The sequence below is a fragment of the Wolffia australiana genome, chromosome 17 (assembly GCF_029677425.1).
Source record: "Wolffia australiana isolate 7733 chromosome 17, ASM2967742v1".
Classification (NCBI taxonomy): domain Eukaryota; kingdom Viridiplantae; phylum Streptophyta; class Magnoliopsida; order Alismatales; family Araceae; genus Wolffia; species Wolffia australiana.
The window spans coordinates 7,865,442-7,922,500 of NC_135851.1; the positions used below are offsets into that span (position 1 = coordinate 7,865,442).

Genomic DNA, 57,059 nt, shown 5'->3' on the forward strand with positions numbered 1-57,059 from the left:
TATGTTCTTCCAAAACATGTTAAAATATCAAAAACTTCAATAGAATGGGAGATTGAAGCCTGCAAAAACTATCGAGAGCAGTTTTAGAGCCCTTCGCTTCATTTCTCTGCTAAATAATTTCTAGAAAATTCCAAAAAAATATTAAAAATCAGGAAAATTCAGAAGAATATACTAAACGCAAATTTTTTTTATTTTTATTATGATAACATAGAATTATAATCATTTAAGTGAAAACAATAATGCAATACGTGTGAAAGCAATACGATAAATACAAAATGTAGAGAAGGGTGAAACTCACATCGTTAGATAGCGGCACTCTAGTGCCTTGATGTCCACAGTCTTACAAGCCCCACCACTAATGCATGCCCCCAGGCAAGGCTCCAAATGCCAGTGGGCCATGGCCCTTGGTGCCTCACCAATCGATTGTAACACACATTCGGTGTCAACCTACAACACCCATGTGTTTCAGTCCCAGCCTTGAGCCCCATGCTCCTCCAACACTTGCGCTAAAATTTCTACTTAGGTCCACTTCAGCACTATTATGCTCATAGGCCTTACCTTGGTGCCTATATGTTGTATCACTACATGCAGGGATGCGCCAAGTGCTCCGCAGCTGTCTCAACGCTCTGTGTGCCATGCATTTTCTCGTGGTAGGATACAGGTTTACCCTTGTCTGGGAAGTACCTGCAGACTGCATCACAGAAATTGATGGCCTGTGTGCACGACCACAATAGCCTGAGTGCGTGTAGCCTTGGCGGCTAGTGCGCGCAACCCGCCCTGATCTGCGGAGCATGCGTGCGTATGAATATAAGCACCATGTGGGCATTGGCTTCAAAGATCAGGGATGTCCATCACCACATGTGTTGTGTGTGGTGTTATATCCTATGTCCAAGTATGTGAGCACACATAGTGCAGTTAGCACGCATGCCTTATGTGTAGGAATGCTGCCTACTTTGGGACCTTACTCTGGCATATAGTGTTTGGGAGAGGGTCTAGAATTTAGTTATTAGTCTTCCAGACTCATCTTTGAGGTGGAAATACCGCAAGACAACCGTTCGGTTCATAATTCAACTCACTTTAGTATGTAAAGTCAATATTAGATGTATACACTTATTAGAGGTAAATCATAGGGGTAAAATTTATGGGAAAAGATAATAAGTGTGTTCTCAGCCTTTGTACCCCCTGCCATCATAGGGTTGAAAGAACAGGTCTGTAAGAACAAAACAAGCCACAGAACCAGGATTTTAGACTTAGTGATAACGATACTATAAAATCAGCCTTTTACTAAGAAATTCGTAAGAAATTAGCCATTTTATAAAATAGTGTATAGGATTTAGAGTAAATAGTAATAAGTTTAAACATATAATATTAGAAAAGTTTAAATTATAAATGAGAGAGCAAGGATTGTCTGTGAGGCTTCGTCGATTGAGAAATCCTAAGCTTTGTACTTGCAGGCTTCACCGATTGAGAACTCAGCACAGTCTAAGGAGGCTTCGCCGATTTAGAACACCTCAGCCAAAAGGCAATGGAGGCTTCGCCGATTGAGAACACATTAGAGGCTTCGGCGATTGAGAACATCTGGAGGCATTGGCGATTGAGATCATCTTAGGCTTCAGAGGCTTCGCCGATTGAGAACACCTCGTTTACTCATGGTTAAGCAAAACCCTTATTTTTATAAGGGCTAGTTTCCTTATTATATAGGTCGGTTGTTGATACATGACTTACACTTGTGGGACAGAAACTAGCCCTTATAAAAATAAGGTTTTTGCTTAACCACGAGTAAATGAGGTGTTCTCAATCGGCGAAGCCTCTAAAGCCTAAGGTGATCTCAATCGCCGATGCCTCCAGGTGTTCTTAATCGGCGGAGCCTCTAAGGTGTTCTCAATCGGCGAAGCCTCCATTGCCTTTTGGCTGAGGTGTTCTCAATCGGCAAAGCCTCCTTGGACTGAGCTGAGGAGTTCTCAATCAGCGAATTCTCCAAGTACAGAGCTTAGGATTTCTCAATCGGCGAAGCCTCACAGCCAATCCTTGCTCTCTCATTTATAATTTAAACTTTTCTAATATTATATGTTTAAACTTATTACCAGTTACTCTAACTCCTATACACTATTTTATAAAATGGCTAATTTCTTACGAATTTCTTAGGAAAAGGCTGATTTTAGACTGTCGTTATCACTAAGTCTAAAATCCTGGTTCTATGGCTTGTTTTGTTCTTACATACCTGTTCTTTCAACTCTAAGATGGCAGGGGGTACAAGGGCTGAGAATACACTTATTATCTGTTCTCATAAATTTTACCCCTATGATTTACCACTAATAAGTGTATTGTAACTCATCAAAATCATGATCAAGCTTGACTACATTATTCTAAAGCACCTATGAAACTCTTCATTCAAATTCTTTTAAGGTACAATTTTTTACTCAACTTTCAGCTGATATTTTTATCAACCTTGGGAACGAAAGTGAAACGAGTCATCTTAGTGAATTGAGACTGAAGGCTTATTTACATATTGAAGTCTGAATTGATCTAAGTTAAATAATTTTATAAATATTTGTTTGGTTAATAGGTCCTCAGGGATGATATGATTTTGATAAATATTCACATATTAAATATATTTTTGACATTGATGAGGGATTTTAAATAAAAATTACACAACCAATCTTAGGAAATGAGGATATATTTATTACCAAAAAGAGATTCAAACATGTGGACCAGAGGTTGTTCATTACCATGTCAATGAGTCATTCAAAATATATAATCCTATGATCACATATAAAGAGAAAATGACTCAGTAATGAAATCAAATTATAGTCAAAGTTTGATTCTAAACCCTTTGAATATCCGCGTGCTCTTGACAATGATAGATGGCGGTCAGTCCTAAAAGTGCTTCTGTATCGAACATCAATGAAAAACTTCAGATAAGACAGTCAACAGACGAAATTAAGAGACAATTGGGAAAGAAAACGAGGTCACAGCGGTAAAACAGTGCAAATGACTTGGAGATCAGGAGGGAGAAAGGACTTGGAGGAGATATATAGATATAGCGGGGGTTTGAGAAAAGGATAGATATTAGATAGAAGAGAATTAGCTTGAGGGATGTAAACAAATAATGGAAAAGTGATGAGAGTGAGAGGTCGGCAAACAAAAAGAACAAGTGGGCGAGTAATCAATAACGGCAAAGGAAAAAGACAGCATGTGGGAAGAGAGGGAACAGAAAAGGGAAAGATCAAATGGAGCAGAGAACAAAAAGAGAGAATGAGAATCTGGGTCAAGAAAAAGAAGTAAAATATTGACAAAGAAATGAAACAAAGGACAGAAGAATAAAGAGGGCGACAGAGAGGGAGAGAGCTCAGCCGAGAGAGAGAGAGAGCGAGAGAGAGAGAGAGAGAGAGAGAGAGAGAGAGAGAGAGAGAGAGAGAGAGAGAGAGAGAGAGAGAGAGAGAGAGAGAGGGAGGGAGGGAGAAAGAGGAGAGGGGAGTGCGATAGAAAGACAGAGAGAGGGAAAGAGCTCAGCCGACAGAGAGAGAGAAAAAATGTGACAGATAGAAAGATAAAGAGAGAGAGAGAGGGCGAGAGAAAAATTGAAAGAGACCGAGAGAGAAAGAAAGAGAAAAAGATGGAAAGCGAGAGAGGGGGAGAGAGATAGAAACAAAGAAAGAGAAAATATATAGAGAGAGAGAGGGAGAGAGATAGAAACAAAGAAAGAGAAAAAGATAGATAGAGAGAGAGGGGGGGAGAGAAAAATTAACATCATACAATATGACGCGACGGGTGAAGACTTTGGCTATTTTTCGAAGAAGAGTGAACTGCGTACGAAACCGTCAACTCTAAACTGACATCATACAATATGACGTCTTCTCTCCATGTGAACAAAATATAACAGACAAAAGAAGGCCAAATAAATTCCCTTTTTTTACTATATGCTAAGCCCTGAAACTCTCTTCCAGTTAAACATAACCCCTCCCATTAGATTGCAGGAATGATAGGCAATAAAAGAATAGGGTACCGTACAAAAGATAAAATGTATCATCAATAAACAAACTTAGACCTAACTCCCTCTTGTTGATAAGTTCTCCTCACCAATCAGTGATGTTTTGTACTGTTGATTTTCCATGTGCTATACTTGAAATCCATTGTTTTTCATGTTATGTGCCAATAATGGAAACTTGGGGTGATGGGGGCCTCATTTTACTTAAACAGGGATATTTATGCTGAGCACACTGAAAGTATTTTCTTGGTCCTGCATATAGTTATTGGGTCCATAGAATTTTGTTTCATGCACATGCTTTGACGAAGACAGAAAATTCATATCATGGATGACCACTAAGTATTTTTTTGGGAGAGAGGGAGAGAGCCCAGCCGACAGAGAGAGAGAGAGATAGGGTGAAAGAGAAGGAGAGGGGGAGAGAGCGACAAAACGACAGAGAGAGAGATAGGGCGAAAGAGAAGGAGAGGGGGAGAGCGACAAAAAGACAGAGAGAGATGGAGAGAGCTCAGCCGACAGAGAGAGAGACGGAAGAAAGAGAGGGGGGGACAGAGATAGAGAGAGAGAAAGAGAAGGAGAGGGGGAGAGCGATAGAAAGACAGAGAGAGAGAGAGAGAGGAAGAGAGCTCAGCCGACAGAGAGAGAGAAAAAATGTGACAGATAGAAAGATAAAGAGAGAGAGAGAGAGAGGGCGAGAGAAAAATTGAAAGAGAGCGAGAGAGAAAGAAAGAGAAAAAGATGGAAAACAGAGAGGGGGAGAGAGATAGAAACAAAGAAAGGGAAAATATAGAGAGAGAGAGAGGGAGAGAGATAGAAACAAAGAAAGAGAAAAAGATAGAGAGAGAGAGGGCGAGAGAAAAATTGAAAGAGAGCGAGAGAGAAAGAAAGAAAGGATAGAAAAAGAGAGAGGGGGAGAGCCAGAGAGAGAGAAAAAGAGAGAGCGGCTGGCCGACAGCTGGCGGCTGGAGATGAGATCAGGATAATGATCTCACTAGATGACATCAACAATCTAGGTCATTTATTGGAGAACAGACACGGCGGGTGCAGACTTAGGCGATTTTACGAAGAAGAGTGAACCGCGTACGAAACCGTCAACTCTTAACTGATATCTTACAATATGATGTCTTCTCTCCATGCGAACAGTATATACCAGACAAAACAAGGCCAAAGAAATCCCCTTTTTTTACTGTATGCTAACCCCTGAAACCCTTTTCCACTTAACAAATCCCCTCCCATTAGATTGCCGGAATGGTAGGCAAGAAAGAATAGGGTACCATACAAAAGATAAAATGTATCATCAAAAAACAAACTTGGGCCTAACTCACTGTCATTGATAAGTTCTCCTCACCGATCAGTGATGTTTTGTAATTTTGATTTTCCATGTGCTATACTTGAAATCCATTGTTTTTCTGTTATGTGCCAATAATCGAAACTTGGGGTGATGGGGGCCTCATTTTACTTAAACAGGGATAGTTTTGCAGAGCACACTGAAAGTATTTACTTGGTCCTGCATATAGTTATTGGGTCCATAGAATTTTGTTTCATCCACATGCTTTGACGAGGACAGAAAATTCATATCATGGGTGACCTCTAAGTATTTTTTTGGGATACGATAATGGAAGCTTTACAATCGATACGGACGAATGTTAAGAGTCATAAAACGAATACTCAATAATGTGGGAATGTTTATTAAACACGGTAAATACCCTAACTTGAAAATTTTTGGCAAAAACCATTTCAGGAATTTGGTTCTCTGTATGTGCTTCGACAGTGACAGCAGAAACCAGACATACGGGACCATTAATTATTGTCTAGGATTCTGCAAATCAAAGATTTTCTTCCTCAATAATGAAGGATATGTGCATTTATTCAACGATGTGGACAAGTTTACCAAAGCGGGTATTTATCGTAGTTTGAATAGTTTTGGGGAAAATTTTCTGGGATCCCCTCAAACCACTTTTCTGTGCATTGAAAGAAATTCACAGGTTTATCATGCGGAAAAGAATCATAGTCAACCGCGTAGCTACATATTGGATGAATGCTGATGATAAACCCAGGTTTTGCTAACCATGGAGTGGGTTAAACTAGCCGCCACGGAGCTTAGCCATATATGAATCCACTCGGTGAACGACGATACCCGTGCAACAACAACATCTCTCTCTCTCTCTCTCTCTTTGCGTCTCTTTTTTCTTTCTTTCTCCATGCGTTTCTCTCTCTCGCTCTAATCTCTGTACCCTGTCTTTCTCCACCTCCGATTTTATGGTCATCTCGACGCCGAACTCTATGTCTTGACTATACGCGGGGAGACGTAATCGCTGAATTTCTCGTCGTGATCTGATCCCTCCCAACAGGACGCCGATCCTCAACCGAGCAAGAAACCATGGACGCACTCCCGCTCTCGAGCTTCTCCGATCTAGACTGGAGCTCCCTCACCTTCTCAGCCCCGCCACCGAAGGCAGACGCGGAAGACGACAGCGACGACGAACTGGACGTGAACGAGCTTGAACTACGCATGTGGCGAGACCGGATGACGCTGAAGCGGCTCCGAGAGCGCCACGATGGCGGGGCCAAGGCGGGCGAGACGGAGGAGCAGGCGCGGAGGAGGAAGAAGAAGATGGCGCGAGCCCACGACGGAATTCTCATGTACATGCTGAAGACGATGGAGGTTTGCAAGGCGCAAGGCTTCGTCTACGGCATCATCCCCGAGAACGGCAAGCCCGTCGGCGGCGCCTCCGACAACCTCCGCGCGTGGTGGAAAGACAAGGTGCACTTCGAGAAGAACGGCCCCGCCGCCGCGGCTGAGTACCGAGCCCAGACCGGCCTCTCCTCGGTCGCCTCGGCCGGGACTCTCCACGAGCTACAAGACTCGACGCTGGGCTCGCTTCTCTCCGCGTTGATGCAGCACTGCGACCCGCCCCAGAGGAAGTTCCCGCTGGAGAAGGGCGTCCCCCCGCCGTGGTGGCCTCCCGCGCCGTATCGCAAGCCGCACGATCTCAAGAAGGCCAGCAAAGTCGAGGTTTTGACGGCCGTTATCGAACACTTGTCGCCGGATTTCGATAAGATGAGGAGGCTCGTCAGGCAGTCCAAGTCCCTCCAAGACAAGATGACCACGAGGGAGAGCCTGGTCTGGTCCGCGGTACTTAGCCGCGAGGAGAGCTCGTTCGACGTCGAGGGACAGAGATATGTCAGCGAGCTTCTCTCTTTTTACGATGATGATTTGGGGTTCCGATCGTTAGAATTTTCTGGGATGATGGGGGGATCGAGCTGGCTGATTTAGGGGTTGCTTCCTTTCTTATGCTTGTATCTTTTCTTTGTCTCTTTCTCTCCCTAGATAACTTTCGGTAAGTTTGGTTTGTGGTTCGTTCATAAGGACTTCTCTCCCAAGAGAAGCTTGGTTGTTCTTAAAAGATTGGTTTTCCTTCTTTCTTGCTCTAGAAAACTCTGAAGTGGGATGGGTTTGCGGTCTTTGATCCTTGCGAGGGTTTGTTATTTTTGGCCCGCAAAAAATGAAATCTCCTAGTTTGATGATCATCTTTCAAAGTTGGTAGGAAGAGACATGATAATCTTAACATGGGTTTGTTGTTTTCGAGCAAATGAGACGAGGATTCAGCGGGATTTTGCTCTTTGGCCTAGAAAGTTTTTGAGGTTTGGATTTTTCTACTTCTCTGGAACATGAGAGGTTCAAGCCGGCGAATTATTTCCTTCTTTTCTCTCTCTAGAAAACTCTTCAGCGGGTGGGTTTGTGTTCCCTGATTCATGCATGCTTCAGTTCTTTGGCTCCAAAGAATAAAATCTCAAATTGGATAATCATCATCGAAAGTTCCGATCTTTGTGGATAATCTTAACATGGGTTTATCTATTTTGAGCAAATCCGACGTGGGTTTAGTGAGATAAATCTATTTGGATAGGCTTATGTCACATTTAGTAACGTACGACTGTTGGCTCAACGTGGCGTGAACCCATAGACCAAAGCCCCAATTGGCTGGATTTCTCAGTCACCGGCATGGAGAAGACGAATCTTGTTTCTCCTTCTAGATGTAAATGCTTGCACGAGGGATGTACCGATGTACGTGACGTGAAGGGTATCCTCTGTGCACTTAGTGGCTATAATGGCAGAAAGCTACAAAGTGAATAACAAGTGAACAGAGAGAGAGAGAGAGAGAGAGAGAGAGAGAGAGAGAGAGAGAGAGAGAGAGAGAGAGAGAGAGAGAGAATGAATGAACCAAAGAAATAGATAAAGAAACCCATACTTCGGTCATCTCCATCTTTAATTATTTTCTTATCAATTTCAGAGTACCTTTTTTATATGGGAAAGGCTGGTATTATTTATTTCTTGAATAATTCCTTTTGAATTTCCTTCCAACAAGAGTGTCAGCCTTGTAGACAACTGGTGAATTTTGAATAGATATCTTTTCTTCATTTATTTGCCCTGGAAGTTGTCTCTGGATTGTCGCTGCACAGCAAGACAGCTACCATTGTGTAGACATCCATCCTGTTCACTTTTCCACTCTCCCTTAACCTAACTGTCAAACCAGTCCATTTGATGGGAATATGGTATGTTAAAAAAATCTAAATTCTCTCTCTAGATCTTTCAATGCCTCTTATCCTCTTCTTTCTCCCACTACCTATCTTGTATTCCCATCATTTGTTTAATTATGATTTTTCCTATTTGATCCTCTCGACAAGTTCCATCTTAACAACTGAATCTCTGCTTAGTTCGCATATCATCCTTCCCTCAATTTCATTATATACATATCTCTACTATTAACCTTCTAGGTCTCTCACCTCATATTTGTTTATCTATCTTCATTTTCTCACTATATAGTCCGTTCTCTCCCCACATTTTCCATGCCTTCTCATATCCATATCCATCACTTACTTCCTAGATTCTCTGTTTATTACTTTCATTATCTCTTTATCTCTTCCGTTGTATGTCTGGTTCTTTTGGTAGCCATGGCTCGTGGTGGAGGAGAAATATGCTGCTAATTCCCAGAAGCTTCTCTTATATCATACCTCTGCTATCAACCTGTTCTATAGATTCTCTATGCCTATTATTATTTCTCTATATCCACCATTATCTATCAGCCTCTTTTATTATCTCTCAATCCCGCTCATTATGATATATCAAACACTTCCGCATGCTCTCTGTTTACTTCACTTTTTATTTATCTGTTCTGTTCTCTCTGAAGGAGTTTCGCCCAGTCTGCAACACAAAGAGCAGACAACGAACCAGAGAGAACAGGGGTGGAGAGCAAGAGAAGAGAGAATTAACAACCACGCCTAAATCTATTCAAATTGAACATACATATAGTGTTTCAGTGTGAACCAAGTCACACGTAAAGAGAGAAACTTGGATCTCAACTTTCTCAAAGAAAGACTAATTCAAAGAAGAAAAAAATGAGTGTACAGGAATCCACGATTCCCATTTATTTTGCCACGCCCTTTACTTCAAACATGACAGGATTAACCCCAACACTCTCTCTGCCTCCATTCCTACGATGTCTCATTGGCACCATCTCTACCGCCGTCAGTATCTCTTCATCTCTTCTGCGCTCTCTCTGCTTCTTCCTGCAGCCGCGGGTTTCGATGGAGAGAGAGAGGACGAGAGAGAGAGAGAGAGAGAGAGAGAGAGAGAGAGAGAGAGAGAGAGAGAAAGAACAAAAGAGATGGAGAGAGAGATAAAGAAAGAGAAAGAACGAAAGCGACGAAGAGAGAGAGAGAGAAGGATTGTACCAGACACAGAGAGAGAGAGAGATAGAAAGAGAAAAGAACAAAATATACAGAGAAAGAGAAAGATTGTACAAGACATAGAGAGAGAGAAAGAGAAAAGGACAAAACAGACAGAAAAAGAGAAAGATTGTACAAGACACAGAGAGAGACAAAGAAAGAGACAAAAGACTGTACGAGACAGACTGAGAGAGGGAGTAAAAGATTCATTGAGCTAAAGAGAGAAAGAGAGGTTGTACGACAATGCGAGACAAACAGAGAGAGAGAGATTGTACGAGATACATTGTAAGCTAGAGAGAGAGAGAAAAATAGAGAGACTAGTTCTTTGGATAAGCATCTGATTGACTCTTCTGTTTACGCTTGCAATTTTCCGCAGGAAACTCGAGAAAGCACAAGTTAGACTAATATCTTGAAAGATGGAGGGGTACATCGATGGAATGAAAGACAGATAGACGGACATATATGCAGGGAGAGGGAGAGGGCCAGACATATACATGATAAACATAATAATATCTTGCATTCTTTCTTTAAGGATGAACCACATGAAGTATCAAAGACAGTCAACTGAAGATATTGTTAATGACATGTAAGTGAACTTAAAAGAGAACACAGCTCATTTCCATGAAGATCTTGATCTTGATATGTAGTCTTTTGAGTCAACAGGTAGTATCCTTGATCTTGAGGATAATGGGATATCTCAAAGAAAATGTGCTAGGGGCTACATAGTAATTAATTTCCACATTTAATTTCCACGTTTAATGAAAATGTGCTAGGGGCTAAATGATAGCTAATATCTACAAAAAACATTATATTCTCCATATAATAAATTACAACTCAACAATCTCCCACTTGGCAAAAAATATGTAACCTGATATTTTAGATTATAGCTTAATGAGTTCAAAAAACTTTTGCTATCACTATAAGACATCTTCGCTAATCTCGTCCTCTCGTCCATTATAGAACCAGCATAGAATCAAAGGGGGCTTTTGTCACATTGAAATGTAACTAAAACCAAAGAATGATCACATATAGTGGCCCTATAAATGACATAGATAAAGTGTGGATGTGTAGCATGGAAACTACATGAACAGGGATACATACATGTATATTTCCAACTTGGTTCACTGAATTCTGAGTGAAGATAACATCAAAAGTTATTGATGCAGAAAATAAAAAAGGTATAATTATTTCCAAAGGAGCATAAAAAATTAAAACTTCAACTAAAATTACATAGCATCATAGGGCATTCAAACCCATATGAAAAGTATGTTCATGGAAACCCTTTGAAGGTACTGGTGTTTGTAAGTGGATATGTCATCATGGAGTTTATCCTGATATACTTTATATATAATCATCCTAAATTATTTCATGATGTATATGTGTTTTAACTTCATCAAGCTCGTGTTGTTATTGGAGAACATAAATGTTGACTGATTGTGACAATAGAGCTTTAATGGTCTTCGAGTTCAATTAACCACATTCAACCAATTGCCATGGTTGGATGCTTCATAGGAAAATATATACTCAACTGCCAAGGTGGAAGATTCTATGAGTGTATGTTTATAACTTTTCCATGATATAGGTCCTCCTGCTAACACGTACACGTACCTTGAAATGGATCTTCTGCTATCAGAAAATTGGGCAAAGTCATAATCAGAATAATTAAGGATCTCTAGGTGATTGTGAATTCTTATATGTGAGTATGTAGTCATTTATCCTGGGAAGACACCTTATGACTCTCTTGGCATATATCCATTGATCTATGCATGGATTATCATAGATCGATCCAACATACACACTATGTATGCTGTAACTGGAAGCGTACACACTTGTGCATACAGCTACGATTGATGCATAAGGTATCTCTAACACCTATTGAAATTCAGAGTTATTCTTAGGGCATTGATTGAGGCTAAGCATGTCTCGTTTAGAAATTGGGGTGTAGACTGGTCTGCAATCTCATTTTCCATATGTTTTAAGGATGTTTTCAATGTTGGAATAAATCCATAATATTTTGAGTATGATCACTATAGATTTGAATGCCTAACACATGAGGCATTAACGAGATCCTTAATGTTAGACATTCCTTTGTTTATTTATGTTTTTACTTTCTTATTCATATACTATGGGCCACATGTTATGAGTGGCCCATTTGTTTTATGTGACATGGGGTCGACCCCTCTCACTCTTTATGGCCTTTTAAGGCCCTATCTGGTTCAATAGAGATGGTGTATTTTTTGGCCTAAACCCAAGCCAATAGAGCTTCAGGACAGGGAGTAGCTGGAGATGAAGGAGAAGGCTGATGCAAGTTTTACATGGTATTAAAAAAAGCCAGGTGAGCATGATGAACCTCTCTTCTCTCTAGCAAAAAACCTTTCTATGTGTTATATTATCTCTCTTGCTGGAGCACTCATTTAGGTAAAACTTTTGCACTGTTGGGAGTGAATCTGGACCTATTAAAAGCATCTGGACCCTAGATACTAGGGTAACTGATTATATGACCCCAAATCAGAATTAGTTTGCTTCATATCTACCAGTCAATGAACCCCATAAGGTAATCAAGGCTGGTGGAGGGGTTTTGACTATTGCTGGAATTGGGAGTATAAACCTCAATATTGTTGTAATCAAAAGGATTTACATGTACCTGACTTCAAGGTGAGACTGACTTCATTGCAGAAGTTAGTAGATGATGTTGAATGGAGGTTTGTTATTTAGAACAATGGATGTTTTCTCTGTGACAAGTTTACTAGGAAGAGGAATTCATCATGTAGATGGGAAGATGGCTTGATGCTCCTTGAAGTCTCCACCATCACCTATCTCACCTTCATTAAGCTTCATCAGGCCGTGGATCGGGTCCTTCTACTGCATAGGCGCATGGGCCATCCCTCTTTTGAGTTTCCCAAACTATATTTTCCATCTGTTTTTGAAGTACTTGATGCCATTACCATGTTTTGTGATGCTTTCCAATTGGCTAAGCACCGAAGGGTATCCTTTAAAAGTCTAAATGATAGGAGTTTGAATCCATTTGATTGTGTTCATAGTGATGTGTGGGGCCCATGCCTGGTTTCAGATCTTGGAGGATGACTGCACTCGGTTAACCTGGTTGTATTTGCTGAAGTCTAAGGAACATGTATCTTCTGTGATTGTGAAATTTTGTGAGCTAATTAATTATCAATTTGGTCCAAGGATCAAACGAATCAGATCAAATAATGTTAGGAAGTACTTCAACTAAATAGTTAATACCTATTATGAATAGAGAGGTATTGTTCATGAATCTTCCTGTGTCAACACCCCTCAACAGAATGGGCTAGCTAAAAGGATAACTGGACACATACTTGCAACAGCCAAGTCCTTACTCTTCCAAGAAAATATGCCCAAGTCATACTATGGAGAAGAAGTATCAATTGACATCTATCTCATTAATACAACTACAGCAAAAGTAATTCTCAAAAGGGTTACAAGTGCTAATATGAGGGTTAGATTGATTGTAGGATATTTGGGTGTGTTGTGTATGCTCACATGGATGTTTGAAATATTGATATGAGGGCAATCAAGTGTATGTTTATAGGGTAGTCTAACACTCAAAAGGGTTATAGGTGGTATCATCCAGGGTCTAAAATATTTTTTGTCATAGAAGATGACAAAAAATATTCAATGAGAAGCAGATGTTCTTTGTCGATGAGAAGGGGGACACCAACGTAGCTTCTGAAGTATTGCAGCAAGACTTATACTTCATAACTTTGCCAATGGGGATTCCAAGTGAGTACGAAGCCACTCCGCATGAATGTGATCATTCTTAGTCAGATGGTCCAAGATGTGATGAATTAGATGAAATGTTGCCACTGGTCTCAGAACAAACGTTGGAGATACAAGAGACAATGAAGGAACTGATTTTGTCCAGTGAAGTTGAAGTTAATGATGTCCCAATAGACGATAAAGAGCTAAGTATTGAAACGGATGTCCACCTGTTGAGACTCCTAGAACTGATGCTATCGTCGACCAAGGGGAGGAAGACCTAGGATGTCCAATTGCATTGAGAAAGGGTATGAGGAGCTATTGAAATAAATCTAGATATCCATTGAGGAATTACATCTGTTATACCAGATTGAATCCACAGTACCAAGCATTTTTAGGTTCCCTTAGGGGAACCTATGTTCCCAGAAATGCTGAAGGGGCCCTGAAAAGTGGAGAGTGGAGGACTGCCATGGACGAGGAGATGGAGGAAATCATACTTGGGACTTGACTTTCTTACATCTTGGAAGAAAAGTTGGTGGGTAAAGGTGGATATATAAGTCAAAGTTCAATGCTGATGAGACTCTGGAGAGATACAAAGCAAGGCTGGTAGCTAAGGGTTATACCCAATCATATAGGATTGATTATTTCAAAATTTTTACACCTATACCCAAGTTCAATACTGTCAGAATTTTGATTGCTCTAGCTATAAAGATGGGATGGAATATGCTCCAGTTTGATGTAAAAAATGCTTTTTTGTGAGGCGATTTAAGCGAGGAATGTATATGACTACTCCCCCTAGATACCAATTAGCAGATAGGCCAAATGTGTGGTGAGTAAATTGTGGAAGACACTTTATGGCCTAAAACAGTTTCCAAGGGCCTCGTTTGGAAATCTCCTCAGCCATGAGAAGTCTGGGATATTAGCAAAGTAACGATAGTCATATGCTATTTATCACGCATAGTGTCTGCGGGTCCATGAAAATCCTTCGAGCCTGTGTGAATGATATAATTGTCATAGGAAACAATGAGGAGAAAATTTGATAACTTAGTTAGCAGCTCTCTGAGAAGTTTGATATTAAAGCATTAGGTGCCTTGAGATATACTATAAAGGAGATATACTCATTTCACAATATAAGTACATTCTAGATCTTCTCCATGAGATAGGGAAACTTGACAACAGACAATTGGGAACCCCTGATGACTTCAATGTCAAATTAGGTAAGGAGAACGATAGCCCTCTAGTAAATAGATACTCATTTCAAAGGTTGATTGGAAATCTCATTTATCTTAATCATACCCAGCCTGATATTTAGTTTGTTGTCAGTACTTTGACATAGTTTATGAATAATCCATCTGAAGCTCGTCTCCAAACAGAAAACAGAGTGTTGTAGTATCTTAAGGCTATAGTGGGACAAGGTATTCACAAGATGGAGATGTGTTAGTAAATATTTTTTCTGATGTTGACTTTGTTAGTTCAATAACAAACAGAAGGTCCACCTCTAGATATTGACATTTTATTAGGAACAATATTGTAACATGGTGGAGTAAGAATTAGAAAGTAGTTGCTCTCTCAAGTATCGAGGCAAAATTCATAGCCTTAGCACATGGTGTACTTGAGGCGCTTTGGATCAAGGGGGTCATGGATGACCTTAGGTTATTCTCCCCAGGTGATATTCAACTGTGATGTGATAACCAATCAGCCATTCCAATCGATTCGAATCCAGATCAGCAAGATAAGATGAAGCATATTCAAAATGATCAGCATTTTTGTTAAATAAAAAGTTTGTGGAGGAGTTATCACACCTCAGTTTGTGAGGTCATCTGAGCAAGTTGCTGAAATCTTCACCAAAGGCCTACCCGGTTCCCAATTCCAGAGATTTGCCTCCAAGTTGGGCATGATCATCATTCACATCCAACTTGGGGGGGGGGGGGAGGTGTTGGACGGTTCTTTACTTATTTTGTGTTTTTATTTTCTTATTTATGTACTAATGGGCCACATCTTTTAAGTGGCCCATTTCATTTAAGTGACATGAGACCCACCCCTCTCACTTTGTAGGACCTTTTAAGGCCCCATCCTGTTCAATAGTGATTGTGTGTTTTTTGGCCAAAACTCTAGCCGACAAACCTTTAGGACAAGGAGCAGCTATGATGGGGGACCATCCAGTTGACGCCGGGACGGGATGAGTCCAACCACACCGGGCTGCTCGCACCAACGCTCGCCATCCGGGGTTCAAATACTCCGTGTATGTATCTTCCCATTTCGCACTTTATTTTGTCTTGTTTGATTGTATTTTCGTTCATAGACCTTACGGACTGGGCCAGTGTTTTGGGCCTCGTCCAAGTTATTTTCACCTTTCTTGTAACCGTTGAATAGAGGGCGAACCACGTCTCGCGACGGTTCCCCCTCTAAACGACTTCACTTGGGACCTATCCTCACTATATAAGGGGATAGCATGCCCAAGTGAAGGAGGCTTTTTTTGAAATTGAAAATTGTGTTTCTTTTCTACCATAGTGTTTAGAGAGATAGAAATAGATAGAATTTTAGAGAGTAGTGGGAACGTTTCCGCCTTCCCACCCTCACGTCAAGACCACTCCGTGAGTCGCCATCACCCACCCTCGTCGAGACCACTCCGAGGTCGACTTTTAAAGATTCACGATTTGCATCTCTTGAGAGTTATCGCCACTTCCTCGTCGAGACCACTCCAAGGTCGTCCTTGAAGATTCAAGATTTGCATTTCGTGAGCGTCGTTGCCGTTACATTTCCTCGTCGAGATCACTCCGGGGACGTGTTGAGGTCATCACTGTCAGCGATCCTCAATTCTTACCTCCAAGAATCTCCAAGAATCAAGAAACCGCCGTTCCCCTCTTTGAGTTCTTGAAGCGGTTACTTTCAAGAAACCAAAGATTCTTGCATTACCGCCTCTGCCGACTACGCTGTCCCCACCGCCGCCACGCTCTTCCACGTGCCTGCCCCCTGCTCGAGACCGCGCGTGCCAGCCCGCGCTACCAGGTCCGCACCCGCGCTCTGTGCGCCAGCGTGCCAGGCCGCATGTGACCGTGCGCCCGAGCGCGTGCTCTGCGCGCCAGCACACCACGGTCGCGCCAGCACAACGCGCGTCTGCGCGCCCCAGCCAGGGCGCCCACACGTCGTGCCGCGAGCCCGTGGCTCTGCGCGCACCAGAAGCGCACGCACCGGCCTTCCCGTGCCTCTGTGCACCCTAGCGCCATGACCCCGTGTCACATTCGCGCCCGACCCTGTGCCCACGCCAAGCATCCCGTCACTTGAGTGCCACGGTCATCCCTTCCGCCTTCCGGCTCTTCTCTGCTGGTGCATCGCCCTATTCGGTGTCTTGCCATCGTCCCGATCTCGTCGACCCAGATATTCTTGCCGTGGAACCTGACAATTCAGGTATCTTCTCACCTTTCCCCTCCATCACATTTCAGTATTATTACATGTTGCAGTGCCGTCTTCCGCTATCGATTCCTCTGCCTAGGATTATGACGATAACTGCTATAGGTTAGCCACCTGTCGAGAGATAGGATTTCTTTGTGGTAAACGATTACTCGTTGATCTTTAGGCTTGGAACAACTCAGGGCCGTCAAACGCCCCTTACCCGTAGACGTCTTAGTTGGTCCTAAAGGGTCATTGGGAGTCTAATTTGATCAATATCTCCGTCATTGAAACTCGTTGACCATTCACCCTCGTCATAGACATCCTATATTGCTCATCTGGGGTTTTCTATCGACATTCATTTCGTCTAAATAGACTTATCGAACTCAATTCATTATCTTTACTGTGACATAATACGAGCCGTCGATCTGGGTGGAACCGTAATACATCAAGCTAGAAAGGAAGGAGAAGGCTGATGCAAGTTTGACACTTCCTTAAATAGAAATTTATTTGTGTCATGTAATATGCTATTATCATTTGTGGCAAGAAGGATATCATCTACATATAACAAGAGGACGATGAATTTACTCCCACTAAACTTATGGTATACACATTTGTCTGCTAATTCATTTTAAAAATGAATGACACGATGATTTGATGAAATTTCTGATACCATTGATGAGGCGATTGTTGAAGCCCATAGATGGATGTCTTTAATTTAGAAACCATAAACTTGTTTCATCAATATATGCATCATGTCGATCGATTCATCAATGTCTCCATTTAGAAACAATATTTTTACATCCATCTGATACTAATAAAGATTAAATTGACCTAGTAGTATCATTATGATTCTAAAAATGTCCTTCTTGACACTATAGAGAAGGTCTCAGCATAATCAATACCTTCACAGTGAGTAAATCTTTTTGTAAAAAGAATGCTTCATATCTTTCCATATTATCTTTTCAATCCGTCTTAGTTTCAAATAACCATTTACATCCAAAGGATTTTGAACTTTTAGTTAATGGAGCAATACCATAAATGTCATTGTCATATATTGATTTCACCTCTTCATTTATGGCATTTATCCATTTTTTGTTTTGAAATACGCATGGCTTGCCTTTGATTGAGAGTATTGTCTTCCTTATCTCAAAATCAGCTTTTACATTTTTTTTCTAAATGGACCTTCTTAATGGCATTATTTCTTCCGATTCTTGAGTTTGTACAAACAACGTCTAGGGTAGAGGATGATAGTCTAGAACAATAGTTAGTTTTGAATGATTATATGATAGTCTTGAATCTTCTTCACTATCCCCCTAAAAAGTCAACATCGTCAAAGAGATGGAATTCCTTCTTTTGAAAATTACTTTAGTCTTTGGATCATTAAAAAAATCATACCCCATGATCTTTCAGAGTATCCAATAAAGTAGCAACCATTTTTTCTAGAGTCTAATTTTCTTTAATTAGGCGCATAGGGCATAGCCTCAACTGGACAAATCCAAATGTACAAAGACTGCAAACTTGGTGTTCTTCTTGTCTAGAGCTCATAAGGGGTTTTAAGGGTTACCCCAATAGGTTCTCTGTTCAGTATATAGTATGTGGTCTTTAATGCCTCACCCTAGAGGTTTATGGGAATAGTTGACTCAGCTATCATAATGGTCATCATATCTTGAAGTATTATGTTTTTTCGTTCAGCCACACCATTCATGTTCGGAGAATCCACCAGTGTATTGAGGAACCATACCACATTCCTCTAGGTATTTGGCAAAAGGTCTTGGATGTTGGTCACCTGAAGTATCATATTTGTTATAGTGTTCACTAGTGAACAACACGTATGGGACGTGATGGCCCAGATGTGATGGGGCGGATGACGCTGGGTGACGGACGGGGACGTGATGACCTACTCTTCGCGTCCCCGTCCCGTCACACGTCCCAGTATTTTACAAAATTTTGTCGCATTCCCGTCACATGTCACCGCCCACGTCGTCCCGTCACAGTACCATCCCCGGACGGCGTCACCCTCAGTGGTGATGAAAAAACAATGCTTCTCTTCTCTCCCTCTTGGATCTCTCTCTCTCTTGTTCTCTCTTGCTCACTCTTGCTTGTTCTTTGTCTTTCTCTTGAGCTGCTATACACATTGCTATCTCTCTCTCCATCTCTCTTCTCACTCTTTCTTGTTCTCTATCGCCTGTCTCTACCACTCCCAATCGTACGGCAAGAGCATCTCCATTGAATCTCCCCCTCTCTTCTGGCCTCAGTTTGTTCTTCTGTTGGGTATGACCAGAAGTCAGGAAGACACAGAGACGCTTTTATGTCATGTCATCAGATGCTTCTTTCATTAATGCATCATTTTTTTTAAGAAAAAATAATATCATGATATTCTATGATTCTCATTCAGAAAATTTGTCTTCTCGTTCAAAGAAGACTTGATTCTCATTAACGTTAAGAAACTTGCTCTTAATGTCATTCTCATTGTCAGAAAATCATTTTAATATATTGAGTTACATTTGTAGGAATTTCTGTCGTGTTATTTTTCTTCTCATGGTTGTTCTCACTTGGATCCTGTATTTTCTGGTTTGATCAGTTATGTTCCACTCAAGGTCTTCTGTTGGTGAGTGATTGCTGTATTTTACAATCATGAAATGGTTGGTGTTCTAATTTTCAAATGTTTAATACCGAGTAATTAAAGCTATTTTTTTTAATCTCAAAATTCAAATGCATACTCCAGAAGTATTTGGACTTAATTTTGTGAATTGTCTCTTATTTTTTTCGTGCCTTGATTTCATTATCATGGGAAGAGTTATTTAAGATTGCGTAGTCTAGAATAGGCTGCATATCCATCTGTCTCTCTGCACATCCTTCTTCTCCCTCCATCTTCTCTTTCTCTGAAATTTCCATACTCTCCATCTTACTCTCTGCACTTCCTCTTTCTCCACCTTCTTCTCCCGCCATCTTTCTCTCTTTCTCTGAAATTTCCACACTCTCCATCTTAATCTCTGCACTTCCTTTTTCTCCACCTTATTCTCCCTCCATCTTTCTCTCTTTCTCTTAAGTTTCTAATCTTTCAATCTTAATATCTGCAGTTCTTCTTTCTCCACCTTCTTCTCCCTTCATCTTTCTCTCTTTCTCTTAAGTTTCTAATCTTTCGATCTTAATATCTGCACTTCTTCTTTCTCCACCTTCTTCTCCCTTCATCTTTCTCTCTTTCTCTTAAGTTTCTAATATTTCAATATTAATCTCTGCACTTCTTCTTTCTCCACCTTCTTCTCCCTCCATCTTTCTAGCTTTCTTTTAAATTTCAAGTCTCTCCATCTTAATTTCTGTACTTCCTTTTTCTCCACCTTATTCTCCCTCCATCTTTCTAGCTTTCTTTTAAATTTCAACTCTCTCCATCTTAATCTCTGCACTTCCTCGTTGTCCACCTTCTTTTTCTTCCATATTCCTCTATTTCTCTGAAGTTACGGCTCTCTACATCTTAATCTCTGCATTGAATGCCTCGATGCACTATCTCTTTCACCTAATTGCAGTTGAAAATTTATTTTGCATTATAATTTTTTGCATACTTATTTAACTTAAATGTTACTTGTTCATCCTCTAGCATGCTTATCAGTGTATACATAGTGTTGAATGGAAATCCCACGTGGCGACTTGCGCGTTGACGCTGATGGAGAGTCATCGGCAGATGGTGTTCAAGAAACCCCTCTGCCTTTGGTTGGGACATCTCGTACCAAACATAAAGGGATGGCAGAAATATTGAAAGATTTCATGGAGGTTGGGTCGGGCATATAGGCATGTCTACTATGCCACGATCAAAATTTAACCCTTTACGAAATAGGTTGAAGAGATGGGAAGATGGATCCACAAACATATTCTGGAGGCATTTGCATTTCAATCACGGTAGAATCTATGCTAAGCTCAAGGGCATTCCTACTGATCAACGCTCGATAGCTTACGCATTATATCACAATTTTTTTGTCTTACAGACTCCTCATGGACCATGTGTGGGTTCAAGATCATGTGGAAGCACGCTGTTGAGATGACTGTTGACCCGCCAGGATCAAAGTCAATAAAGGCTGCGACATAAAAACTATACGGGGTCATGAAAGGGAATCTCATAGAGTAATTAGCAAATGTCCCAAAGGTCTCATTGACAGTGGACGCATGGTCTGTTGAGAATTTGTGTAGTATTTTGGGCATCACGATTCATTGGGTGAACAACCGATGGGAACTATGTGAATGTGTGCTTGCAATACACAAGCTTGTGGGAAAACACGATGGTGAGAATACGAGCGCAATCATGCTTCAAGTGTTGGATGACTTCGGTTTGGGGACGAAGGTCAGCAAATTCAACCTTGCTTTTGTAATATATTACTTTAATACATAATTCACCCTTTTTTAATGTAGGTTGGTGTTATTACAATAGACAATGCCTCAAGCAACAGGCAGATGATATCACTACTAGCGAAGGAGCTTAGTGCCGGTGAATGACCATTTCATAGTGGATCGACATGTCCCATGTGCTTCCCATGTGCTGAACATCATTTTTCTAGCTGCCTTAAAATCATTGCATGTAGTAGTGATTGTACCTACCCCTAGGATTGCGGACAACTGTATAGTTGGCGAAGGAGATGATACTACTTATGACGCTGACATAGATGATTTGGATGCCATGCGCGAGGCTGCGGCGATTTATGGAGACATGGTCATTAATAATACTGCCCTGTTCTTGGGGGATGCGGTTGCTCGTATGCGATCCTTAGTCACAAGCATCCAAACATCCACGCAAAAATGCCAACACTACTTGAAGATTGCAAAGACGTCAAGCAAAAGAATCATAACCAAATCCCATTAGATTGCCCGACATGATGGAACAGTACATATGCCATGTTACATGCTTCTTTGGAGAAGCGATATGTCATCGATTTCATGGCTTTACAGATCTTGTCCGTGATGGAGGACTTGAGAGTCTCTCGTGAAAGAGTGGGAAACGTTGGCCGACTTTCGTGACATCCTAGGCCATTTTGTAGGACAACAAACTATGTTTGTGGCTCGAAGACAGTGAGAGTCGTGGAAGTACTTCACATTTTTTTGAAGGTGTTGATGAGACATATTGATACTACCCTATAGAGGTTTGATGTGTCTACAATCTTTACTTCGCAAAGAAAGCTGACAGTTGGACAGAATCACATCGATCCGATAAGCTTGTGAGAGTATGAAGATTAAGATATTGAAGTATGAGTCAATTATATCCAAGAATTGTGCGACCATAATAGCATCCATTCTTGACCCTTTCAACAAGGGGTCATCACTCGATATTAGCGCTAGTCATGATGCTTTGGTATTCATCCAATAACTAATGCCCCTTCAGGGGGGCCAAGATCTAGCTTGTAATGACCCCGAGGATGATGACTAGCTCACTGAACTCATTGATGGGGTACCACCCTTAGAGAGAAGGAATGACAGGTACCCACTTAAACATAGGAATTAGAAGCTTATCTCCAATCAATAGAGAGGAAGGACACATGGACATCACAAGGATGGTAGGCACGCACAGGCGCACGAACTTACCCTCGACTGCGCAAGAGTTTCTTTCAGCATGCGCGACTAGTGCACCAGCAGATCGTATATTCTCTGCAAGACGTGCAGTCGTCACTTCAAGAGGGAACGTCTTACAACTAAAAGCATTGAGCTCCTAGTCACTGTGAAGTATTGGTTATGTGTTGAGAATGCTAAACTTTGTGATGACGATAATGTCAAGGAATTTTCTGACAACGACTAGTATGAGGTATTAATCATGATTTTAAGTACCACAATGCTTCATGTGAAATAATTTTTTTGCTATTTACCCTTTGCAAATTATGAAGGATTTCAGTTAGATGGGATGACACAAGACTACCAAGTAGAAGCACAAAACGCGTGGACTTTATCATTCTCAGAGGACTGCAACCTGTATGAATTGCATTATTCATAATACTAATGTATGGATGCGATAAAGTTTTTATCCTATTCTTGACCATTTCTAGTTTTTTTATTTGCATATGATTAGAAAATATCTTAGATCTAAGCAGGTAAGAATTCCATGCTTGTTACTCTCGGGAAACTTTACATTTTGATGCCTTAAACAAGCAAAGGACTTTCAAAGTTTTTAAATTTCTGGGCCTAACTTTTATTATTCAGATAAACCAAACTTAACCTAATATGAAAATCTCTCTGTCACTGATAGAAAGAGATAAGAGATGGGGGACTCATGGCAATTTTTTATCATCTTGTTCTTTCCATTCTGCGTCATCGGCAAGGTAATTGTCTTCAGTTTTATATTAGTTTCACTCCTCTAATGTTAAAATCACCTGAGAGTCTTCATCTCAGTATTCTCATGTTAAACAGCCAATGCCAATTTTATAATCGTCATTGCCATCATCAAAAGCCCAACTAGGGTTCAGAGTCAACAATGATGATGAATCATCATCATCGTCATTAATTGGTGGATGATGACAAATTTTTAGTCACTATGTTATTGTTGACAGTCTAAGTAGGGTTCAACATCAACAAAGATGACGATGAATCATCATTAGTTGATGATGAATCCTCCTCGTCATTGTCATTTGTTTAAGAAAAATATGTTGACGAGAATGATGATGACCATGATGATTACAAATATGCCACCGTCTGTCGATCCTATTTTAGGCAGAAACAATGAAGATGACAAGTGGACACTCAGGATTTCTATTAGTTGATGGCAGATCTTCATCATCCTTTCTCCAAGCTCAAACATGGATGACAATGACAATGATGACACAATGGATTTGTCTTCAACTTCCAGTCCTAAATCCTTCACTTGTCAACTGACATGCAAGTTAATTAGGAAAAAAATGAAGACTAGCAGATTTGATTAATTGTCTTCAATTTTATGTTAATCTCAAATTTTATGATGGATCTTGATGGTGTCATCAAAGAGTCTGGATTTGTTAACATCAACACTTTCATGACCTTAATGCATTTTTAATCCATCGTAGATTCATGTAGGATAGATTCCATCCGTCAAAGTGAGTTTTATATGATTTCAAAAATTGAATTTAATAGGTTTGCTGGAAAGGTATATAACTCTCTCATGGTATTTTTTAAATTTCTTTAATGGTTGTCAGAAACCACATTTCTTAATATGACTCTTTCAGATATATTGAATCCCATTGAAGCTTAAATTTCAAAAAGGTTGACCCACAAGGATTAAGATGATTTATTTCACATGTATGAATTTAAAGGATGGGACATAGGAGGAAATGATCATTAATTATGATCTCATATACATCTCTTCTTTTGTGACGCCCTCAACCATCTTCCCCAAGTTTTCTCAAGTGTGCTTGGTTAAGTCATCAACGAGCAAGAGGAAGAATGATGAAGAATGAGGAATAAAAGAGAAAGTAGCTAAGAAATAATGCTGATTTTTAATTGGAATATTATTGAAATACGTAAAAAATAATAGGCAATTAAATGTATAATCAGCTAAAAAGTATTGGGGTTTTACAAATGAATTTTAATTTAAAAAACAATTTTTTTTAGAAACAGGTTTCACCTTATTTTTCACCTCAAATTAAAGAAGCAAGAAAAGGTTTATACGACATCTTATATACTCAAAATCTCATGGAAAAAATTTTAGATAAAATATTTGCAGCAATAAAAGCAATAAGTAAAATAAAATGATTTTTGAGCTTTTATGGCCCTTTTTAAATGTTTCTAAAAATTCGTCACAGCCGTCATCTGTGACGGCTGTCCTGTCACATCACACGTCCAAGGACCCCCGTCACCATCCCAGATACTTCATCGCCGTCACCATCACTGTCACGAGACACCAATTTCATCACCATCACCATCATGTCATCTGTCGTGATTCTGTCTCTGTGAGGTGTGACGTGATGGATGATGGCTGTCGTTCCCTAGTTTTCAGCACCACTGTCTTATTTAACAGTACTTATCTATTTGGTGAGTTGATTTTCAACTTCAGTCGTCTAGATATTCAGATTTCTCGTGAATAAGACATAGGTGATCATATTGAGAATAGTCATTCATGAATGTGTTAAGGTATGATCATACGTTCCATGATTCCATAGGGAATGGGCCGCAAATATATCTCTCTATCAATCCTAAGACGTTTGTTCACTTTCCCTTGATACATTTCAAACGCGTCAAAATCTCGATGATTAATGAGATCAAGAATTCCATCACAAACTTGATAGTCAATTATCATTCGAGAAATATGCCCTGATCTGTTGAGCCATAACATACTAGAATTCTCGCTAGTTATTTTTCTTCTTATATCATTTGCGTATACATACAGGATTCTACTTGATGCGGCAATTACATCAAGTACATACAGTTTATTATCTTGCACTAATGATCATGTGCCAAAAAGCTTTGATTCATAAAAGAGAACAAATTTATTATTTCCACGACAACTATAACCTAATTTGTCTAAAGTGAAAACAAAAACAAATTTCCATCTAAAAGAAGATACAACAAAAGTCTCTTTCAAATCTATGAGGAGACAAGTTTTTAGAAGCATCTGAAATGTTTCAATTGCCTCTACGTCTACAGTATTGATGTTGCCTTTGTAACTATGTCATTCAGCGTTACTTGGCTTCCAACAGTGGAGGCAATTCTGTAGAGATACACTAATGTGAATTATAGTTGCAGAATCTTGTAGGTAAAGTGTAAGATTAATTTCCAAACAAACTTGAGAAATCATATTACCTTTGTTTAATGCCACACATGGTACTTGGTCATGTCTTTCTTGAAGTGGCCAACCTTACAAAAGTGGATGAATCTAAGACTTTATCTCCCTTCTTTTGCTGAGCTTTATAAGGAGGCTGTGCCATAGTTTTAACCACTTCTTTCACTTTGCCTTTGAATTCACGGTCAAATAGATGTTCTTATGGTATTCTCCGCTGGGTCTCTTTTCTTTTTGAGCTCAAAGAGTTGTGAATTCATTAATAGTCCACTTGTCATTTTGAACATTTTACATTAGCTTGAACTGATTGTACTACGTAGGAAATGAATTCATAATAAAATCATAAGAATTTTTCTGGTATGTCCATGCTGAACCAATTCAGCTTTGCAGCAATATAGGTCATCTTGAGATTGTGTTCTCTTATGGTAGTTACCCGTTCATGATATAGTGTTCAACTGTCCGATAACCATCTGATACCTGTTCAATATCAGATATCCAGATGAAATCAGTCCAATTCCAGTTATTAGATATCGTATTATCAGGTTGAATATCGTAGGGGTCCAGACAAGGTGGATGCCAGTACTGGATATCATATCCTATATCCAGATAGCAGATATCAAAGTCCATGAAGAAAATAGTATCAGGATATTGATATCTGGTATTTCAATGTTGGTTGAAAAAGGGCCCCATTGTCCCATATGGGAAAAGATTAATAATTAAAAACAGTGTACATGCTTTTAAGTGAGCACAACTTGGAAAAAGCATCACCACTTTGTCATTCTTTCGTTCAATATAACATCACTGTCCACAATACTAGTCTCATTTTGGGCTGGGTAGGAATAATAATGTGTGTTAATTCATTAATTATTGATAAAGACCATCCATAAATATAATTCATGCTTAAACAGATTACATACAGAAGGATGCAATAATATAAATAAGTTGAAAGAGATTCCACAGAGAGATTTCTTCTCATCTCCATCTCACTTCCGTACAATTCACTTCATATAAACTTGAGCCAGAGACCTTTCAAACATCTTCCAACTCCCTCATTTTGCTTGCAAAATTTTTTTTCTCAAATTTATGCCAAGAAACTTAGTCTTTGCATTGGAATTTTTTGTTACGCTTTCAAGCCATCTATATCATCCTCTCGCAACTGTTTCATTGGCTTTGTATCTCCTACTTTTGTTTACAATTTTTTTGTGAAAAAGGGTAGTGCAAGGTTTAAATTGATAAATGAGATCATGTTCTTTTTTTCTCTGGGGGATGCAGCATGTATTTTTCACCTTTATTAGCAGCATTAGCCAGTTTATATATGTAAATTTGCAAGAGTTACCCCTGAATTTGATGTTGCAATCATTACCATTTACTTAGCTTTTTTATGTATTGCTTCACCTGTTGAATTTCTTAGGTCTTGCTGATGTGATATATTTGCATATAAGATATACCTGACAACATTTATGAAATCATGATCATACATCCAAGAGGTTTCAACGAAACCAAGGCTCCAAAACAAGTATCTTCCCAAGGAATAAAATTATTTTAGAACTAAATAAATAAATAAGTTAATCTGAATTTCGATACTCTCATCTTCTCATAGCGCAAAGAATATTCCCTCCCCTGCGATATATTAATGGTACAAAAGAGATTGCTTTGCAGAAATAAATTCTTTCTCAAGGAAAGAGTAAAGGAGAGAGGATAACTTATCAGGCAAGCACAAGGGGTACGTGGCGAATCCCTGTTGCTTCTAACCCATCCGTCCCACCTGCCAATCCAAACCTCTCTCTCTATCTCTCTCTCTCTCTCTATCTATCTCTCTCTCTCTATCTATCTCTCTCTCTGCCCTTCTTATTAGGTTATGAATCTCACAGAAGCCTGCTGCTTCCATCCACTCAAGCCACCTGCAAGTCAGAATTCTCTCTCTCTCTCTCTCTCTCTCTCTCTCTCTCTCTCTCTCTCTCTCTCTCTCTATCTATCTATATATCTATCTATCTCTCTATCTCTCTATCTATATATCTTTCTAAGCTCTTCTTAAAAGGCAGCGAACCTCGCATTTTCTCTACCAGCCCATTCTATTCTTCTGAAGCTGACGGCGGTTATCAAAGGTGTATGTCGATTTACTTCATCTCTCTTATCTTGATCTTCTTCTTTTTATTTCTTTCGGATGTTCGGTGCCCAGTCAATTCCATCCGCAGGTGTATTTCATGAATTTTTCTTTAGTTAGATCAAAGTAATAATCGAGCAGAAATTTCTCTCATCATTAAATCAAGGATTCTCAAGATCTTAACAAGCTGAATGATGTTAGGATCCGAGACAGGAGTTGATATTTCATAAGGAATTAGAAAACTGAAAATTATGCGAATAATATGAAAATTTTACCTGTTTGTTCAGAGAGCTGAAATCTTATTCGGACGATGTCTCCAAACGAATATGGATCTGCGAGTCTGCATAAAGAGCTGATTACAGCAGAGAAGAGAGTGAAGGTTAGTTATTGCCCCACTTGACTAAAATATCATGCACCGAATAAATTTTGGAAGGAAATGCAAAAATCAGCAAAAATCACTGAAAATGAGAGGATCGACGAGAATCTCGTGTAACTTATTCTTTTTTAATTGTTTTTCATGTTTCAGATCGAAGAGGTAAGAAAGCTTGTGCAGCCATTGACCAGTGCGGAACCGAGTTTATTCTCAGATGTTTCTATCTCAAGATTCCTCACGTCAAAGAACTGGAACACCAAAAAGGCTAGTAAGATGCTGAGTGATACTCTGCGATGGAGGCTGAAGTATAGGCCCAACGAAATTAGTTGGGTATGTGAGCTGTTTTTTTTATCGCATAATGCTTTCTGGTATTGATATATGTTACCAATATTCGCGATATCGATAAACAGTAACATTAAGGATAATAAATATCTCTTAGAGCGACTAAGAATTCTAGGAGAACAATCCAGACTGGGAGGTTGTGAGTTCAGATTGTCAGCTTTCAGCTGATCTTGGAGAGGAGCAATCATGAAGCTTCTTGTTCCCTTTGGCTCCTTCGCCAAGAGAGAGAGATTCAACCAGATAATAAGACTCAACTAGGTTTTAATGTAATTAACCAGTACTTATACTGGGTTTACATTGATTGGGTCTCGCGACCCGATATGATGGATCTGGTATAACCAGATTCGATAAGGGTAGTCATAACAATAACAAGTACAGGGTTTAGGTAGGAGAGAGAGTATAAAGAAAAGAAGATGGACGTCTGCTGACACGGATCTTTTGCCAAAGTGTATCCATTACAGCCTGTTACCAGTAGGTATCATCTAACGATCTTCGATACGGTTATCAACATCCGGAACGGTCGTATATACCAATGACAGTTTTGAATATCGATAACCATACCATGTATCAATAACGGTATGGTACTGATCTAGATATTAGTAAGTTCGGATACTGGTAGTGCCGTTAACAGTATTAAATACTGTTAATGGCATGGGCGGTGCATACTAGACCCGATGATTGATATAAAAAATCCTATAAAAACACAACGGCGGTTGGATATATAGCATTGGAATTGAAACAGAATTAATTAGGAAGGATTTTCCCTATTTACAGTAGTAGCCCTCCTCTAAAGAGGGCAGGCAAGAAGATTTAACTGTTTGCCCAATTCAGCAAGAAGGGGGAAAGAGGGAGGAAGCAGGAAACCAGTATGGGCAGACCAATATGGGAGATGATTTAGAATCCCCTTCCCCAGTCAGGGGTCTTTAGTCTCTTGGTATTATTACAAGTCCCTTTAAATACTTGTAGCACTTGGTTTAGGAGGGTAGACTAGAAGTTGTGGTTGAATTGGCTGGGAGGTCCTCCTGGTGGGCTTTCGGGTGCCGAACGTGGCCTATTACCAGATTATGCCTTTCTTCCTTTCTGTCTCCACCTAAGATCCTCCCTCCTCAGAGATCCAGCACTCTAACAAGATGCTTCCTAATGAGAGGGCCAAATCGGTACGCAAGATCCTCCCTGGAGACAGATGTACTTACAGGCACCAAAAAGAAGAAGGGAAAGGCAAGACAGAAGTAAACACTCGATTCTAGGGCAGAAGGAAGAAAGTAGAATAGGCATTAAAAAGTTCAAGGACTAAGAGGCAAGAAGGCTAGGCAAAGTAAAGCAGGCAGAGGTAGGTGAGAAAAAAGGACTGCATTCATCAAGAAAAATATCTTTGCTTGCTCAGGACTTGCAGGAGGAGCGGCAACACAGAGCCTTCTTGAGGGGACAAATTGCGATTAATTATACAGAAGAGCGCTTTGGGATCAAGTTTGTCTTTACTATTTGGAGACTTTTTGCCCATGTCGCAAATGCCCCTCTCTGTGGGGATCAATATGATACTTCTACCTTGATGTCGGGCTGATATGAACCTTTGGCGATAAACTATATCATTGATCTACTTCATGAACTTTGGGGGTAAAATATAAAAGCCACATGGCAAGAGGAAGCAGATCATGTGATCAACGTGATCACGCGATTGGGAGGCTATTAAAGGGTGAAAACAAGAAAACAAGAGCTGACAGAGGGGGTTGTGGAAAAATTGTGGGCCAATGAGGCAGAGCAGGAGGCATGTGAGTTTTCCCATAGAGATGGATCAGGAATCATGGAGTCATGCTGCTGCGGTGGAGTGGGCACGAGCATCTGATTGGGGAGGAGGTGTTCACCGCTAGAGTCAATATATGATAATTGAATCTTGAATACTTTATTTCAATCTAACACTACAACAGTCATTCCCAAGGTTGTCACGTTATTAGACCTCGAGGTGGCCGCCAGTTCTGGTTCTCAAGGCAAGCCTCTGGTTCATAATTCATATGGCAGACCACCCAATCCTTACTGAGGCCACCAGATCACTTGACAATAGTCATACTTCTCAGAAGAAAAACATGAACATTTGCATCATCTCGCGGCCAGACCTTGTATGATGAATCGGACAGATCAACCTCCATGATGAAGTGATCGCCTAGCTCCAGGCTGATAAGAGTAAGTTCCACTATCTGCGCCCACTGGGCAAAGTTCCTCCCATAATACCAAAGTTGTTCAGCAACAGGAGGAATTACAGATGGTACAAGACTGCAAGACTCCCCAGAAGCTCCATGAAGTCTACTCGTTGCATTGGATGAAGCCTCACCAGAGGCATATTGAACAATATCGATATGTCGAAGACGCTGATCAGCTCAGCGCAGATGTGGAGGTTAGACTGCACATTAACAATGTGGGCACAGCTTCCTCTTATCGATGCAGATGAAGCGTGGACAATATGGATGCCAGACCTGAATCTGTGTTGACGGCAAGACTACAGTAGCTTGAAACGTGCTGACAACACATAAAACATACTTCACTTCAAGGTCACAATGGCGACCTTGACAACGAATTTCACAGCCCACGCCTTCTTCGACAAGCTCAGGTTGCTTGATACGTGGAGACATGAAACTAGGTAGTTGACAAAGGCTTGTAGACTTCCACGTGATCCTCACGGCTCCTGCTCTGAAACCATGATAAATTCTCCTCAGCCAAACCCTAGCCAACAGGTAGAGAGGAGGAAAACCAACAAAGGAAGAACACGAAAACAAAAACTTGTCTTAGCACAAATCTGTTACTGTACATCCCATATATAATGGGGCATAGGACAGGTTTTACACCACTGGTTTTCCTAAAGAGCCAATTACATGTCGTATAGGAAAGTCTTTAAAAAGAAGGTTCACCAGCTCACAGAATTTTCTTCTAAAAGAAACCAGATAACAGATACTTATACATCTATAAAAACTGCTGATTTTTTCTGTTTCATTTTCTCTATCTGCCTTTGGAAACAACTCTGATAGTCACAATGCTTTCTAAGTCAACTCTTGTTCTGTAGAAATAAACTTTTTTTTGAAGAAATGTTCTGTAGAAATAATATCATCTCTATTTCTTAACAGATAAGGAAGGTAATAATTAACCTTTCATTTACATTGATCAAAGCCAACTTAAGATTCCTCTGTCACTATCAGGAAGATATTGCAGATGAGGCAAAGGGAGGGAAGATCTACAGGGCAATGTACACAGACAAATTAGGAAGGCCCGTCATGATATTAAAGCCGGGATTACAGGTAAAACATTTAGGCACGGAAATTCAAGGCAAGTCAAAATTATATCTGGATATGTATTTTACCTTTTTCTCAGGACACAAGCTCAGCAAAAGGGCAGGTCAGGTACTGGATCTACTGCATCGAGAACTGCATATTAAATTTTAAAGACGGTAAAGATCAGATGGTTTGGTTAATCGACTTTCAAGGCTGGAACATGGGAAGCGTTTCCATGAATGTTACAATGGAAACAGCTCACATATTGCAGCACCACTACCCTGAGATTCTAGGACTAGCTATTCTATACAATCCCCCAAAAGTATTTGAGCAATTTCTGAAGGTGATGATTTTAAAAATTTTATCTGTGTCATATATTTTTCAGATAAGTATCTCAAATTTGGCTGGATCCTGCTAATGTTTTACTGATGCAGATTGTGAGACCATTCCTGGAGCCAAAAACTTATCAGAAAATGATGTTTATTTATTCCAGCGAGAAAAATAGCCTGAAAAAAATGGAGGAATTTTTCAACCTCGATGAGCTGGAATCCACATTTGGAGGATACAATGCAGCAAAATTTGACTACAATGAGCTTCAAGAGCGAATGAAGAATGATGAAATGAAATTCTATTCGTCCAAGGACACCAGAAACTTTCTATACACTGGAGAAAAGAGGGAAGAATTTGTTACCCACTCCTTTAAGAAAGTTGAGTCCCATCTCGAACTAATCACAGTTCTGTCAAAGGAGGACCATGGTGCTGTTTCCACTGTCAGCTCTCTCCCAGGCGAAAAAATGGCTACTCCTCAGATGGAAGGAATATAAAAATTATTGTCTAAGATAAATGAGAACAGCCTATGCTGCGATATGAACAAAAACTTCGAAGTGCATCTTTGATACCGTCTCTTCCATATTTCAATTAGTTTTGTCTTACTGTTCTATCAAAAAATGTTGTGGCCAGATTTTATACGGATAAATATTTTTCCGAGTCACCAAAAATACAGATAAAAGGCAGAAAGATATCATATCAAAGTTGAATAGTTGACAAATATGTATACTTAGAAAAGCCCCACAATGCTATAAAACATGAAAGAAATAAAAATAAGCTGAGATACTGCAAACTCAAACTTTGAGATTGAGTAAAAGGCATGTAGTCACAATGTTTCTGGGATTGCCATCCGAAGGTTTTTGTTGAGAAATACTCGGAAGGCTAATTTTGCCATCATCGTTGTCAATATGAGGACCTCAGAAGCGAGCTTAAACTTGTTGCCATCATCATCGTTGCCATTTTTGTCTCTCACGGCACGTATCCTTAAACTCATAAACGACTAAAGTCAATGAGGAAATTCTCAGCCTTCATTAGGAGCACGATAAGGCCATCATCTAGAGAACCAACTGTCAGATAAGTTCCTTGATTTATGAGGGAACCTTGCGTAAAAAAGAATCTGATTCCTTCCTTCTCAAATCAAGAAGCAAAAGAGTTCCATACAAGAACTGCAATCGAACTACTGGTTTGCACTGGAGAGAGAGAGAGAGAAGAGAGAGAAGAAGATGTCGGATATCGCAGAGAAAGATGATCCGGCCAAACCGATCACTTCTCCTCCCGGAGTTGAGAAGATCTCTCTCTCAGCTCCTTTCTTGAATATAAATCGATGCACTTCATCTGTCCTGTACGACTTATTTTTAGGCTAGCTGCTTTCCTCACCCTCCTTCTAACTTGGAGTCTGGCGTTCCGGATTCGTCATATGCAGTGGATGCTGCCACCTTTTCTCAAACCATAGGATAGGTTTGGGGTTCGACCCTATCATTGTATGCCATAAAGTATCACCAAAGAACATGAAACCAATTGTTTTCAAAAAAAAAAAAACATGAAACCAAATCAATTGATATTTTGTTGTCAAAGAAAATGCCACATAATCCAGATAACCGTCAGATAATTTTGAATGATACAGGCCTGAAAGAATAGTTTCAATGTTCCGACCATGCTGCCTTCACAACCCCAACACTTTATGGGTGTATAATCATCTTTCAAAGAAAAACAAAACAACCCCAACACTTCAACTCTTATAGTGCATGAATTTCAAAAAAAAAAATTCTTAGAGTACAAGTATCAGCTGAACGTAATGATGGGATCTAAAGAACCAGTAAAATTCTGTAGCTCAAAGACAGATCCAAATTACTTGACTCAGGGAACCAAAAAATACTTGTTGAGGTAACATATCCTGGCAGGACATCAGCCCTCTGATATTGATCATTGACAAGAAAATCTTTTCATAGGATTGCCCGACCAGAATCTCTGGGATTTTACAAGAAACGCGATACTATCAAGCAAATGCTAGAGATTACTGATCAGATAACCCCATGTTCATCAGAGAAAAATGAATGGTAACCCCCCGGTTCAAAGCATAATCAACTGACTGGAAATACCAACCACAAAGGGCTCCATCAACAACCGGGTAAGAAAATAGAAAATCACACCCAGCGTGATCGAAATGGGAAGAGCAGGCAGAGCCCTGCGACAAACCGAGAGCAGAACAAGCGTGCAGCCGAGCCCAGAAATCACAGCCAAATAGCAGGCATAAACCGTCATCAGATCATACAAGGCAGCTCTTCCCACGAGCACGCTGTAGAAAACGAAATCCCCCAAACCCAGTTTAATTCCTCGAGTGGTCTCCACAATCTCGCTCTGTTCTACTCCAGGGCTCCTCACCAATGGCGATCTCTCCTCCAAAATCTGCTCAATTTCAAATTCCGATCTTGAGCTCTCAACAATCTCTGCCTCAAGATTAACCACTTCAATGGCGGAAACCCTAGCGGCAGGCTGAAGTTCAACAGAAGCAGAAACCCTAGGTCTAGCCTCGTAGACCAGAGCCGGAAGCTCCTCTTCCCTGCTCGAAGCGAGCTCAACGAGAAGCTTCAAGGGGCCACCGGGGGCAAGAACAGCGACCAAATCGTACCCGGAGAGCGCGATCAGGAGCGCCCAGGTCGTCCATTCCGGGAGCTTGGTGAACCAGGCGGCGACGATAATCCCGAGAACGACCATGTACCCCTGCTTGAGCAAGATCGGGACGGCGGAGTTCATCACGGAGACGACCCCGAGGACGGAGAAATTGAGGAGGAAGAGGGCGACGGAGGCGGCGTCGAGGGGGAGGGAGAGGCGCTGGATTAGGGTTAGAAGGATGGATCCGCCCATGGAGGCGAGCACGAAGAAGGCGGAGAAGCGGGTGTAGGTCTTGAGGAAGGCGGTGCAGCGGAGGTAGAAGAGGAGGAGGAGGAGGAAGGTGAGGGCGGCGATCATGGCGACGAAGGCGAGGGCGTTGAGGAGGGCGGATTGGAGCTTGGCGGAGGGGGAAGAGGAGGGGGTTTCGGGGAAGAGGAGGAGCCCCGCCATGGCCGGGGAAGGGGCGAGCTCGGGCGATGGCGAGGCAAGGGAGGAGACGAGGAGGACGACCAGGAGCATGGAGATGGAGACCGGCGCCATTACCGAGACGATCTCGCCCCCGAGCGCGTCGAGGAGGGTTGACTCCATGGCCGAGCTTCAGCTTCACAGGGAGACTTGGCTATGGGTATGCCTTTATATAGGGTTCGACAGTCCCGGTCCGGTCCGGTCCGGTCCGGTCCGGTCTAATCCGGGTTTCTAGCAAAGATCTAAACGTTACCTAAACTTTGGTTCAGGTCAATATTGGAGGGGGAAGAAAGGGGGAGAAGATTGGGGATGGGAAGGCGAGGGAGGAGACAAGGAGGATGACGAGGAGCATTGAGATGGAGACGGGCGCCATTACCGAGACGATCTCGCCGCCGAGCGCGTCGAGGAGGGTCGACTCCATGGCCGCCGAGTTTCAGCTTCGCAGGGAGACCTGGCTATGGGTATGCGTATATATAGAGTTTGACGGTCCCCGATCCGGTCCGGTCTAATCCGGGCTTTTAGCTAAGATCTAAATGTTACCTAAACTTTGGTTCAGGTCAATATTGGAGGAGGGAGAAAGGGGGAGGAGATTGGGGATGGGAAGACAAGGGAGGAGACAAGGAGGATGACTAGGAGCATGGAGATGGAGATGGGCGCCATTACCTAGACGATCTCGCCACCGAGCGTGTCGAGGAGGGTCGACTCCATGGCTATAGTTCCAAATCGTCCCGTCCTACTTCCAATGTTAGCTCAGGGATGAGGGATGGGACGGTTTTTCATCCACCGACAAAAAAATAGTCCCGTCCAATAATCTCGGGACAGTTGTTCGTCCCGCCCAGTTCTCTCGGGACGAATTTTCGTCCTGAAACTCATCCTAGATGAAAATTACTCATTTACATTTTTAATATATTAATCTGGATTTTTTCAAGTTTTTTAGGGAATTACTGAGGAGATAGAATGCAAATGGACATATCTGCAATTATTTCTGAGTAGCGTCCATTTACATGCATGTAAGAATACATGGACTTTGATGCAAATTGTCATTGCAAGGCCACGTGGCAACATCTCAACCCTCAAATATGAATCTGGTGGTTTTCCTTCCAGATTCATTCGTCCGTCGTCTGAGACCTCCCAACGGACAGTTTTTTCGTCCCACATGGCAAAAACCGTCCCGTCCGGTGGTCCTTGAGACCAAATTTCGTCCTGAAATTTGTTCGTATCCTCTATGTCTGTATATCCATAGCCAAGCTTCGCAAGGGACCCGGCCATGGGTTTGTATATAGGGTTTGGCGGTCCAGGTCCGGTCCAGTCCGGTCCAGGTTTTTAGCAAAATCCTAACCTTACCTAAACTTTGGTTCAGGTCAATATTGGAGGAGGAAGGGGAAAGGAGATTGGGGATGCTGAGGATGGAGACGAGGAGGACGACGAAGAGCATGGAGATGGAGGCGGGTGCAATTACCGAGATGAGCTTGCTGCCGAGTGCATCGAGGAGGGTCAACTCCATGGCCGAGCTTCGCAGGGGGACTTGGCTATGGGAATGTGTATATATAGGGTTTGATGGACCCAGTTTGCTCAGGGTTTTTAGCAAAGACCTAAACCTTACCTAAACTTATGTTCGGTTCAGTTTCGGAGGAGAGGAGGAGGCGGCGGCGAGGAGCATAGAGATGGAGACGAGCGCCATTACTGAGATGATATCGCCGTTGAGCGCGTCGAGGAGGGTCGACTCCATGGCCGGGCTTCGCAGGGGGACTTGGCTATGGGAATGTGTATATATAGGGTTTGATGGACCCAGTTTGCTCGGGGTTTTTAGCAAAGACCTAAACCTTACCTAAACTTATGTTCGGTTCAGTTTCGGAGGAGAGGAGGAGGACGACGAGGAGCATAGAGATGGAGACGAGCGCCATTACTGAGATGATATCGCCGTTGAGCGCGTCGAGGAGGGTCGACTCCATGGCCGAGCTTCGCAGGGGGACTTGGCTATGGGAATGTGTATATATAGGGTTTGATGGACCCAGTTTGCTCGGGGTTTTTAGCAAAGACCTAAACCTTACCTAAACTTATGTTCGGTTCAGTTTCGGAGGAGAGGAGGACGACGACGAGGAGCATAGAGATGGAGACGAGCGCCATTACTGAGATGATATCGCCGTTGAGCGCGTCGAGGAGGGTCGACTCCATGGCCGGGCTTCGCAGGGGGACTTGGCTATGGGAATGTGTATATATAGGGTTTGATGGACCCAGTTTGCTCGGGGTTTTTAGCAAAGACCTAAACCTTACCTAAACTTATGTTCGGTTCAGTTTCGGAGGAGAGGAGGAGGGCGGCGAGGAGCATAGAGATGGAGACGGCGCCATTACTGAGATGATATCGCCGTTGAGCGCGTCGAGAGAGTCGACTCCATGGCCGGGCTTCGCAGGGGACTTGGCTATGGGAATGTGTATATATAGGGTTTGATGGACCCAGTTTGCTCGGGTTTTTAGCAAAGACCTAAACCTTACCTGAACTTATGTTCGGTTCAGTTTCGAGGAGAGAGGAGGAGGGCGGCGAGGAGCATAGAGATGGAGACGAGCGCCATTACTGAGATGATCGCCGTTGAGCGCGTCGAGGAGGGTCGACTCCATGGCCGAGCTTCGCAGGGGGACTTGGCTATGGGAATGTGTATATATAGGGTTTGATGGACCCAGTTTGCTCGGGGTTTTTAGCAAAGACCTAAACCTTACCTAAACTTATGTCCGGTTCAGTTTGGAGGAGAGGAGGAGGGCGGCGAGGAGCATAGAGATGGAGACGAGCGCCATTACTGAGATGATATCTCCGTTGAGCGCGTCGAGGAGGGTCGACTCCATGGCCGAGCTTCGCAGGGGGACTTGGCTATGGGAATGTGTATATATAGGGTTTGATGGACCCAGTTTGCTCGGGGTTTTTAGCAAAGACCTAAACCTTACCTGAACTTATGTTCGGTTCAGTTTCGGAGGAGAGGAGGAGGACGACGAGGAGCATAGAGATGGAGACGAGCGCCATTACTGAGATGATATCGCCGTTGAGCGCGTCGAGGAGGGTCGACTCCATGGCCGAGCTTCGCAGGGGGACTTGGCTATGGGTATGTGTATGTATAGGGCTTGACAGTCCTAGTCCGGTTTGGTCGGGTCTGGTCCGGTCTGGGTTTTCAGCAAAGATCTAAACTTTGCCGAAATTTTTTTTTGGTTCATGTCCTTTATTGTTTGCTTTAGGTCACTAATCGGGGAGATTGGGGATGGGGCGACGAGGGAGGAGAGGAGAAAAACAACGAGAAGCATGGAGATGGAGACGCGAGCCATTACCGAGGTGATCTCGCTGCCGAGCACGATGAAGAGGGTCGCCTCTATGGCCGAGCTTCACAAGGGGCCTTGGCTATGGGTATGTGTATATATGGGGTTTGACGATCTCGTCTGATCCATGTTTTTAGCAAAGATCTAAACCTTACCTAAACTTTAGTTCTGTTCAGGTTGGTTTTTGTTCAGTTAAGGTCACTAATAGAGGAGGAGATTGGGGGATGGGAAGACAAAGAAAGAGAAGAGGAGAGTGACGAGGAGCATGGAGATGGAGACGGGCACCATTACAGAGACGGTGTCGGTGCCGAGCGCGTCGAGTAGGGTCGGCTCCATGGCCAAGCTTCACAGGTGACATGGCTATGGAAATTGACTATAGGTGCGTTCAGGGTTTGGTCTATACATATGTATAGGGAGAGAGAGAGAGAGTTGAGAGAGCGGGGAGAAGAGAGAGAGAGAGAGTGGAAAGACTGGGGAATAGAAAGAGAGGGGGAAGAAGAGGGAAGAGAGAGAAGAGAGAATAGGAGATAGAAAGAGAGGGGAGAAGAGAGAAGAGAGACTGGGGAATAGAAAGAGAGGGGGAAGAAGAGAGAAGAGAGAGAGGGGAGAAGAGAGATGAGAGAGAGAATAGGAGATAGAAAGAGAGGGGAGAAGAGAGAAGAGAGACTGGGGAATAGAAAGAGAGGGATAAGAAGAGAGAAGAGAGAGAAACTAGGGAATATATAGAGACGGGAGAAGAGAGAGAATAGGAATAGAAAGAGAGGGGAGAAGAGAGAAGAGAGACTGGGGAATAGAAAGAGAGGGATAAGAAGAGAGAAGAGAGAGAAACTAGGGAATATATAGAGACGGGAGAAGAGAGAGAATAGGAATAGAATGAGAGGGGAGAAGAGAGAAGAGAGAGAGAGACTAGGGAATAGAAAGAGAGGGGAGAAGAGAAAGAATAGGAATAGAAAGAGAGGGAAGAAGAGAGAAGAGAGACTGGAGAATAGAAAGAGAGAGAGAGAGAAGAGAGAATAGGGAATATAAAGAGAGGGGAGAAGAGAGAAGATATACTAGAGAATATAAAAAGAGGGTGTAATAGAGAAGAGAAAAGAGAGAGAGAATATGGAGTAGAAAGAGAGGGGAAAAGAGAGAAGAAAGACTGGGGAATAGAAAGAGAGGGGAGAAGAGAGAGAGTGAAAGAGAGAGAGAGAGAATAGGGAGTAGAAAGAAAGGGGAGAAGAGAGATGAGAGAGAGAAAGACAGAGAGATAGAAAGAGAGATGGGGGAACAAAAAGAGGGAGAGACATAGAGAAAGAAAGATGGAGGGGATGAGAGAGAGAAGAGACATATAGAAAGATGGAGGGGGAGACAAAAAGAGTGAGAGACGGGGGAGACACTAGAGAGAGAGAGAGAGAGAGATGGAGGGGCGGAGAGAGAGGGAAGAGATATATAGAAAGCGAGGGGAGAGAGAAGAGAAAGAGATAGAGAGGAGCGAAAGATAGTCTGTGAAAGGGGAGAGAAAGGAAGCACGGAAATATGAGACAGAGTAGAAGGGAAAGAAAGGGTATGAAATAGAGTGAGAGTTTGAGAGAGAATGAGAAAGAAAGATTATGAGAGAGAGGGAGTGACGCATCAAATGTTGATGATATTAAGCATCAAATGTTAAGCACGTGAGAAAGAAGATAAAAAGAGGAATAAAGGGTCTGAGATAGAGTGAGAGTTTGAGAGAGAGAGTGAAAAAAAGAGTATGTGTGAGGAAGAAAGAGTCTGAGAGAAAAAGTCTGAGAGATATAAAAGAGTGGAAAAAGAGAGTGTGTGATGCAGAATAAACATGCAGATTTGTTTAAATATTAATTAATATAATTAAATATTGTTAAAATATTCTCTAAAGGTGATCCAAATGGGTTTAATTCTTGTGGTACTGGATTTTAATCCGTGAGCTATGGACTTAACAATGACTAATCAAAGTAATGATTCAGATTACCATAATTTAATGGACATAGATGGTTCAAAACTATCCAATCAAAGTTTAGAACATAAGAAACCACAATATTGCATAACCACTCGAAGCAAATCAACTATTATCATTAACCAATAACTATCTCAAAATGAAGGCATCACAAGGTAACTCAGAGAAGGGAGCTAATATTTTGATTGTTATGATGTTTAATGGCCATAATCTGCACCTCCTTTCAAGGGTATGAAAGCAAAAGGGAAGGCGTGGGAAACAATTATGAAGGGAGAGAAATAGATCAGTGATGGAGAAGTTTAGATCAGTGACAACTATTGGTGGAGTTCAGTTAGGATGTTAATGGAAATGAAAAAAATCAGGTTCAGGAGAGAAGATGATCACGTCTAGCGTGTGGAGGGTGGAAGAGATGGGATGAATGTGAACTGACAAGAGAAACAAAATAGGGCAAGAGAAGGAATAAATATATCAAGATGGGAGCAAAATGTGAGGCGAGAGGGAGAATGAGGTGTGAGATGTGGATCAAAGGTTGATGATATTAATCATCAAATGTTGAACATGATGAGGGAAGAAGATAATATATTGAAGAAAGGAGGAAAGGGAACCAAGAGGAGCTGATCTTTTTAAAAGACTTGGTGATCTCGTGATATTAAGGATTGAGGTAAAAGACTTGATAATGTATTGCTGATGCCACTATAGTCCCTTTCATATCCATTATCATCAGAATATCACTCTTTTTGAAGGAAAGATACAGTTCATAATTAACTTCAAGCAAAGATGTCCTTACAGATAGACTTGTGGCCCTTTTAAAGAAAAGAAACATGTAGTTACAAAAACATAATGAAATGTGAACAGTTAAGAAAGAGCGGCAGAGAAAAACATAAAACAATCTTGTACGTGGAACGGTTCAAGCTGATCATGGGAGAAACTTAAGAGAAGTGAGATTTTGAAAAAGTCAAATATTGTTGTAGTAGAGGAGAAAAGGATAAGAAAGAATTGGTGAGGGAAAAGAATGGTAAAACAGTCAATAAAAAAAAGAGAGACAGAGATAATAAGTGGAAGACAAAAGTCAAAGAATGTAGCTGAGTGAGAAGAGAGAAAAGCAGAGCGCTAAAGAGAAGAAAGAAATAAGAGAAAAGTCAAGGGAAAGAGAGAGAGAGAGGGAGCAAGGGGAGGGAGTGAGAGAAGGGAAATGTTCTACACATTTCCCATCAGAGAGAGAAAGAGTAGGAGAGAGATGAGGGAGATCCTGCGAGAGACAGATAGACAGACAAAAAGAGTAAGAGTGGGAAAGTTTTGAAGAGAGAAAAAGAGTGCGAGAGGGGCAGTTTGAGAGAGGAAAAAAACAGAGAGAGAGGAAGAGTCTAAGAGAGAAAGAATGAGATTCAGAGAGAGATAGTGTGAGTGAGAGAGTGTTTGACAGAGCGACATAAAGTGAATGAGAGAGAGATAGTGAAAAAAGATTATGCGAGAGATACATGGTCTAAGAGAGAGAGAAAGAGAAACACAATGACTGATAAAGAGCCTTATAATAAATATGAATCAAGTACAAATACTTCTGTTTTAAATTAACATACTTATAGTAAATATAAATCAACATACCATGCAAAGATTGGAGGATTTCACAATCAGTAACATACCTCTGAAATGTGTCTTATTTCTCTTTTTTCTAGATTAATTTCATAGTATCAGAGCCATTGGTTTTGGATCACACATTAAGTTTAGGGTTGTACGTCCAAATATGGAGTCAAGATATGTTTGCTTAGCCCACTAACCTTGCATGCAAAGTCAAGTTTGCAAAGGCATTTTATGAGCATAGGTGATATGTATATGCAAGAGATGATTGAAGGCCAGTCACTTGTTTCACGTTAATGGCCTTCAATCTTGACTCTTAGCTTAAGTTCAATTTCAGTTGAGAAATATGTCCGGTACTTCGTCTGAAACTACAAGTGGACAATTCAGGATCTTTTACCACGTCAAAAGGATTTCTACACCATATGAGAAGCAAAGCGAGAAGCTTGAATATTATGTCAATTGACAAAAGTATTTTATTTATCCAATCCTAAATGCTCGTAAACTGGTCCTCCAGGACCCTGCATTAATGGTAGACCATGAAATTAATTCTTCTAAATCAGAAAATACAGCTCTCTCATAGTTCCGTAGGTAAGAACAATGACATCTTCTAAAAAGTGAGAGAGAGGCGCAACACACAGACAGTTATGAAGTCACTTGTTGATGTAGGCTTCGCCAAATTGCAAGAAAAGCAATACTGTGGCCGAGATTTTGTCCCATTATTGACCTTATCCAAGCGATCACTATGTGGAGATTTTTAAAAAACATTTGTTAATTTTTAATTCTTTTCATAAATAAACTCTCGTCATTTAGAATCATGCTATTTTCTTCATAATTGAATAATTTGTAAGCTAACAAAAGATAACAGTGAGGAATGACGGATAAAAGAGGAATACGCGTGTCAAAGATTTGTTGGAGATTCATTGAATACTTCATCACATAATCAATTTCTGATTCATTTTCAGGTTCTTATAATTTTCTGAGTAGTTTATTTTCAAATTTAGTGGAGTATTTTGAATCTTACAAGTAGGAGAATGAGGATACATATGGAGGTGCTCCGATGATATTTCAAATAGAGAGTTTTGATTTGATCATGAGGAGTGAATATGGATCAGCATAAAAATGTGAAAGAGACAACAAGAAGGGAGAAAGAAAATAAAGCATTAGGTAAAATGAAGGTATGTTGAACAAGCCTGTGATACTTTATTAGATATTCAAAATATTTTCCCCTAAAAAATATAAAGCAATTACTTCTAATTGAATATCTATATTTATATGTATTTGGATTAGCTCAATATACAAAACTTATGTGGATCCTAGTAGGCTTTGGGGGATAAACGAGACAAGGCCTCGATTCATTTCTGATTCATTTTGTGAAAAACCTCGGGGGACAAGTGTTGGGCTCTAAGGCATTGATTGAGACAAAACTTAAACAACTTGTGCAACAAAAGATTGATACTGGATCACATTAATTCTAATCAAATCTGTGTTTTCTCATTTTCTTAATTGAGAAATGTGTTGGGTATAGTGCCTTAGTTCGTCTATGGAAAACATGTTTCTATGGATGTGAATGCGTGTTCGATTGATTCACAATCAATCTTTAAAATAAAACATTGAATGTACCTTTTTTAGGGAACTTATTCCACCCTTGACCTGCTCACTTTAAGATTGTTCTGAAGCCGTTCATGCGTCCAGCCCTAGAAGTATCCACGTGATCACTCGGCGCTTGGATCTCCACATCTTCCTCTTCAACTCTTCTTTGAGGCCCTCTCCTTGGTTTATGTAGAGAATGAAGAAAGGGAGGTGATAAGCCTAAAATTAATGTGTAAATACGTCGTTGATTGGGCGTTTAAACTTATACAATAAAATCACTAAATACAGTGAATAGAGAAAGCAAGGGGTCAAACCACAGGGAGGTAGCAAGCAAAAATTTTATCCAATTTTAATTAATAAACCTTAATTATACTTAATGATGTTTTTAATAAATCAAAATTAAGTAAAACTTGATTTTGATTTTAAATATTTTCAATCAAAAAGCTCAAGATAGGATAATTTTAATTATAAGATCAGATTAATTCAAATTATTAACTTCCAAATTATTATAAAAATTTAAAACAATTTTTATGAATTAAAATTGGGAATTTAATAATCAAGAAAGGGGTTTTGAAATTGGACTTCAAGATAGATGACTTTTTGGATGAAATTTTATATTTAGATTTTTTATATATTGAATTAAATTTCCAGACAATTAATTTTGAATTCTAGAGAGAGAAAATAGACGAATTAACCTAGAGAGAGAAAGTGAAGAATTTGGGGAAAAGGTGAAATCCGACCCTAATTTAAAAATCTTAAAATGCAGAATTTTTCCAAATCTATTTAAAATTAAAGGTTAAAAATCATATCTCAAATCAGACTCAAATTGCAATGTTAATTTCATTCAAAACAACTTCTAAGTCATGTACATTTCACCATGCCAAGGCATTTTAGAATTTCTCAAGAAGAAGTTCAAAAAATACAAATCATAAACTTACAACATTGAATGCAGAATCAAGATCTGTCAACTTCCAAAGCAACTCATGTGTACTTCCTGGCCAAATCCTTGGGGAGAGCTTCAAAAAGTGAATTTTGCCTTCTTCCAGACCTTTATTTAAAGATCCAACCGGCTAGATTGTAGAGGAGGAAAAGACAAACATGCCCTCAAAATGTCAGCTCAGTCGGACGGCTAGATCTCAAGATATCGTTATTTTATTGAGGAATAATCCTAGCCGTTAGATTAATTTATCTCTCCTTCAAAAAGGTAAAAAATGGCATTTTGTGACTGGTTGGTGCATTTTTTTGTTTTTCCCCTTCTCATATCACGTTCTGACACGTCATTGACCGCGTCTGCAGGGCGCAATCATTGGAGAATGATCAATGTGTTTAAACAGCCAGAAACGCTCCACATCAGAATGTCAGCATTGTTTTAAAATAAAAAAATAAAAAAGACAAAATGGCTTTTCATTAATCATTAGTGGACGCGCATTTTGACCGTCGCGTGCATTAAACGCATGCGGGGAATCGATTTCGCATGCCAAATAACAGCATTTGAAAATGTAAGTGTGCATTTAATGCACGCGGCTTACTGACTCTGGTACGAGGTAGATAACTATTTAGGGTGTTATCAATTTCTTGATAACACCCTAAATCCGGTCTTTATTTCATGCTATTAGCACAATTTTATGCATTTAAAGAGCTTAGAATGGGGTTGTTATCATATATTTACATAAATTTAATGTTTCCAAGTGATTTCTGATTTTCCCCTAATTTTCTGTTAATTTTATGAATTTATGATATTTATTTGAGCTTGAAATAATTATTTTTAAATGAAAATATCAGGTTTAAAATTTAATTTTGAGCTTAATTATTATGGGGATGAAATACTGAATTTTCTAGAATTTTATGGAATTTTCTAGATTTATTTAGGATTTAATTGGATTTTTTGAGATTTAAGTGAGAAATGAATTTTCAAAGAGGAAAAGGATATATTTATAATGAGAAAATGAGTTTTAAAGCAATTTCTACTCTTTTAGGGGCTTTTTGTAAATTTCAGTTGCAATTATGCCATCAAAACAGCTCTCAGTTGTGTATGCAGGCGTAAATCTATTATTTAAACAGTTACAGGATTTTATTGTAATTATTTACTATTTTTTAACGGTTTTTATGATAAATTAGAGGAGAGAGAATGTACAAGGGGCATATACACAAATATTTTTGGGCGGCAGTTCAGCAGCAATTCCAAGCTTTCTAAAGGACTTTTCCACAAAAAGGAGAATTAAAAATGCGCCCACCAATGAGAGGATGACACATCATGGCATGTTAAAAAAAGAAATGAATAAATAAATGAATTTAAATCCAATGGCTTAAATTGGTTTAAAATTTATTTATTAATAACTTTTGATCCTGAAGTTCGATTGAGATGATTTTTTATGGATTTGCTCGTCTTAATCCCCAATTTCTATCTGTATGGTTGGATCATTTAGATCAAGCCTACATTGATAGATAAAAATTAATTACTAAACCGGGGTAATATGGTAATTTTAACCATGTAACCTAAGTATAAAAGCTAAATTTCGAGAGGAAGAGCTCATTCTTGATGGTGCTCTATCACAACTGCAAGACAGCTAGGAGCCCCAGCTTGGATCAACCTATTTGGTATTTTTTCTTCTTTGTATTTGAACTTTTGGTGTATTTTGGATGTTGTTAGTTGCATTTCTTAATTGTTCTTCTTGATCCCTGTTTGAACTTCTAAATCGCGTGGCTTGAGCGGAATGTACAAGCCCTGACTAGGATTGAGAGGAGAAATTGAGAGATTTCCTAGCTATTCCAAATGCATATAAAAGAAAACTATAAAAAAAACTTATAAAAGGGTTAATATTCTTGGAGATTAAATTTTCCTTTTTATTATCTAATGGTGTAGTTACTTCTGAATTATCAAACCTACAAAACCAACCAAACCAATTCAAAATTTCCCTCTCAACCTCTCTAATTGACCCCTTTGACCCTTCTCTTTCGATCAAAGAAGCCAATTTAGAGCTCCCTATTTCTTCTATTCATCCCTCTCTTCTACCCCCCTTTCCAAATTTCTCATCTAATTAGGGTGATTTGATCTTTACCATCAAATTGAATTCCTTACTAGCTTCCCTTGGACGATACCTTTACTTATCACTATACATCTTAAGTTAGGGTTTTATAAATATTATTGTATAACCTCAAATTGACAACGACAAGGGTTTAAAATTGCATACAATTTATCCCTATTTTTGGCTTATCAATTCTCCGCGTGCATTTATTGCACGAAAAGTAACTAAAAAATGAATCTTATCTTTACCTCGCCGCCAGTGCCATGTTGTCTTTTGAGCAAATCATTCGCTCATTATGGCATCGCGCATTGCAATGCCATAATGAGAAAATGATGCTCTATCTCTCTCTTAAAATTATTATTAAAAATGCATCCAGTTATTCACCCAAATTTGGGGTGAATGACCTGGATGCCACGTGATATAATTATTAATATATTGTAAAATGCCAAATAGATAGAATATGTATTATTTAAATATGAAAAAAATCATTTCTTGGCTATAAAATGGTCGGAATATATATATAAAAATATGGGAAAAATTCTAGAAAAATAGGAAAACTGTTACCAACCTCTGGCCAAGAATTTAATGCCTAGTAAAAATTATTTCTTCAATGAAATGAGGTTAAATACCATGTAAAATTCTATAAATTTAGAAATAACAATAAAATCAAAATGTATATGATTTATCTATATTTGTATATGATAACATGCAAATATGGTCATTAATACATGTTAATATAATGTAAAATTCATCAATTAAACATGTTAATTTGCAGGTTATTAGGAGGGCTCTCAAATCAGGCTTGCATGGGTGCTTAAAATGAGACCCCTTCCCCTCTTTATATTTCACTTAAGATTTTTCTTAAAAACCCTACAAAGTTAAATATATCCACCAACGCCCTTATGACCTTATGTGTGCGACCCTCTAGGCCCATGTATCATTCTAGTTAATAACTTTGGTGGCCCAATAACATTTATTGACCAACCTTATTATTTAACTATATCAACATATTGATCAATTAAATAAGGATTGATTTAACCCAATCGATAGGTTAAGTTTCCAGGTCGTGGGTTGCCAAGGTACACCTCGTACTCTAGAAGATACCAAGTAGTCTTGAACTCTCTAATGGAACCTTTACCATCATCGGTTACTGTATATGTATAATCCATCATCTACACGAGACTCTCGAATGACTTAGGGTATGGTTCATCGCCAAACCCTAATCTGTCATTCGATTAGTACTTATGCATAACAGGAATCATTGGAGAGTGTCTTCTCTAATATCCTCACTACCCTTGCCAGGAAATTTTCTGCATTATTTTCCTTGAGTCAATCTCCTCTTATACCGAGGGGGGATGATCCCGTTTAGGTTTTAAATTATGAGCACAAATTCAGTTTAGTTTTGTACCGCAATAAATTTTCAAATAATTGTAAAATATATAGTAAAACATGATATGGAAAACATTACTAAGTTTTTAAGTCATATGTAGAATGAACAGCTGTCCCCACATGAACATATGTGTTGGTCGTAAACTGAAGGAAAATATAATGAAGATTAATATGAAAAAATATAACCTTTATCCTGCACTATAAGTTTGTAATTTCTGACAATCAGGCACCCAATCATGATCAACTTTAACTATTACAAATTATTCAACCCTATCCTTGTAAACATTTTATTTCATAGTTGTATTAAGTAATAATATCCTTCTGTTACTCACTTCACCCTAAGTGTTAAATTTTATCTCTTCTTGTTATGGACTATATCTCTTCACAAGAAATAAACTTTTGAAGAGTTTTTCTATCCTTGATTTGAAGGTCATCTAAAGACCTCCATTATTATATCAATTTAATTGAGAAAATTAGAGCAAAACAGACTTCACGAGATAACTCTTGAATCATCCTCACATTTTTACATTAATTTATGATACATATATGGGAATCACAGATTAATTTCTTTAGCTTCAGTATTTTTAATTTTAATTTCAAAGAATTATATTTTTACATCCTCAAAATTTTTTTATTTTTTATTTAGATATCCACCTTGAAACATATGATACATATTATGGGGCATACAAGCTAACCAAACTTACATGTCCCATTTATGATCACTGAAGTAATCCTTTATTCATAATTATTCTTTAGTCATGATGTTAATAATAAAATACTTGAAAGCATGTATTGATTGAGTAATTATGATGAGATCAGAATATAATGATCAAAACTCTTCAACCATGTGTTAAATATTCAAATTCGGATGATACTCAAGGTGGATATCTAAATATCTAGATTTAATATCACTATTTAATCCCACTCATGTATGAAGAGTAATTGACTATGTGGTTGTAGGCCAACAAATTAAACTACTGGTTGAGTTAAATGAATTCAGGTTTAATTAAACTTGTGTTAAGATAGCAAATGAAGATGCTTAACGAATACAAAAAATTAGGCTGCTAGAGTTATTAACTTGATTTGCACATGGGCCTAGAGGGTCACAAACTTAGGTTTTATTGAAGTTAATGAACATCTCACATTTTTTGAATTTTAATGAAAGGTCCCAAAGAGTATAGATACTAGAGGGCGGTAAATTTTGAGTGTCTTTGCAAGCTTGACTTGAGAACCCTCCTACTCGTAAGAGTGAATAGTGGGTCATCTTCTCAGATTTCAAAATTAAAATAAATTATGAGGAGATCTAATATTTCCAAGACTACACATATACATGTAGAAGTCAAACTTGTGAATGGCTCAAAGAGACTTGTCCAATAGTGGGGGAGAAGACCCAAAATAAAGCCGATGCTCACATCCTTCTAAGATCTTTGAGCAAAAGGAGGAGACACAATATTGGCTTTATCTCATTTCAAATAAGTCCAAAAAAACTGATACTCAAGTGATGTGATAGTCTTATGTTAACCAAAGTGATTACTCAAACCTCTACCAAGTATTTCCCAATAAATAAAACCCCTGAGTGACTTGTATGAAATGTATGGCCATGAATCATAAAAGCCGAATTCATCATAAAAAATGTACTCTTTGGTCTTTGTTGAGGGAACTTGTCCAAGGATTGCATGAAAGATAGCTTTCATCCTTCATAACATACATGTACTCTTTCAACTATTAAGAAAAATCATCTCGACCTCCATAACATTAAGAAAGTGGTATCTCCATTTCAATGTATGATCGAGTTGATTATCCAATCCCATCTTATGCTTCTAGATGAAGATATATGAAATTATGTATTCGAACTCGGAGCCATGTCTAGGGTCTAACTTTTTATGATAATTAAGATATTTCAACGCATTGTTGTTGAAAAAAGATACTATCACCAATGGCATAGAGACTAAAAGATAGCATAGGATATTTATCATACTTTTGAGTACTTGAGCTTCACATAATTCAATTTCGTACTACATTCAGGGGTGGGATAAATTTCATGTCTTAGAACTCCACCAATACCTGACTCTGATGCAGCATGTGACACCCCAAAGACTTTACTAATATATGGTAATTTCAGGATGTGTGCTTGAGTCATTTTCACTTTAATCTCTTCAAATAATTTATCATAGGAACCGTAATGGCACCAAAATTTAGAATGAAGATGCAATAGAAGATATCAAATTTATACAAGCTACGAATATCATAGATGTTTCTAGGGGGTGACATTTGTCAATGCTGTCACTAAAATTAGGGGTGAGATATGCCAATCCAATCCAATTAAAAAAGCATTGTGCTGAAAAAATGAATCTAAATAAAAAATAATTCTCAGGTTATGGTTCATCAATATCTGTAAAGTTCTACGAGTGTTAGGCAGTCCAAAAGGCATGATTGTCCAATTATACAATCCATCTTAAAATTTGAAAGCTAATTTTGCTGAAAAAATGAATCTAAATAAAAAAATGGTTCTCAGGCTATGGTTCATCAATATCTGTAAAGTGCAACGAGTGTTAGGTAATCCAAAACCCATGGTTGTCCATTTTTACAATCCATCTTAAAATTTGAAAGCCAGTTTTGCTGAAAAAATGAATGTAAATGTATAGATAATTCTCAGGCTATGGTTCATCAATATCTGTAAGGTGCTATGAGTGTAGGGAAATCCAAAAGCCATGATTATCCATTCATACAGTCCATCTTAAAATTTGAAAGCTAATTTTGCTGAAAAAATGAACATAAATAAAAAATAGTTCTCAGGCTATGGTTCATCAATATCCGTAAAGTGAAATGTTACGCAATCCAAAAGACATGATTGTCCATTCATACAATCCGTCTTAAAATTTGAAAGCTAATTTTATTGAAAAAATGAATCTAAATAAAAAATAGTTCTCAGGTTTATGGTTCATCAATATCTGTAAAGTGCTGCAAGTGTAAGGCAATCCAAAAGGCATGATTGTCCAATTATACAATCCATCTTAAAATTTGAAAGCTAATTTTGCTGAAAAAATGACTCTAAATAAAAAAATGGTTCTCAGGCTATGGTTCATCAATATCTGTAAAGTGCGACGAGTGTTAGGCAATCCAAAACCCATGGTTGTCCATTTTTACAATCCATCTTAAAATTTGGAAGCTAAGTTTGCTGAAAAAATGAATGTAAATGTATAGATAATTCTCAGGTTATGGTTCGTCAATATCTGTAAAGTCCTACAAGTGTAGGGAAATTCAAAAGGCATGATTATCCATTCTTACAATCCATCTTAAAATTTGAAAGCTAATTTTGCTGAAAAAATGAATGTAAATGTAAAAATAATTCTCAGGTTATGGTTCATCAATATCTGTAGAATGTGATAATCTCAATTTTGTTGGATTAATATCCTACGAATGGTCTAAGGGGGGGGGTGAATTAGACCACTCCCTTTTTCTTTTCTTTTTTTTTTCCTTTTTTTTGTATTATTATTTTCCTGATATCTCTACCTATTACCTAATTATAAAGAGAGAAGAAGTGGACACCCAGAATTTTTATACAGGTTAGGGCTAACCCTTAATCCTGTCCCGGGGTATCCAACCGGAGTTTTAATATGTCCCTAACCAAGTTTATAGCCCCCCAAGCTAAAACAGCCTGGTAATAGGGATACACAGATAACTCCCATCTAGAAATTGAAAAACAAGAATGACCTTGAGCCCCCTCAGCCTTTTTGACGGTATCCTTGATTTCACTTCTACTTCCAATGGACCACTCAAGTCCTTCTTAGCTTCCAAAAACTCCTTTACTCAAAATATTGTCTCTATTCTCACAAGTGTTGAAAGACCTTGTGAAAATATTAAAAAACTTGTATTCGATTTACCTGAAAGGTTAGCTCAAGAGCAAAAATATTCCAATGTAATTAACTTTTTTTTATATGAATATTTTTCAAGTCCTTATTATTAAAAAAAACTTAAAGAATAAGATTGATACTGTGATAATACTACTTTCTTAAGATATCAGGACTCTGAAAAGAACAGAATTGAAAATCTGATCCCTTTTTCAGATTTGAAATTCAACAGTAATAAAATAGAAATCCAATTCTCTTTTCCTTTCAAATAATGGTTTCAGCAGGTAATTCTAATTCATTCAGAGTGTTAAAATCAGCAAATGGAAAGAGAGATTAATCTTGATCTCTTTCTATCTTAATCAACAATTTCAGCAGGTAATTCTAGGTTGTTCAGAGTTTAAATTCTGCAGATGTAAAGAGAAACTAATATTGATCTGTTTCTATCTTAATCAATGATTTCAACAGGTAATTCGAAATTGTTCAGAGTTTAAATTCTGCAGATGAAAAGAGAATCTAATATTGATTTCAGAAGGTAATTCTAAATTGTTCAGATTTTAAATTCTGCATATGAAAAGAGAAACTAATATTGATTTCAGCAGGTAATTCTAAATTGTTTGGATTTTAAATTCTGCATATGAAAAGAGAAACTAATATTGATTTCAGCAGGTAATTCGAAATTGTTCAGAGTTTAAATTCTGCAGATGAAAAGAGAAACTAATATTGATTTCAGCAGGAATGAAAATTCGTTCAAAATTTTTTTATTCTGCAAATGAGAAAGAAGATTAATTCTCGATTTTAGTAGTAATGAAAATTCGTTCAGAATGCAAGCTTAATTGTTATTTTCCGAATTTCAAACATTCAATTTCGCCAAAGAAACTCAAAATGTCAATGAATTTAATGTTCTGTTCTTACCAGGAATGCTGAGGTCGTAGAATATGTTACTCTTACCAATGATGCCAATGCCGTTTAGAACCTTCACCCAAGATCTTCAGGTTTGACAATTTTGATCAACGTCAAAGATCACAAGAATGATCTGAGTCGCCGCACAAGGTCTTCCACGTTTCCCTGAAATCTGAGTTGTTTTTCCCAAGAGCTGAAGATCACCAAACTTTTTGTCCCAGGAGCACAAGATCGCCAAGCTTTTTCTGTTTTCCCGCTTCTTAAAAAATCCCGCTACTTTTCTCTATTTGATTGTTTTTTTCACCACTCACGACCAACTACCTTTCTTATTATTATTATTATTTTTATAATTTTCTTTATTTCGTGCCTACTTCTTTCTTTTTCTAAAATATTCCTACAACTCTAACCATAATAACATTTTTATTTTATCTATGATAAACTAGGCACACAAAATCGAAACTTATGCATTTTGAAAAACTAAACTATATTTTTATTTCTCTTCTACCCAAAACCTAAATCTTGATTATTCTCTATGTTTTGAAATTCATAAAAATTGATAATCAACAATTTTCAAATTTTAGGGTTAAAATTTGTTGTTGGTGATTGAGATCATTCAATAAAATATACTAGTGATGATGGACGAGAGGATCGACGAAAGCAAGATTTGAGGACGTGAGCTAGTGATATCTATAAAAGATGCATGATTATAAGCTAATTTAAATTAAAGAAAAGAGTAAGTGATTGTGATGGATATGACGATGAACGATGGTATGAACGAGGATAGTAGTTGGATATGGAGTGGTACGATGGCAAGGATGGAGAGATGAGAGAATGGGGACGTAAGTAAGTGAAGTGATAAATGAAACCTTGACAAAAAACTATAACTATGATAACGATGATGTTGGGAGATAAACAACGTAAGGCGAAGACACTTACCTTAGATCCTTACGTTCCGCTAGGATCACGACGATTTGCGAGTGCTGGTAGGCTCCCCCTCTTCTCTTATGTCTCTTCCCACACACCCAAGACACCAAGAGCACTCTTGATGGATCTCAAAACTCACTATCTTTCAATCAACCCACAAAAGCAGGAAGCAAGTTCAAGATAATTTTTACAATGATCCAGGCCTCTATTTATAGATCAGAAGGTATGGATAGAAAGAGGAGGGAAGATCAAAAGTTATGGCCGTTGGAAATTGAAGCAATACTAGCCTTTAATTTCTTCTCTCTCCTCATCAATGTCATCGGTAATGCAAAAAGTCAAACTACTTGGTATTATGTGTGTTTTCGTATTCTGTGACTTTTCGTATTCCGTGGCTTTTCATATTCCGTGGCTTTTCGTATTATGTGGCTTTTCGTATTCCGTGGCTTTTTGCATTCCGTGGCTTTTCGTATTCCGTGCCGCATGTACATGACAAAAGGATAAAAAACCAAAGAAAAAATCTTTTTCTCTACACTGACGTGGCGGCGCATCGGCACACCACGTCACCCTATGCCATAAAAAAACCAAAATACTTAAAATTTCATATTAAATAAAATAAAAGCCCAACAAAATACCTATAAATATATATTTTGACTCAGAAAAATCATATCTTTCCAACATTTAATTTCAAAAGATTCTGGAAAAACCATATTCTGTCTCAAAAGTTATATTTTTTTAGAATATATTGTTAGAAAAATCCTAAAAAATACAGAAATTTCAGAAATTTGTTCTAAAAATAGATTTAATCATTTTAAGCTTGATAACATGCAAATATGAGTAATTTAATGCATAAAGACACATAAATATAATAATATAAGGCACTAGAAATGCATGTTATCAGAATGCTACGAGTGTAGGGCAATCCAAAAGGCATGATTATCCATTCATACAATCCATCTTAAAATTTGAAAGCTATCTTCCATTCATCTAACCATTATGTGATACATGTGACATCTTGAAAAAAAATAAGAAAGAGAAACCCAAATAATAAACCCCACTATGATCACAAATCCTGACTTTAGAGTGCTATGAATGTTAGGCAGTCCAAAAGGCATGATTGTCCAATTATACAAAAAATGCTAATTTTGAAAGCTAATTTTGCTGAAAAAATGAATCTAAATAAAAAAATGGTTCTCAGGCTATGGTTCATCAATATCTGTAAAGTGCGACGAGTGTAGGGCAATTCAAAAGGCATGATTATCCATTTATACAATCCATCTTAAAATTTGAAAGATATGTTCCATTCACCTAACCATCATTTCATACATGTGACATCTTGAAGAAAAATATGAAAGAGAAACCCAGATAACAGAGACATTCAAGTACTGAACTTTCAAACGGTGGGGGCGAGTGTGTTTACCCCATTTGAAAATCTTAATTCGATATTCTCTACCGTTGGATCCTTCCCCTCATCTTGAAGAAAAACTTATTGTGCGTCGGTGAAAAACCACTCATTCGAGCCATGCCGAGCTCGGTTACAACGTTAGAACGGAAGAAAATAATCTCGACGCAAATGAAACTGGATGAATTATGAAGTTCCATGCATAATGACAAGTTCCTGAGCCGAATTTCACGACTCTTAGAACAGCCAGCTCGATCCGACCCTGAAATCTTCCTCCACCAAGCTCGGTTTCAGCTCTCCCACTCCTTGCTCGAACCCTGCTCCATGCATGGCGGAGCTCCCGTTCACCGCCGCGTCAAACAAGTTGAAATTAAACGACCCAAACCTGCAATCCTCCACCTCCAAGCTCGGCTTCTGTTCAGAGCCTCCCCCGTTCACCGCCGAGCTCCCGCTCATGGCCGCGCTGTAAAACGAGAAGAGATCGCCGATATATCTCTGCCCGGAGAGCTCAAACTCGCCGACGCTGCAGCTCTCCTCCTCGCGGCTAAGTACCGCGGACCAGACGAGACTCTCCCTGGCGGTCATCTTATCTTGTAGGGACTTGGACTGCCTGACGAGCCTCCTCATCTTGTCGAAATCCGGCGACAAGTGTTCGATCACGGCCGTCAAAACCTCGACTTTGCAGGCCTTCTTGAGATCGTGCGGCTTGCGATACGGCGCGGGAGGCCACCACGGCGGGGGGACGCCCTTCTCCAGCGGGAACTTCCTCTGGGGCGGGTCGCAGTGCTGCATCAGCGCGGAGAGAAGCGAGCCCAGCGTCGAGTCTTGAAGCTCGTGGAGAGTCCCGGCCGAGGCGACCGAGGAGAGGCCGGTCTGGGCTTGGTACTTAGCCGCGGCGGCGGGGCCGTTCTTCTCGAAGTGGACCTTGTCTTTCCACCAGGCGCGGAGGTTGTCGGAGGCGCCGCCGACGGGCTTGCCGTTCTCGGGGATGATGCCGTAGACGAAGCCCTGCGCCTTGCAAACCTCCATCATCTTCAGCATGTACTTGAGAATTCCGTCGTGGGCTCGCGCCATCTTCTTCTTCCTCCTCCTCGCCTGCTCCTCCGACTCCCCCGCTTTCGCCCCCCCGCTGTGGCGCTCTCGGAGCCGCTTCAGCGTCACCCGGTCTCGCCACATGCGTAGTTCCAGCTCGTTCACGTCCAGTTCGTCGTCGCTGTCGTCTTCCGCGTCAGCCGGGGGAGGCGGGGGCGCGAACCGCGCGAAGAGCGCGATCTCGTCCATGGTTTCTTGCTCTAATTTGGGGCCTTTCTCCTGTTGGTGGAGAGAAGAAGCTGGATTAACAAGAAACCATTAGTATCTTTCTCCTGTTGGTTGAGATTCTCATAGAATTGGAGATAGAGATGAAGATAGGAAGACGATGAAGTAGAGAGAGAGGAGAGAGAAATAGATGGATTGATGTACCTAGAGACTGTGAGGGTAGACTATGGGGAAATATGTGGAGAGAAGAAGCTGGAGTTAGCTTCGAGGAATGATGGGTTCGTTTGGTGTAGAGATTCTCAGACAATTGGAGGTAGAGATGACGATAGGAAGACGATGAAATGGATAGATAGGAGAGAGAAATAGATGCATTGTTGTATGCCTGAAGACTGCGAGGGATAGACTATGGGGAAATATGTGGAGAGAAGAAGCTGGAGTTTGCTTCGAGGAATGATGGGTTCGTTTGGTGTAGAGATTCTCGTACACTTGGAGATAGAGATAAAGATAGGAAGACGATGAAGTAGATAGAGAGGAGAGAGAAATAGGTAGATTGATGTATACCTGGAGACTGTGAGGGATAGACTATGGGGAAATATGTGGAAAGAGAGATGAGGTCTTGAATGAGGTGAAGTGTCACGGCGGACTGGTATTGTACAAGGTTCGGAGGAAGAAGACGATTAAGGTGAAGAAAGAGAGGAAAGACGATGGAGGAGATAAGGTGTAGAAAGCTTTCATTGCCGTCTGGTATTTAACTTGATTCAGACGTAGAAGACGATGAAGTAGATAGAGAGGAAAGAGAAATCGATGTAGTAATATATACCTGGAGACGGGAAGAAATAGAAGATGGGGAAATACGT

General features: G+C 39.7%; 4 protein-coding genes across 6 annotated transcripts in view; 2 read left to right on the forward strand and 2 right to left on the reverse strand.

Annotated features, from left to right (window-relative positions):
- The first annotated feature begins 6,045 nt into the window (after nucleotides 1-6,045).
- LOC144714410 (protein ETHYLENE INSENSITIVE 3-like) lies at nucleotides 6,046-7,407 on the forward strand. Its single transcript, XM_078589145.1, has one exon. It carries the CDS (start codon nucleotides 6,366-6,368, stop codon nucleotides 7,260-7,262), a length of 897 nt encoding a protein of 298 aa, XP_078445271.1. The 5' UTR covers nucleotides 6,046-6,365; the 3' UTR covers nucleotides 7,263-7,407.
- A 19,842-nt stretch (nucleotides 7,408-27,249) lies between these two features.
- Nucleotides 27,250-32,611, forward strand: LOC144714263 (uncharacterized). Of its 2 annotated transcripts, XM_078588977.1 has the most exons (6): nucleotides 27,250-27,666; nucleotides 27,951-28,042; nucleotides 28,190-28,366; nucleotides 31,564-31,662; nucleotides 31,736-31,978; nucleotides 32,070-32,611. In XM_078588977.1, the coding sequence occupies exons 2-6, from the start codon at nucleotides 27,974-27,976 to the stop codon at nucleotides 32,457-32,459; spliced, it is 978 nt and encodes a 325-aa protein (XP_078445103.1). In that variant the 5' UTR covers nucleotides 27,250-27,666; nucleotides 27,951-27,973; the 3' UTR covers nucleotides 32,460-32,611. The 2 variants fall into 2 exon arrangements, with proteins under 2 accessions (XP_078445103.1, XP_078445104.1); XM_078588978.1 differs by lacking the exon at nucleotides 27,250-27,666 and having other exon boundaries at nucleotides 27,767-28,042.
- An 888-nt stretch (nucleotides 32,612-33,499) lies between these two features.
- On the reverse strand, nucleotides 33,500-35,176 carry LOC144714262 (Presenilin-1). The gene has a single exon (XM_078588976.1). It carries the CDS (start codon nucleotides 35,161-35,163, stop codon nucleotides 34,033-34,035), a length of 1,131 nt encoding a protein of 376 aa, XP_078445102.1. The 5' UTR covers nucleotides 35,164-35,176; the 3' UTR covers nucleotides 33,500-34,032.
- A 19,931-nt stretch (nucleotides 35,177-55,107) lies between these two features.
- LOC144714356 (protein ETHYLENE INSENSITIVE 3-like) overlaps nucleotides 55,108-57,059 on the reverse strand; it is a 3,049-nt gene continuing 1,097 nt past the window's right edge. Inside the window, exon 2 of one of the 2 annotated variants that reach the window (XM_078589079.1) lies at nucleotides 55,108-56,256. In XM_078589079.1, coding sequence (XP_078445205.1) covers nucleotides 55,183-56,256 — 1,074 coding nt within the window. In that variant the 3' untranslated portion in view covers nucleotides 55,108-55,182. Of the gene's footprint in view, nucleotides 56,277-57,059 lie in introns of both variants that reach the window. The other variant, XM_078589080.1, reaches the window with a different exon arrangement.

Bases quoted from the DNA above. Each gene is read 5' to 3' on its own strand.
- LOC144714410 (XM_078589145.1), top strand. From the start codon at position 6,366: ATGGACGCACTCCCGCTCTCGAGCTTCTCCGATCTAGACTGGAGCTCC.
- LOC144714263 (XM_078588977.1), top strand. From the start codon at position 27,974: ATGTCTCCAAACGAATATGGATCTGCGAGTCTGCATAAAGAGCTGATT. The intron at 31,663-31,735 runs GTAAAACATTTA...CCTTTTTCTCAG, and splicing joins TATTAAAGCCGGGATTACAG to GACACAAGCTCAGCAAAAGG. The intron at 31,979-32,069 runs GTGATGATTTTA...TTACTGATGCAG, and splicing joins TATTTGAGCAATTTCTGAAG to ATTGTGAGACCATTCCTGGA.
- LOC144714262 (XM_078588976.1), bottom strand. From the start codon at position 35,163: ATGGAGTCAACCCTCCTCGACGCGCTCGGGGGCGAGATCGTCTCGGTA.